General features: G+C 35.5%; 1 protein-coding gene across 1 annotated transcript; it reads right to left on the bottom strand.

Annotated features, from left to right (window-relative positions):
- Positions 1-12,744: 12,744 nt before the first annotated feature.
- LOC110098289 (pentatricopeptide repeat-containing protein At3g13880) lies at positions 12,745-43,752 on the bottom strand. The gene is made up of 3 exons (XM_020825064.2): positions 43,456-43,752; positions 41,483-43,236; positions 12,745-14,245 (listed from the first exon to the last, which is right to left on the bottom strand). Exons 2-3 carry the CDS (start codon positions 43,174-43,176, stop codon positions 13,492-13,494), a joined length of 2,448 nt encoding a protein of 815 aa, XP_020680723.1. The 5' UTR covers positions 43,177-43,236; positions 43,456-43,752; the 3' UTR covers positions 12,745-13,491.
- Between the last annotated feature and the right edge of the window lie 28,337 nt (positions 43,753-72,089).

Below are 72,089 nucleotides of genomic sequence, written 5' to 3'. Positions count from 1 at the left end.
GTATATTCTTTCCAATAACTAGATAAGATGAGACTATTTAAAGTTTGTGAAGATTGTTAAACCCCTTAGAATAAGCCCGAGCCTAACCAAGAATGGGGGGGGGGGGGGGGGGGGGGGTGGTGAATTAACGATTTTAAATTTTTTTTTTTAAGAAAAAAGAAAATCTTTTTCAACTGACGTGGAAGCGAATAAATTCACAATAATAAAATAAATCAAAGTTTTTACCCATACATATAATTGTAAAAAAAATAAGGTGCGGAAAATAATAAGAATGAACACACAATAATTTATAGTGGTTTGGTCTACCTGACCTATATACATGCCCTATGATCTCCCATTTCAGGTATTGCACTAAACCTTTAGTGACTCTCTTTTATCCCCCACAGCTCGGTGGAGAAGCCCTTATAAAATTACTTCCATCTCCCTCAATGCTGCAGAGTTGTCGGGTCCTTTGACTCCAAAAATATCTTCTTCTTCCCAAAACCTCTATCAAGACAAACCTTGATTATGATGGTACAAAGGTGTAAGCTTGTCAAAACAATCAGTATAATTTAGACTCGTCTAGCAAATTCGTGCAGACGAACTGTTCAACCTTTATAACACTTTGTACAGTACAATCAAAAGATCATGCGGTACGAACTGTAGAAATTCCTTCTGTTCATTTGGGATGACTCCTAGGACGGCCAACTTCGTACAATAATGATTGTTCAACACTGTGGACATTGTACAATACGATCAGTACAAAAATCATGGATTTCATTTGGTATGATCTCTAGGACGACTAATTTCGTACACTTTCAATCATATTGTATGAACAATATCATACAATACAATCGGTGATAATAATTGTCCATGATTTGATTGTCATATAGCAAGGAGTTAATTAAGAAATATTTTAATTAGGGCATATAAAACGAACCAAATCGTACCATATGATCGACATATAATTAGTATCTTTCTTAACCTCTAGCGGCTAGGGTTTTAACATAGCACAATAGATTGTATAGTACGAATTAAAGTTGTACAATACAAGACAAAGTCATAAAGTATGAAAAAAAAATTGTATAGTACGATTTACTTAAAAAAACTCTTTCAAAAATTTTTTTCCCTCTTCCTATGTGTGTGGAAGGTTACTCAACAAACATAAACCATTACATGTCTTTGACTTAAGAAATGAAAAAAAATACATCAATGAATATTTTAGACTCTTTACAACATGACCTATTATACCCAACCTTGAGCCTTGTGTCTTCGTTGGATGGTGCATAGTATTTCTGAAAATGTTAGTACACACACAAATAAATATATCAAGCAAATACTATGAGACATAAAGATGTAAGCCATAATATTTATTATCATAAAAAATATAAACTCGTAAGCTTGAGTTGTAACAATTATAAAATTAGAATCACTTGTTTAGTATCTCATAGCTGTAATAGAGATTTATATGGATGAATTATTGGAGAAATGATGATGGCAGGCAGATATTGCAAGTCACAATAGTGGTCGGATGATAGAGGCCAGAAGATGGTCGTTGGACCATAAAAGTTGAGTAGTGTCAATTGGATGATGGTGTATGGACTATAAATACTAAGCAATTATAGTCCAACGATGAAGGTGGTTCAACGATGCAGTTAGAAGACAATGGTGGTTGGTGTTGATTCTCATCGTCAAACATTGGTAGAGTTCTAGAGTTTTTCAAATCTATAAACTCCCTCCAATCTCTAGTTTCAATCCTCTTCATGTGAAAAATAAGAGTCTATTTATTATATTTTGGGAGTGAAATTTTGATAAATCTAATAAAAATTTTCATGATACTCCTTCAAATGACCAATATTGAAACTTTGATCATAAACTGATTTTTTAGCATTTAGGTACCTTAATGATCTTGAAATTGAATAATTCAAGGCTCATGCATTTATCTTATCGAGCTACTCGATTTGGCTACAACCATATAAGATTTGGAGAGTGTTTATTCCTTCAAAATTTTTTTTGGAATTTTTAACCATTGCTCATATTTTTTATGTGGACTTTGATTGAACCACCTCTGATGTCATGTTCTTATTACAAAGATGTCTGATTTTATTATAAATTTATTGAAATTGAAGTTTGAACGATTCTAAATTTAATTTCAAAATTATTCAATAGAAAATAATACATCGATTTTCATATCGATAAAAAAAAAAATTTATAGACACTTCACCTAAATAGAAAATTAACTGATTCGTAAATTTCATGATACATAAGCACTCAAATCAAATAATATTCTTTTACATATATAAGACAATAATTCATATAATTATAATCATCAATAATCAAATCTTCATCAACACTAATCAAAATAAACATAGATAGGGGACCTATTGATTTTTACTAGGACCTCGTTTGGTTCCCCGACTCCTTTTTTTTCTTTTTTAAATGGAAGTATTGGAACGGGAAACGGAGAATTTTTTTTTCTTCTCGGCATAAATACAGAGGTTCGAGAGATGGTATTTTAAAAAAACAGTCTTACGGCCAAGTTACGGCCAAATTCAAATCGGAGAGAGAAATTACGGCCAAACAACAAAACAATAAATTTTTCACCAATTCAAATCGGAGAGAGAGAAATTACGGCCAAACAAACGGAACTTTTATTTGGTCCGGTCACCTCACGTAGTTCTACGTTCGGACACCAGTAAATTAGTGCCATGTGTTTTCACTATTTACCGCGCGGCCCGACAACCCGATCCGGAACAGAGCCGAGATTGCTATGCTTGCGTATTGCTAGGTATTACTTGGTATTGCTAGGTATTGGTCGATTTTGCTCGGCAATAATGAGAATACCATTATGTGAAGACCAATACCAAGCAATACCGAGAAATACCGAGCAATACCCAGCAATACCGAGTTTTTCTCGGTATTGCACGATATTTCTCGGTATTGCTCGGTATTGGTGTTGACAGAGCGGTATTTCTCGTTATTGCCAAACAATACCTAACAATACCGAGCAATACGCGAACATAGCAATCCCAGGTCAGGTCGTCGGGATGCGCTGTAAAGAATAAGAGCACGTGGAGACATATTATTGATGTTCGAACATAGAGCTACATCAGGTCACCTGACCTAATAATTGTTCAAACAAACGAGGCCTAGATCTCCAACTAAATGCGCCTCAATCATTCAAGTCCATTTCAAAACCCCTACCTCACCAGACATCAAAACCCCTGGAAAGAACCCTCACTGCTCCATTTTAATATCGTCAGTAGAGCACAAGAAAGTGATAAGGTTAAGAGTGGGTGCTCCGTGCTTTCATGTGTAAATTAAATCGATGCGAATTATAAAAGATAAGCTTTAAAGGATGTATTTTCTTTTGCGACCACAAGAATTACTAACATAATGGAATCGTGTGAAAAGTGGAGATATAATGATGGTGATGCCTTTGAGGCATTATAGGCACTGGTGGAGCACAGACCTTCTGAAAATCAAAGGGCTTCGAGAGCACACATTTTTAAATTGTAGCCATGAATTCTTATTTGATGGAGGGAGTTTCTGGGGTCCACTTGTGGGGCCCAAAAAATTAGTTTTAGATATATTTAATTTACATAGCTCATCTTGACCATTGCTTCATAACTTTTTTAGCTTTTGTTTGAGACAAATTTCTTATCATTTTTAAAAGCAAATTATTTTGTATACATATTTTTTGAACTAGAAATTTATGTATTAAAAAATTGTTTTAAAAAATAATAAAAAATTGGCCAAAATGAAGCCTTGAGCTAAGGATGAAATGATCTTACCTCATCACTCATGAGGAGAAAATAGTGAAGCAGAAAAATTCTTAGTGAAATAATCATAAATTATACTGATAATGAATGTCCACCAATAATTAGATATTTTTAATATATTTTATTCATAGGATTAAAATTAGACTCCATAACTAAAAAAATAAAAGTTATGAGGTTTTCTGTGAGGTTCATGATATATCTATATTGTCTTTAAATTCAACCTATAAAAAATATATGGTCTGGCCATTAATAGTAGTTTTTTAAAGATATTTTTATATGCTTTTTCTTGTGGAAGCTTGTTATCTCTTGCTTCTAAATAGAATATAAAATAGGAAAGCTTTATGAAATAAAAGTGTTAAATGGTTACATCTTTTTTAAGTATGCTACCAATAAAAATTTCAGATTACGATCCCTCCGATCATCATTATCAGACTACAGTCTTTCCGACCTTCGTCGCCCGCCGACTATGATTCTACCGACCAAACAAACATATTAATAGTTATTCTTCAAGTCTCATCATGTAATGCATTTTATACGATGTATATTTATTATATCAAGTCAAGGCCTTCCCCAAAGAAAGGGCCTCATATGTAATCGACTGCTAATAATAATGGATTCATTTAAATTGGGTTATGCCCCATGATTCCCCTTTTTAGGGTTTTCCATTAAAAAATCTTGGTATTTTTTTTTATATATATACGTGCTTGATCTTCGTACAAAATTATGACGTTAAACTTTACATTTCTATGCCGCCGCAAATATTCCAGTATGCAACAACTTTTAACATTGATTTTATACGTAGCTCATTTTGATCTGCTGGTTAAGAATTTTAACTATCAATCATAAGATCTAGAACTTTATTACAATCTAGAATCTATTTTTTTGTCGAAAAATTTTGCATATTAATTAAAAGAAGGTGAAGCTCACAAAAGATGCAAGAGTTATTACACGAAAAAGTTTAATGAAGGAAAAAAATTTGTTGAGTTAGGACTAGCTAGTTGTATAAGTTAATGCTTATAAAAGTATATTTTTCTTCCCAAACGGAGAAGATCGAATAATAATGTCTGGACTCTAAGACTAAAACTTTATTATTGATGGGTACAATTCTGAATTCTCTAAGCATAGATCATTAATTCAACAGTAAATGCTTTAATGATGCTAAAATTAGATGATTTTGGGCTTTCTGGACTTCTCTTATCGAGATGCTCAATTTGATTATATGTATTCTAAAATTTTCAATTACGTACACTTCACATGCTTGATTTGAGCTTAGTCATATAAGTTCATTTTTTGTCGTGATATATTCATCTCAGTGAATAATTTAGATAGTGTTTGCACATAAGTTTGCGGAGATCGGTGTTTAAATAATCATAAATTTTTTAACTCAAATATATATCAACATTCATGCAAGATCAAATTGATTTTTGATAGCATATTAGACCTTTGTTTGAGACAGCTTTTTACTGCTTCTTAAATTAACTTTTTAGTTCAAAAAATTTAATTATTGCACTAAATGTATCAACATTCAAGCAAGATCAAATTGATTTTTGATAGCATATTAGGCCTTTGTTTGGGATAGCTTCTTAAAATAACTTTCTAGTTCAAAAAATTTAATTATTGCACTAAATGTAGCCTAAATATGATAATTTTTTTCATAATTAAATTATAAAAAGAAATGCATTGTCAAATTGCCTTGCTTGTCTTCTTCTTAAACCCTAAAAAAGGAACTTTTATTTGGTCCGGTGAACGGACGTAGAGCTACGTTCAGCCGGCACTGAGATCGCGCCACGTAGCATGCACAAAATCACGTATTTGTCGATTTTGCTCGACAATAACGAGAAATACCATTATGTGAAGACAAAGACCGAGCAATACCGAGTAATACCGAGCAATATAGAGAAATACCGAGTTTTTTTAGAAAAACTCAGTATTACTCGGTATTGCTCGGTATTACTCGGTATTGATCTTCACAGAACGATATTTCTAGTTATTGCCAATCAATACCTAGTAATACAGAGCAAATACTGAGTAACTCAGTGGTGACCGAACGTACAGCTACGTCCGATCACGTAATAATTGTTCCTAAAAAAACGTGTAGCTATTTGAATATTACGAAACACATCTACATCAAAATAATAAAATAATAATAAGCGATTGTTTCTACTTAACTTTGGACAACCTTCGTTTCTTTCTTTTTTTTAAAGAAATAAATTTCAGCCGTCAAAGTTGATTTTAATAAAAAATGATGGGCTATTCTGGTAATTGTCCAAAAAGGGCCCACCCATCCTGAGGAATTTTGGATGCCTTTCTCAATTTGGCATAGCACAGTCATATTTGAAAAATTATATTTTAAGAAAAAAAAATATTTTATATATAATTTTTGCAGTTATATTATTATTATCATATAAATGCCTTCTTATTAAAGTATTACATAAATGCTACCCATAAGCAGAGGCTGAGCATTAAATTATCATTATATTGCCTTTTTCTTGATTTAGAAGTATGAGTTTAAAGCTTTATTTGAGACATTCTTTCTAAAGCAAACTTTTTAATATAAAGTTTCTAATGAAAATTTTTGAATAAGAAAATTACTTTAGAAAGCAGAGCAGTGACAAAGCTGTCCCAAATGAAGTTAGTTTGGGACAACTTTCTTATGGTTTTATTTTTTAAATTGCAATCACAAATCTGTTTGGTTATTGCCTTTTTACTGCTTCCAAAAAAAATTTCTGCTAAGAAACAATTTTTTAAAGTAACTTAAAAAAAAAACAATCACCTCAATCGTTTTACAACCACTTTTATTAAAAGTTGTAACTGTCACAAACAGACCCTAAATCACATAAATATATTCTTTATACTAGGATCATGAAAATAATTTACGTATACTAATATTTAGTATAATTGATTTTATAATCATAATTGTATAATACGTAATAATTATCATTAAACTTAAAGTAAAAGTTTTCTAAATTTGATTTAAAGATCATTCACTCAAATTCAAACTCTTTAAATGAATTGAAAATATCTCACACTTAAAAATTGCTAATCTTTTGATTCAACATGGCATTAATATTGATGATCCTTGCTTATTATGTTGTCAGGCTAAAAAGAGTCGCAACCTCTTGTTTCTTGGTTGCACTATTTCAATGAATTTAGTTGGTGGATAACAAAGGAACACATATAATTTATGTTGGAAGGCCTTCTTCAATTCTCCATTTTATTTTATTTACTCTTCTTTATAATGCTTATATTGATGGGTTTCTAAGAAATTTTGTATGATTGGCAGCTTTTGGTATATTATTATGATAATTTTTCATTCATGAGAGAGATTTTAGTTGTTCTTTGGGCAATCATGAATTCCTTCACAGTTTTGATAGTGGCTTGAAATCTTCAATTTCTTGCCTACTCTATTACTATTCTATGGTTGCTCCCTCGTGATTGGTTAGACTCTCTTGTCGAAGAATTTGTACATTCTCAGGCCCTTCACTTCTATCTAATCGTTTATTTCTTCAAGAGGTTTTGAAACTGTTTCGTTGAAAAATATTTGAAAGTTTTATTGCTTTAATTACACTTTTCATATATATATATATATATAGCTAATATTTTAATTGTTGTTTACTTTGATATCACCTTTGTGCAATTGATATTTATACGACTTTCTCTTTTATTATTAAATTGGGCTGATGCTCTTACTATTCTTTTTTTTTTTGGTAGGTTGAGCGACTCGAATGCGGGACCACATGAGAGGCACGGATACCCTCAACCGCCGTGCCATTGCACGAACCGCATAAAAAAAACATCATCTATACAATTTCTAAGTGGTACTGAAGTTGAAACTTTCTAGTTCACTACAAGAAAACCCGCAATTACTGTTGGAGCTTCCGGCGTATTTATACGCCGGCCTTTCCGGCGGACAATGCGTTGGTTATCTCTGTCATTTTGTTTTCGGCGTATTTTTGCGACGTTACTTCCGCTGGAATTACCGGCAAATTTTTATGCTGGTAATTTCGACCTATTTAATGCCGGAATAAGTGAAGATGAAGTGACGTAACTACCATCTATTTTTCCGCCGGTTGTGCATCGAAAAGTACGCCGGAAAGATTTCCGGTGTATTATTTACGTCTGGAATTTTTTATCGACGCGGAAATTATCGTCGTATGTAAATCCGATGGAAATGCGATGGAAAAGTAATGTTTCCTTCAAAATTTTACATTACCGGCGTGTTCTGTCCGTCGGTAATTGCGGATTTTCCTGTAGTGGTTAAATTATATGGTTAAGATGTTTAGCTTTCAGGTTGAACGCGGTTCGCCTAGATCTGTTGGTTAGGAATTTTAGCTATGAACTAAGATGTATTGTGTTCGAACCTTGCATATGTGCATATGTGATATGTGTGTAAATTTGTCTTATCGAGCTGCTCGACTTGTCTACAACCATATAAGATCTGGAGAGTATTTATTCATTCAATTAATTCTTGAAATTTTCAACCATTGCTCATCTCATATTGAATCACCTTTGATGTTATGTTCTTATTACCAAGATGTTTGATTTTATTATAAATTTATTAAAATTGGAATTTGAATGTTTCTAGATTTAATTCCAAAACTATTCAATATAAAATAATATGTCGAGGTTCATGCCGATCAAAGAAGTTTTTACAAATACTTCACCTATATGGAAAGTTCACTAATTCACAAATTTCATAATACAGAAGCACTCAAATCAAATAATATTTAAAATATATGTATAATTTATCATAAAAAATTATCTTGACCGGTCACAAATCACGAGGCAAAATCAAGTTGGAAACTTCCGAAATTAAATCAAGGACCATCTGAACTCTAATTTCAAAAAACTTATAGGTGAATTGAATGCATTAAAAATACAAACCCAATGGCACCAAATTCGACTCAAGTCAAGTCCAAATGGATCAAATCAAGGACCCGAATTACATTTGGAAGGTTCAATCCATAATTTGGATTACCAAATAGTTTTCAAACATGCATGCCTATAGTTGATCTAGCGGCTCGATGAGACGATCCAACGAGCCCAAGATCATAAAATTCTGATATAGTTAAGACATTCAAATGTCAAGTAAACGGTCCATGATCAAGGGATTAAACATCAATCGTTCATTCAAACCACTCCTAATTTACCTTTGATATTCCTACTATTTACTGGCCATGACACTCTCAGAAAACTATAAATAGGCCCCTCATTTCTCATTAGTGGGGGTGGGGAGGAAGAGGGAGGTCCAAGCAAGAAGAGAAGGAAGAGTTCTCTTGCCACTAGACTCCTTCTCGACCACTGCCAGACTTTAGCCCGGCCAACAACTATCGCCGGATTTTCACCCGGCTACCAATGAGAGCCTAATTTTTGCCCAGCCACCAACTGATGTCAGATTTTTTCCCGAGCACCAACTGATGTTGGATTTATGCCCGGCCATCGACTGGCGTCGGATGAGCCTTCGTCGAATTTCTACCCGACGTCGGACTTATGCCCTGCGTCAGATTTCATCAGACTTTTGTCCTTCGACGGACTTCTACCCAACGCCATACTTCCGGCCGTTGCCAGATTTCTACCCGACGTTGGACTTCCGCCCATCACCAAACTTTCGACAAACTTTTAACTGAGTACTCAGGACTTCTACCCGACGTCAGACTTATGCCCGTCACCAGATTTTCATTGGACTTCTATCTAATGTCAGACTTCTATCCATCGCTGGTCTTCTATCCATCAACGGACATCTACCATACGCCGGACTTCAGCCCATCGTTGGACTTCCGTCAGACTTCTAGCAGATGATGTCCTTCCAACCTCCGTCGCCAGACAACGGTCCATCCAACCTTTGTTGCTCACTGACTACGGTCCTTCCGACCTCCGTCGCCTGCTGACTACGGTCTTTCGGACCTTCGTCGCCCGCCTACTATGATCCTTCTGACCTTCATCACCCACCAAATAACGGTCCTTCTGACCTCCATCACCGGACAATGTTCTTTCTGACCTCCGTCGCCCACCAAATATGGTCCTTCCGATCAAACGAACACGTAAACAATGATTCTTCCTATTTTCACCATATAACAAATAACATACTCCATATGATGTATATTTGTTACATCAAGCCATGGCATACCCTTCAATAAAGGGCCTCATTTGTAATCAATTGCAAATACTAGTGATTCATTCAAACTGTGCTATACCTCGTGATTTTTCCCCTTTTTAGGATTTCAACGTATTTTTCTACTGCCGCAAATATTCCATTACACAACAAAGACAATAATTCATATAAATATATATGCAGTGATCCGTTTCTTTTTTTTCATTAAAAATTTTCTGAATAATCAAACCTTCATCAAAACTAATCAAAATAATCTTAGATAGGGCACCTGTTGATTTTTACTAGATCTCCAACTAAACGCGCCTCAATCATTCAAGTCCATTTCAAAACCTACCTCACCAGAGCTTGAAGCCTCTGGAAAGAACCCTCAGTGCTCCATTTTAATATCGTCAGTAGAGCACAAGAAAGTGATCAGGCTAAGAGTGGGTGCTCCATGCTTTCATGTATTAAAGAAATCTATACGAATTATATAAGATAAGCTTTAACGGATGTATTTTCTTTTGCGACCACAAGAATTATTAACATAATGGAATCGTGTGAAAAGAGGAGAGATAATGATGGTGATGCCTTTGAGGCACATAGCCACTGGTGGAGCACAAACCTTTTGAAAATCAAAGGGCTTTGAGAGCACACATTTTTAAATTGTGGCCATCAATTCTTATTTGATGGAGAGAGTTTGTGGGGTCCACTTGTGGAACTTTTATTACATCCAGTGAACGTACGCTCCTCTATGTTCGGTTTAGGCAAAAAAGCGTCTGTACCGAGTTTTTTGAAAAAACTCGGTACTCGGTACAGGCGCTTTTTTTTGCCTAAACCGAACGTAGAGGAGCGTACGTTCACTGGATAAAATAAAAGTTCCCACTTGTGGGGTCCAAAAAAATAGTTTTAGATATATATAATTTAGATGATGGGGGCCACATGTATTACTTGTATTATTGTCTTCTAGAAAATATGATGGTGAATTTATTGAGCTAATTTATATTTAATTCAAAAATGCTACATATGTGTTCTATGAACCAATAAGTAAAGTCTATTTCATCAATGGTAAGTCAATTTGAAGCCCGAAAAGGGGAAAAACATGATCATTTAAGAAAAGAAAAATAAAAACTCGATCATAATATTTTTAGGCTTTGTTTTGGATAATTTTTTTACTGTTTTGAAAAGCAAATTATTTTGTATACAAATTTTTTAGGAACTCCGGATGATTTTGGCTACATTATGATTATCATATATGTGTTATTTTAGGAACTCTAGATCAAGGTGTAATTATAAAATGAACATAAATGTATTTATTTATTTTTTTTGTTTATATTATGTTTATGAAATTAGTAAGTTCTGACTGATGTTTAGATGATAAAAAGATATAAATTTTCTAATTTAGATCTTAGAGCATCACATGCTAAGGGCTAAGTATTATCCTAAAAACTATGATATAAAGTTGCATGACAGTTGATAATTCTTAGGCAAGGCATTATACAAGTGATCGAGTACATGAACTTATTTGAGTTCAATTGCTAATACTTGAAGGAAAACTGCACATGTAAAAATTGTGGCACGAAGATGAGTTCAATCTGCTTGAAAATGGGTCAAATGTTGTCTCGGATTTTCTAAACCACTAAAAACTTTAAAAGGTGGCACGAAGCCCTTCGGATAAGGAACTAAATCATATTCCTCAGGTAGGGTCTACCCTTAGGAGTAGATATAGTTCCTTGAGAATGAGCTAGGACCTCCCTTACCTGAGTTTCAATCATTTGGTGAATGTCTTTGTCTGCTGGAGATACTGGGGAAGTAACTTCTGGGAGTTTGAGTCTTGAATCAGTCTTCCTGCTGTGCTTGCCCATTATGTGTAATGTAGGCTGCAACTGCTCGAGTTTAGACTGATGTGACTGAAAAATCTGATTCTGCATCTGTTCAATCCTTATCATTATCTCCTCAATCAGTTGAAACATAGATTGGACTCTTACTAAAGCTATCCAAACCTAAAGTGAAAGTTAAAATATTGGAGAACAAAATGCTTTTTCAATAGGATCAACATCATATGCATCTTCTATCAAAAAATGAAAAGAAAATACAATGCAAACTAAACACAAAACAATATAAAGTTCAACTGTTGTGCTTCTGACAAATATACACCTTCAAATTTCTATTAAATTGAGCATCTTCACGAAACCCGGCATGAATGCATCTAGCCGTGACAGAAACTTGCAACAAAGTCAGCCAGCTAAAGCATGAAGAAAAGATATTAAGTTGAAGTTAGTAATGGTTAGGCCATAAAAACTTAACAATAGTCATTCACTTGAAGATACGAGGAGGGTAGACACCTGACAACTACCATCAAAATTAGCATTAAAACTTACATGGGTAAAGTTTTTTGTGAAAAACACTTCTCACTAGCTGTCTAGACGAAGAAAATAGTAATTCAAAACAGATGTAAGGGAAGCTGAAGTTAGGCATAGTCCAACCTTCTCAATCGATTAAACCATTATGTTTCCATTCAAAGCAGAAGTAAGATGTGTGAATAAAATGGTCAAAAACAAGACACAAGCAACAATCCAACATTTGCATCTCATCAAGAGGAGAGATTATTCTGTGCGAACATTGGACGGAGAGAATTGTCCGGATTTTCTCTCTGTCTACAATAAAAACGCAATTACTGTAGTAGCTACATTTTGACTACGCTTTTATTGTAGACAGAGAAAACCGGACGGTTCTCTCCATCCAGTGTCCGCACAGAATAAAAAGTCGAAATCCATCAAGAGGTATCTTAAGCAATACACATTTCTCCCTATAAGAGTTGATAGCTGAAAGCTTGCCTCTCATAAGTTATCATAATCAGTTAGAACAGAACAAATGATGTCATATGTTAACAAATAAAAAAGAATGAGAGCCTGTATTATTTATGAATGAATTCCACAGTATCGTACTCTTTTTACTGGGTAAAGCCTGGTTACATGCAAGAGTGTAAGATGAAACAATCACTTCTTACTGCTCATTGCAGCAACCTCCATAAGAATGATTTTGTAAAAATAGGAAGAGGAAAATATTTCATAAACATTCATTACCTTTTTATTTTGTTCCCTTGTCAAGTAAATTTGTTTTAGAAACATCTCTAATACCATCTCAAAACAAGTTATGCTCTGTTACTGATGGTTGTCAGATTGCGATACTGATATTGTATGGTTCCAATCAAATTTCCAACAAGTTTTGAATGCTAATTCTGTTCAAAGACTTCAGTAATCTCTATGTTAACAACTCGGTTGCAGACTAAACCCTTCATTTTAAAAGTTGAAGGATCAGGATAAACATACGTTCACAATAAGCTTGCAACGGCCAGTTTCCCACTCCTACCAGTTAGGGGTGTCAATTCGGGTCAACGGATCGGGTTCGGGTCGACCCGCGGGTTGTTGGGTTAACCCGAACCAGACCCGTTTTTCAAACGGGTCAGAAATCAGAACCCGACCCTTTTCAAAAACGGCTTGACCCGAATCCTGATATTTTTGGGGTCGGATTTCGGGTCGTGTCAATTTTTGACACCCCAACCTACTACTCCCTCTTGGTGGCACTCAAGGCAGAACAACTTGGGGTGGGGTGTAATGTATCACTCATGTTATTATCCAGCTACCAATAGTCACCACAAGAGCATGAACCATCTCTAAACCGATGAAATCGAATTGGGTCCCTTAACACAATCTCTCTTCCTTCAACTGCCGAGAATAACTTCATTGTTGTGTGGCAATCCACACACACCCTCAAGTTTTTCATCACCCTGATGGGAGCTGCTTTTGGCAATGATAATATTCCAAGTGTCACTGCCAACTTCTCACTATGACAGTTTAACAAATTCACCTTCTTCTCTAAGCCTAAATCATCTGACTCTGAAGTTGCATTTCTGACATAACCCAGCCTCTCTATCCTTGAAATCATCTCCTCCAGCCATGCATATATTTCCTGTCTTCGGGGATGGATCTTGTCACCTGCTACAAAAGAATGAATTGATCCTCCCATCTCAATCCAACTAAGTCCAGGTTCCTTTTTCACCCCTCTTTCTTTCATTAGCTCTCTTGTTCTTAAAGCCATAGATCGTCTACCAGAATCCAAGTACATATTGTAGAGAATGACATAGGTAGCAGAAGCATTGGGATCAAGCTGCATTAACCTCTCTGCCACTTGTCTGCCTCTTTCAATGTCATGATGAATTCGACAGGAGCTCAACAATGATCGCCACACAATGGGATCATCTTGAAAGCCAGAATCCATTATGAATTTCTCAGCCTTATCAAGCCTCCCAGATCGACCAAAGAGATCAACAATGCAAGCACAATGCTTCATATTAGGTACCATTCCATAGTCCCTCTTCATGCTTTCAAAGTACCTATAATAAAAACAAGCAAAAAAATGATCCTTTTTAACTTGGTTAGGGTATAACACTAAATGTTTCTTCCAGTATTTATCTCATGATATGAACAGTAGAATATTAGAAAAGAAATAAGAAAATAAGGAAAAAAATAAAGTATTTTTAGAGAAGCCCTTTAAGCCAAGAAAAAGCACGTTTGAAAGTTGAGAGTTAAAACTGAAACAAATTTTCATAACTTCAAAAAAATACATTAACTTAATTAAATTGTCAATAAGTAGTCTAACATCATTATAAATTATAGGTCCCCAGCAATCATGTTTAATAATAAGTAGTGTAACATCATTATCAATTATAAGTCCGCAGCAATCATGATTAATACAACAACAACAACAACATCAAGCCTTTATCCCACTACGTGGGGTCAGCTACATGAATCCTTTTTCTCCATTGTGTCCTATTAAAGGTCAAATTCTCGTTTAAATCTAATAAAGAAAATCATTCCTAATATTTTCTAACCAAGTCTTTTTAGGTCTGACTCTACCTTTCTTAACATAAGTCAAATCTAATACCTCTACTCTCCTAACCGGGTCATTGGAAGGCCGCCGTTTTATGTGACCAAACCATCTAAGGCGACTATCTCTAATCTTATCTTCTACTGGAGCTACTCCAACCTTTTCACGTATATGCTCATTTCGAATCCTATCTCTAAGGGTAAAGCCACTCATCCACCTGAGCATCCTCATCTCTACCACACTTAACTTAGTATTATGCTTCTCTTTTAATGGACAACATTCAGCACCATAAAGCATTGCAGACATCACTACCATCTTATAGAATTTTCCCTTAAGTTTGAGGGGTACTTTTCTATCACACAAAAAGCCCGATGCATTCCTCCACTTCTATCTCCATCAATTTCACCATCACTCTGAACAATAGATCCAAGATATCTAAAACGTGTACTCTTATTAATGACTTGATCGCCCAAAGTCACAATCCCCTCACTAGGTCTATTACTACTAAAATTACACTCCATATATTCCGTTTTAGATCTACTCAAGTGAAAACCTTTAGTCTCTAACGTTGACCTCCATAATTCAAGTTTACTTTCAACTCCCTCTCTAGTCTTATCAACAAGAAGAATATCATCAGCAAAAAGCATACACCAAGGTACATCCTCTTGCAAATGTCTAATGAGAACATCCATGACTAAAGCAATAATTCGCACAATCTTGTGCATCATTTTTATTCTTAAAAATATGAATTAACACACTCATTCTCCACTCATCTGATATCTTTTAAGCAATCATGATTAATAATACAGAAAAAACTATTTTTTCTAACCTTTGCTGCAGCAAAATGGGGGGCTTCAATCTATCCCTTTTTATTTATCACATAAGTTGCAATAGAGCAAAAGGTATGCAATTTCTATTAAATTTCGAACCTTTGATTCCATACCATGAGATTGGCCTAAATTTAGGTCATATTGAAATATCAATGCAGCATCAATGAATTTACATAAAATTATTCATTATAACTTGGATCCACGATAATAAAGAGCATTACTTTTATTTGGAATTGTTTATATAATGTTTGGTATTTCAATACCACATTTCTTGGACCTTCTTCAACCACATATAATTTAAGATAAAAGTAAATAAAGTTCCGCCCAGCAAGGGGAAGTAATTAAGTACTAATTATGGATGATTTTGGGAGGGAAAATTCAAAATTAAGGGTTATTTAGGGATTAGTTAAATTTATTTTTGCTTTAAGTAGATTTCTTTCCCTAGGGTTTGTTTTAACTTGAATTTGGTCTGAAATTTGAGATATCTTCGAGATTGCTTGGGCTCTAGTCATAGGCTAGGAATTGAGAGAGTCGGATCTTCCCCTCGAATTGAAGATTCGTTGTACTTTGCTTGTTTTCTTGCATCTACTAAGTGCCTCCTTGTTATTTCTCTACAAAATTCTCAAAATCGGCTCGAGGAAGTGCTGAATTTATGATTTCAGTACAATTTTTTTCACAGTTATTATTATTATTATTTCCTATCTAATTGGTATCAGAGCCCTTCAATCTAGGGTACCAATGGCCAGAAGGAAAGTAGAAGTGTTGGAGAGAGAATTAGGCCAATTGAAATCAGATTTTGAGAATAAAAAAATTCAGATTTTCAAAACATATTTGCATCCCATGCATGAAAAGATGGATGGAAAGTTCACCGTCGTGGAAGACAAACTAAAGAAGTTGCTTGAAGCCAAAACCCAATACGATGACATCTGAAATGAAGGAAGCCAATAGTGGCCACGCAAGAGGAGGAAACCCTAATTCGTTTAGGAAAGGAGAGAATCAAGAGGTGGAGTTTCTGGAGGGAGAAGACGCGATGCCTCAGCTAGAGCCTATTTCTAGGGAGGATGAGTATCATGTACGAGCGAAGGGGTGTTGATTCTAAAAGAAGAGGACTAGATTATGAGCATTGTGGTGATGATTATTAAGGAGGGGGGATTTTGAAGAAGGATTTGGTTTGAGCGCAGAAGGGAAGATCGGGACATCTGGGGAGCACCTCCCTTTCATGGAATGGAAGGCTATGGAGGATTCACGGGAAACGGAGGCGATCCAAAAGTGAGGAAGCTGAAGATGCCCATCTTTGAGGGAGATGATGCGCATGGGTGGATCTACAAGGTGGAGAGGTATTTCGCCGACAGCGATTTGACGAAGATGAGAGGCTGATGGTAGAGGACCTATGTTTGGAGGGGAAGACCTAGGCTTGATACCAATCGATGGACATGTGACGATCCATATAGAGTTGGAGAAAGTTTAATGATTGCTGGTTGGAACATTTTTCGAACCAACAGTGGAGGAGACTTCTATGAGCAATTTTTCACCCTAACATAGGAGGGTTCAGTGGTAGAGTACCGGGAGATATTTGAGTATCTCGCTAGCCGTTTGGACATCCTTTTAGATACTGTGTTAGAGGGGAACTTCTTAAAAGGACTTAAACTAGAGATATAGGAAGCGGTTAGAGTGATGTGCCTTGGGACTTGGGAGAGGTTATGGACCTAGCACAGTTAGTGGAGGACCAGAAACACCTGGAATGATGGGCCAGAGGCAACAGTTCAGGAGGCCCGTACAAGATGACCACCACATTCCTAGCTCATAAAGCACCAACACTGAGAAACGTTCGTGAGACCCCAAAGGAGAAGCCTGTAGGAGAGGAATTTGGGAGAAATTTTAAGAAACTCACTAAGAACGAGCTGTAGTAGAAGCGGATGCAGGGATTATGCTTTAGATGTGATGAGACATACACACCGGGGCACAGGTGTAAGGAACGAACTCTTAAGGTTATCACCGTCTGTGATGACGAGGAAGCTGAAGAGGGAGGTGAGAGTAGGGCAGTGGTGGAAGAGGAGGAAGAGTTGTATCTTGTCATGGCCGAAGTCTCCTTAAACTCAGTCGTGAGGTTCACCCCGAATCACACCATGAAAGTGAAAGGAGAAATAGCAAATAGAGAGGTGGTGTTGCTAATCGGTGGTGGGGCTACTGACGATTTCATATCCAAGCAGGTTTTTGAAAAGTTGGAGGTGAAATTGGTGAAAATATGAGGCTATGGGGTGATGATGGGCACTGGGAAGGTGGAGATGGGGAGAGGAGTGAGTAGAGGAGTTGTGCAGACAATGCAGGGGGTTGTGGTGAGGGAAAATTTTCTTCAATTGGAGTTAGGATGCAGTGATGTCATCTTGGGGAAGAAGTGGCTGCAGATCTTGGGAGATACCAAGGTCAATTGGGGAGCACTAACGATGGAGCTGGTGGTGGAGGAAAGAAGGGTGGTGATCAGGGGAGATGCAAGATTGTCCAAAGCTATGGTGTCTCTCAAAATCATGGTAAGGACCATACAAGAGGTGGGAGGATGATTCTTAGTAAAACTACAGAGTCTAGAAGGGATCATAATAGGAGGGGGCATTCCCCTTTTAGTGCAGTTACTCATAAAACAGTTCAATGAGGTCTTTCAGTCACCTCAAGGCTTACCACCACCATGGGAGAAGGAGCACGCCATCACCCAAAGGGAGGGGTTTCTCCGATTAGTGTCTGACTGTACCGTTACCCTCAGATTAAGAAGAACGAGATTGAGAAGCTGATCCAAGAGATGTTATAGGCGAAAATCATCAGGCCGAGTGTGATCCTTTTTTCTAGTCAAGTTTTGCTTTTCAAGAAGAAGGATGGAAGCTATAGATTTTGTGTTGACTACCGGGCCTTGAATAAATAGACCATGTCGGACAAATTTCTCATACCAGTGATCGATGAGCTACTGAATGAGCTATGGGAAGTAGTGGTTTTCACCAAGATGGATCTAAAGTCGAGATACCATTAGTAGGGGGATGAACCTAGACAGATTTCAGCTCCATTGTTGGGGGATGAACCTTGACAGATTTTGGCTCCCTCGGTGGGGGATGAACCTAGACAAATTTCGGTTCCCTTGGGGCCCAACAAACAAACAATTACTTATGGTAGGAGAGGAATTAAGGAGAGAATTAATTATGAAAGGATTTCCTAATTGAGAAAGGGATTAACTAGGATATGTTTTCTAATTAAAGAGGATAAATTTGAGGGTTAATGTGGATGGATTAATTATTAGGAGATGTTTTCTAATTAAATATGGTAGATTTGAGAGTTGATTTGGAGGGGATTCATTAGGAGATATTTTCTAATTAAAGAGGGAAAATTTGGGGGATGATTTGGAGGGATTAATTAGTAGATGTTTCATAATTAGAGAGGGCAGATTTGGGAGTTGATTTGAGAGGAAATTAGGAGAGGGTTATTTTGGTATCTGTTATTTATTGTTCGCTATAAGTAGTAGGGTTTATGTTATGTTTGGTATGTAGAATTTTCTTGTGAGTGTTTGCTGTAATTTTCTTTTATGAGGGACCCTAACGGCGTCTAGTGTTTGGGAGAGAAAAACCTCTTGAAAGTGAATTATTGTATCTTGCTTTCGTTATTTGATTTTCTAGTAATAAAAAAATTTATTTTGTGCTGAATTTCTCTTATTCGTTGGCTGTTTTTGATACCAAAGCGTATCAAATTGGTATCAAAGCAGTGTCCTAGACCAAAATATTAGCTTTTCTCTATGATTTATGCTGAGTTTTTCCTCTCCATTTGCTGAATTTTGCAATTTGGTGGCTAGATTTGTGTCAAAGTTACTAATTTTTGTTGTTAAAGCCATAATCCGAGTATCGATGGCCGGAAGAAGAGTTTGAGGCATTGGAAGAAAAGTTGGAAAGGGAAGTATGGCAACTACGAGTGGATATGGGATCGATGAATGAACGTATTTCAGCAATAGAAGGAATGCATAAGAATTTGGAAGATATGATGAAGAAAATAATCGAGATGAAGTTGATATCTTCACAAGCAATTCCTAGGGTTGAACCAAACAGAAAGAAAATTATGGAGCTAATGAGAAAGCTCACGAAGATGCAATCCAAAATCCTTATGGTAGGCCGTTTGAGGGAAAGATAATCATGATTTGGGAGCTAATTTGGGTGGGATTAATTATGAGATATTTTCTAATTGAATAGGATAGATTTGGGAGCTGATTTGGAGGAGTTTAATTAGGAGATACTTCCTAATTAAAGAGGGCAAATTTGAGGGTTGATTTGGAGAGGATTAATTAAGAGATGTTTCTTAATTGAAGAGGGCAGACTTGGGGGCTGATTTGAGAGGGAATTGGGAGAGGGTTGTTTTGGTATTCGTTATTTATTGTTTGCTATAAATAGTAGGATTTATGTGATGTTTGGTATGCATAATTCTCTAATGAGTGTTTGCCGTAGTTTTCTTTTATGAGGGATCCTAGTGGCGTCTAAGGTTTGGGAGAGAAAGTCCTCTCGAAAGATGACCATTGTATCTTGCTTTCGTTATTTGATTTCCTAGCAATAAAAATGTTGACCTCTAACAAGGAAAAAAAACAGGGAATAAAAAAAAGCATACCTCTGCTGAATCCATGTTCAAATCGGCGACCCAGACCCATATCTCTGCAGAAATCCTATCACAGTCTGAGATTCGGCAGTGTTTCAGAAGAGACCATGCTCAAAACCTGCGATCACGCTCCAGCTTGTGTCATTAAAAGGGAACGAAATGAAGACTTACGGTCTTCTTCCAACTCCACATTCAAATCCCACAACCCTCTTCCTCATACGTCCGAAGCCACAGCAAATCGACTCCTCCTTTGACTTCGACGATATTCCCCTCTTGTAAGTTCGGAAGTTACGACACTTTAATCGGAAGCAGTGACGGGAATCGCTTCCTGTGAAGACAACTTTCTTCCTTCCACACAAACAAGTCCTTCCTCTCTTGCTCATTTCTCCCCACACAACCGATTTCCTCTTTTTGTTGCTCTGTCCGACCTAATCCAGAGAGCCGACTGAACTCCTCCATCTCAAGCCGTAGCTTCACCGACCCTTCCTCTTAACCGGCCGAACTCCACAAGCCCAACCTCTCACCTGTTCGACTAGATACCGTCGACTTTGTTACTGATTGTTATTGCTTATTACTAACCTTAGTGGTATCACTATTATTGTTGTACTTTAATATTAATGCTTATATTAACATTAAAATTAATATTTTTATCATAATTATACTATCATTATTATTATTATGATAATAGAATAATTTTTTTTTAATATTATTATTATAAATAATAAAAGTATCTTTAATAATATTATTATGAATAATAATAGTATTATTACTCATATAATTATAGATATTATTTACTATATATATATATATGGAAAAAGAGAAAAGAAAAATGCAAAAAAAAGAAAAGAAATACAAAAAAAAAATGTTCTCTCGATTTTCGTGCCATCCACCCCGCCGGTCGCCAAGGTATAATCTCTTTAAACCCTAAAACTCTGAGATCCCGCTTTCGATGCTTACAATGTGATAAAACGACCACCTATACACGCTTTTCTCTGGCGTATTGGGAGGAAGTTCATCGCAGTGTTCTCAATGAATCGGGTGATCACCTAAAATCTCTTTTTTGGCGTTCGTGGCACACCGGAAAACCGCCTATACACGCTTTTCTCTAGCTTGGTGGGATGAGAATCCGGTGTGGTGCTTACGGCGAAACGGGAATTTTCATAAGTACTCGCTCGAGGGGAAACAATTGCTTTTCTTGTAACAGGTACCGATGACCCATACACACCTTTCTCTGGCGTGGTGGGGACAAAGAGTTCACGGCCGCGGTTTCCTTGTACGAGGGCACCTATTGTACACGCTTTTCTCTAGCGTGGTAGGAGGCCCAGTTTTTCATAGTTTTCCCCTAACGGGGGAGATGCTGGAAGGCTGCCGAAATTTCATGTGAACTCAAGACCACACTTGGACTTGAATTTGAACCGAAGGTGAATGAACATGAACTTGATATTGGTTCAAATGAACATAAAAGATTTAATTTGAATTTGATAAACGAATGAATTTGAATATAATCAAGTCGAACTTGAACTGCACAAGGGATCTGAACTCGAATTGAAGTAGAATTTGATTTGAACTGGGACTTAAGTGAACTCAAACCTTAAATGAACCACAAAAGGCTTGAACTTCAATTGAAATTCGAACAAAGACTTGAACAAAAATTTGGACAGCAGGGGACTATGATTGAACTTGGACTCAAGCTTGAATAACAAGAAGCTTGAACTTGAAAGTGATACAAGGGAGCTTGAACCATTTGGACTCAAACTCAAATGAATAGAGGATTCATAATGAAGCTTCACCGGATTTGGACTTGGAAAAGATTTGTGGACTCAAACTGAACATTGCTAAATCATACTCAAATCGATCGTAAAATAAATTCGAGTCATCAAATAATGAATAAGTAAATGCTACGTGAACAACTCACTTATGTATCAATCAGGCAAGTGGATGTATCTATCTCCTTCAAGAAGAAGAATCATATACGCAATAATCACAACAAGCTTCTTGCAAATGGAGACCAAATTGAAGGGATACCAATGAATATTTGAAGATCGATACACAAGCAAATATGATCTTCTCTTCTTCAAGTAGGACTTGATATGTAATGAAGATAATGATGTGATATGACCAAATACATTCAAGTGAAATATTGAAGCACAAGCAAGTACATCAAACTTCTGCAAGCAAAGAAGGCTAATACATTATGAGCATAATGATCTGAAGAATATGCAATGAATACTAGGGGTATTCATATAGTCAACAATAGCTTAATTACAAGCAACTGCTACTACCTTATATAAATAGAAAGATTAAATGCGCAATGAATAATGCTCTCGAAGATAGAATTTAACGTTAATCTATATAGTAGTCATGTGAGAAGACATACTATCGTTTGTGATTAGCAATGATGAATATATTGCAAGAATAATGGGTCCCCCTGTGAATGCATGTATACATCTGTAGTGCTGTTTACAGGTGACTACAAGAAACTAGTCGTAGCAAAATTCAAATTTCTTATGGGTAGTAGTTGAAGATCTAAGATACACTTAGCAGCATACACATAAACGACAACAAACGATAGATGATGGAGATCACAACCACCCAGGGGGAGACAAGTATACGGATCCCTTGTATAAAGATGATTGATCAACAACCAGCTGGGCAATGAATTGCAAATGTCTCCAGGGTTCTGGAAGACCCGTTACATGTACCATATGTTATCCATAAGCGAACACTGGAAGATACATCACAAATCAAATATAAATATCTATGAGATTTTGGGGAAAACCGATTGCACTCTCAGTGTATCAACCACAAGCAAAATACCAAATGACAACAAGTACAAGCTCCTACGAGTCACTGTAGGAAACTCGTCATACATATAATATACTATTTACAAACAAATATGGAAGAATTACAATAGAATCAAGTGTCCACGGGTTTAAAGCAGGAGACTAGTTAGTGCACTACAATCCACTTGTAGAAAGAGACAAGTAGTGTACGACAGACTACCTGTGCGAAGCAGCGAACAATTCAATTCAGAAGCTGGTATGCCACGCCACCGGATCTGCAACATTTATGCAAGCGGACAGAAGGCGTTTACAAATATTTCAAAGTACCCCCGCCTCCCGCTCATGCACCATAGTTTGTATACACATAGGTATACAAAGGGTAAGTATAATTACAAACACCCGCATGAGCCCTGGCGAGCGTATTATTGGTACACACGCGTTTAGGGATGCTACATGGGTCAACAAATTTAAATCCGATCCTCCTAAGCAGGTAAAAAGGAGTCGACAAGGTTTAATTATAAAATACCCCCAAACACCCGCATGGGCCCCGGCGAGCTCGTTATGGTTACACACTTGACGTCTAGGGATGTTGCGCGGGCCAATAACTATGCAGGTCAATATGTGAATTCAAGTTCGAACCCGATCCTTCTATACGGGTCAGTAGGAGTCGACAAGGTTCGAACCATCAAACAAATATACGGTGGTGGTGACCAATATATTTGTCTTAATATATTCATATTAGACTTTTAAGGCCTATAACAATGAGAATTCACTAATAAATGCATAAAGCCTACAAAACCCGATCTCCTATCAGCAAGTTGATATGGTCGACAAGGTTTAATAAATGAAAATGCCCCCAAACACCCCGATGATGGCCGTGTTGAATGTAGATCTCAACCGGAGGGGTTTAATCTCAAATATTTCAAAATGCTATCAAAATCCACAAAATTCAAATATTTTCAAGTGACTTCAAAGTCACTCCGATAATGGCCCTGTTCAATTGAAGATCTCAACCGAAGGGGTTAATTTCATGCATTTTTTAATGCCACCCAAATACCCACAAAATCCAAAATCTCAAATTCCAAAAAAAATCATCCAAATCCAGATATTTAAAACTGAAATCCATCAGTTCGAATACTTAAAATAAAATCTATCCACCCTCCGTAACAGTTTGCTGATGAGGATAAATTAAAATTTACTTTAGCTCATATAGAACTAATGCCTAGTCGAAAATATCACTAGGATCCATTCTCAAATAATCTACTGTCAGTAAGGACGTGGTACGTATCCCCTAACCGACGATTTTGCCGCTAAATGACACCGCAGGATAAACGGTTATGACCCGGGGCCCTCTGAACTGAGTGGTTTTGCCGCCAAATGGTACCACGAAATACCAATAATGACGAGAGCTAATACACTTCTTAGTGGCATCAAATCCTTGAGATATGAATCAATAGGATATGATCGATAGAGCACAAAACCCTCTGTTAGCTAAGGTGGATTCAAATTTGTCCCCTTAGACAAACATCCTACCCAGGTCTACAAGGTCCCTTTGGACGAAGCAACCCATGGCTTCCGACAAGGATGCTTTTGTCAGGTTGGGTCTACTACCTCCTCTGAGTAAGTAGACCAGGGAGCACGATATCCCGGGACGACGGAACCATGGGATCTTGATCGGGTCCATAATCCATTCCCCCACCATCCACTTTAAATGCAAGATGGTGAAATTTCTAATTTTAAATATTAAACCCATCCAATTTTGAATACCCATGCTGCTACTATATGCCGGATACCCCGTATCTACATATATGATGTATTCATTAACAACTAGCCTTAATCGAAAGTTCTCTCGTGATCGAGAGGGGTAATTAATTATAGGGGCTTGCGCCTATAGGAAATCAGAACTCATATCATAAAGTCATCGCAAAATGAGGGCGAAATCTCTGGGTAGTGTCTCATCTACAAACTCACCTGCCTTCCAAAATTTACCCTGGAACAGAGCCTTCCAAAATTTACCCTGGAACTTATATCTGTTAAAACTTCCCTCGCCAAAGAAAAAGTCAAATCAGCAAGCAGAGGCCGGGGCTAAATTTTCGGAGCCCATAGATTTCTGGCGACTCCGCTGGGGATTGGTTTCTCTTTTCATCTTTGACTAGTTGTCTCAGTGTTATAGTATAAGCTATTTCAACCCGTATTTAAAATTTTGAATATTTTAAAATGATCATTTAATAAATCAAAATCTTGAATATTCTAAAATGATCAATAAGCAAATTCGTATGGCTTTCAGCAGAGTTTTTAAATTTATTTTTATTGCTTTCTTATGCTATTTTTTGTCCATTTTGGTTGTTTGTGTTCTGTGCAAGTCTCTGCATTTTGAAAGTGTTGGATGATGTATCAGATTCTGATTACTAACCCTTGTCTTTCATTTATGCAGATGGATCTACAGAACACCCCGATGACCGTCCAGTTGGGACGAGAAGCCAGGATTCAGCTGGCAAATATTGTTATTGAAACTGGGAATGCTGAAGCTACCATCCAGTTTGGTAGCGTTGACTTCCCTGCTGTTGTTGCAAGAACTGCCGCCATCCCTATGAATGGCGTGAACTCTGAAAAGCCTACGGAGAGACTCCATCTTGATAGAGCTCTTATCCGCTGGGCACATCTGCCAGCGTCGCGGGCCGCTGCTACTTTTGAAAATCCTCTCAAAAAGGTCTCTGTATTTGAACGACTTTCACAGTCAGAAACCTTAACCACCAAGAGAGTTGTGACTGGTGGGAAGATCTCAGTGGTACCTGCCAACACCACTACTCGGCCAACCGGGTTGTTTGCACCCGTGAAATATGATGTTGAGGCTTCCTCATCTGGAGGAAGGCTCACTAGGAGGAAGAGAATGAAAAAGAATGCTGAACTTCGAGCTCAGCAATAATTCTCAACCCATCCCTCCAACCTACCGGCCCAAGAGCCTGAAGTTACCATTCCAACCTGGAATGGGTTTCCAAATCTGAAATGGGTTAGGAGAAATAGCTCTACTGGGGAGCTAAAGAAATACTTTTGGGATCAACGACCTGAAGCTCCAATCCCTCTAAGAAAAAAAGATCCTGAGACTCTTTCAGCTCGGGTATACCGAGTCCTAAAGACTGTGAAAGAGAAAGGTCTGAAGAAGAGAAGATACCAGCAACCACTAATGGTCGAGACTAGAAGAACTCCGCCGACAGAACCCTTGTTTGTTGCGGTGGAGAGAAATGAAAGAAAATATATCCTGTACGGTAAACATCAGGGCGTGACATTTGAACCATATATTGAGGGATCCGCCGCCGAAAGGTCGCGGCAGAAAGAAAAAGAAATCTGGAGGCCAAAGCTTTGCAGAGAAGATAAAAGAGAAAGAAGAACTAATCTGAGCGTGAAATCTGGTGCGGATTCCCGGAGATCCGCCACCATCTACAAAGAACGTCAGAAATTGATTCCAAAAAGGATCAACAATGACACTTCTCCCGACGGTCGACACCTTAGAGAATCCTCCAGGGGATCTCGTCGCTCGCCATCCCCTCCAAAGGAAGAGACTAACTTAGACCGCAGTCCACTAGTCGAAGAAATCTCTTTGCCTAACCAAGAACCGGAGATCCAGTGGCATCGCCACTCGGAGATCCGAGTACTAGAAGAAAATATAGAAGAATAACAAAATATAGAAGGAGAAGAATATCTCGAAGGGGGAGAAGATATGGAAGAATACCAAGAAAATGAACTAGAAGAGATAAATAACACCTTGGATATGGAAGTGGTCTACATGGTGAGGCACACTAATGCCAATGATGAGGCCTACTACGATGACGGTGAAGGTGACGACCGTTGGCAACCTCCACCTAGGCAAGCACACCGGCGTCTCCATGAAGTTAGGTCCACCACTAGCGGAGGTGTTCATTCCCAAGGAGAAGACGAAGTGGAGGATGTAGAGAGGAATCCCCTTGATGATGAAAATGTCACACTCGTCGACATGAGAAGGCAGATGAGGCGACAGATGAGAGCCAAAGATAGAGAAATCTCTCGGTTGAATGAGAAGATGACTAAGATGATAGCTCAGATGGGGGCAATGATGCAAATGATGCAGAGGACTGCTGTTGTTGGTGTCGTGCATAATCCTCCTAGCAATCCGTTAAACTTTCAAATGCCTCAAGTCTCAGGAGTATAGGGTGCTCCTGAAGGCGGCAATGAAGTCAATAACACTACCCGCCAACCCACTCCGCAGAATATTGCAAGTACTTCTGAACCTGTGACTGCTATATAGTTCGAAGGAATTATCACTGAGAAGATTAGGGCCATCATAGCCATTGATCAGACGGAGAAACTAATTGGCAAGGGTCGTCCATACCCTGCTGAATACGACCAAGTGTCGTATCCAAAAGAATACTCTGTACCAAACTTCAATACTTTCAATGGTACTAACAACCCCCGACAATACTTGGCATAATTTAAGGCCACCTGTAGGAATGCAGGAGGAAATGATGCATTGCTCTTCCGACAGTTCGTCAGCAGTTTGACAGCAACTGCTTTGGAATGGTACGCTGAACTGCCTAACAATTTTGTGAAGATCTTCGCAGAATTGGAAATCATGTTTGTAAAGAGATTCGCCAGTGCCACCGAGAAGATAACAATCGCTGACCTTGCTTTGGATAAGAGGAGATGAATCAGTGACAAAATATATTACTCGTTAGCGTAACTTAAGCATGAAATGTGAGCAATAATTAGAAGAGGAGCATGTTGTGCAGTTATTAATGAGTAACATTTATGATAAGATGTAACCCTTCCTATGTATGGCTACGATTACCATATTTCAAGATTTGCTAGACAGGGTGGCCAAATTTGAGAAACTAAATTTGCGCAAATAAAAGAATCACTCTTATAAGCCCAAGAAGGCTAAGGCCCCGGGTGCTAGAAGGGGTGAGGCCGACGTTCTTTTCTAGAGCTGATAGAGAAAAGCAGGTGATTTACAATGTAGACAAGAGCAAGCAACCAATGCAGTATGAAGAAAAACCCAAGCAGGCCTACAACCCTAACCCCCAACCAAAGCTGATACTAAGGGGAAATGATAAGCTATGAACCTTCCAAGGTGGAGGAGAACGCCCGAGACAGGCAATAGGAACTAGTGATAGAACGTTCCAATCCTTCAAAGACAAAATGAATAAAGAATATTCATTCAAAAGGGAGAGTGTCGCAAAAATATTTCAACAGGCATTGAAAGCGGGTATCTAACTGCCTGAATGCAAGAAGCCCGAAGAGTCGAAGCACACTGGTGACCCAAATTATTGCCCATACATCGAGTAGTCAGTCATCCTATCAAAGACTGTTACATCTTCAAAGATTGGTTGGAAAGAAAATATCGAAAGGGAGAGCTCACATTGTCAGACAATGTGTTGACTCATCCCAGAAAAGAATCAACTCGAATGGTTACGTCCTCTTCCGTGCCCCAGTTAAAGAAAGAAGAAATGAAAAGAAGTCAGCTCAAGAAGAGCAGTGGGAGACTGCAGTCTCCAAGAAAACTGTAAAAATGCTGAAGCAGCTTGAAGGAGTTCCATGTATAAAGTGGAAGTCTCCTATTGAGCCAGTGTTAAATTTGAAAGCTCTGCCTGTGATACGACCTTTTACTTCAAAATAATTCCCCAACCAAGCTGGCACTTCGAAGCCTGAAAGGGTGAAATCCTCCAAGAAGTCTAAACTAAAGAAGCTTAAGGAGAAGATGACTGCAACTCAAAGGGTTATTGACAGTCTGGATGAATACTACCAGATTGTGAGGCGACCTATTAAGCTTGCAGATGGAGCCAAAGAAGGTGATGAGAACGCCCTTCCCGCAGAAGTATGTCAGGTCACCTCAGTGGCACCAATTACCTTGACAAAAGAAGGATACGCTGAAGAAATACCCTCTGAATCTTGTATGATGGTGTTACCAATGGATTACAGTTCGGAGAAGGGTCTGTATTTTCCAAAGGCAGAAGAGTCGGACCCTGATATAGCGTCAAAGATGGGGCATATAAACCTGGGTGGTGACTCTGAATTAACAGATGAATCCCTGGATGCAACAATGACTGACTCTAAAGAAAACATCTCAATAAATAAGTTTAAGCCAGAGGAAGTCGATCAAGTACAGTTAAGGAGTAATAAAATACTGTCACCTCCACCAAAGAAAATGATCTCCAACAAATTTAAGGGGAAAGAAATAGTCATCAATGATGATATTATCCCTAAACATCCTAAGAAAAAGAATACTTCTGCCAAGGGGTAGATTACAATGTCTTATCCCATCTGAGGAAAATTCTGATGCAACTCAATATATATGATGCTTTAGTAATGTCCAAAGACGTTAGGGAGACTTTGATTCAGGCTCTCAAAGACCCCGAAAGGTATGAGACATATTTTGATGAACGTAATATGACAGAGGTCTTGCAATCTCGAAATGAGCCGTTCCTCACTTTTTTTGAAGAAGATATGATGCTTGGAATGGCGGATCAGAATCGTCCTCTATACGTTATTATAAAAAGCGATGGAATGATGATTAGTCGAATCCTAATCGACCCAGGTTCGTCCATAAATCTAATGAGCTTAAAAGCACTAAGAGCATTATGTCTCGATGTGGAGCATCTTGGATCAAATAAGCTAATGGTACATGGCTTTAATGAGAAGGGGCAGAAGACCCTAGGATCGTTTACACTCCCTCTCACATTTGGAGAACTTCATACAGATGCTAAATTTCATGTGATTGATGCAGATATTGTCTTTAAAGAGCTCCTTGGCTGCCCTTGGTTGCATGAGTACGGCATTGTCCTGTCCACACTACACCAATGCATGAAGTACCTCAGGGATGGAGAGGAATTTAGAATCTCTGGTGACATCCAACCATTTGCAGTTCATGAAGTAAAGATATATGAAGATGCAAAGTACTTCATCCCAAAGAAGCTGAAACTGTCGAGCTCACTTAAGGCTCAAGCATCGGACCCAGAAACTCTAAAGCATCCTAAACAAGAAAATAATAAGAAGCAGGTGCGAAGAAAGAAGGCAACACTAACTCTTCCCAAGGAACCAACCATCCCAAAAGAAAGGAAATATGTACCTCATTTAGGGAGTGACATAGATGAAAGTGATGCAACCCCTACAAAATCCCAGAAGATGCACCAGTCAACGACCAAATGGAGCACAGAAGTTAAATACTCAAACGATAATTATGACTACGACTGTATCTACATGAACACGGTTCAGGGTGTGTTCGCCAGAAGAATAGATAGCCTATTAATTTCAGATAGCGTACTCGTAGTCACACGTGTTCCCTTGCAACACTTCAAAGAAGTCATTCCTCGAGAGGTGCATAATGTTGAAGAGCTCGTGACATTCTATGTACCTCCCACAAAAGAAAAGAGTGGACCAGCCAGCCTATTTTACTCAATTGAAAAACTTGAAGAAGAAATAAATCGTGCCTAGTTCCGTACACTCGTCGATTCCAGGGAATTAGTACCTACGAGATTTCCAAGGTATAATACCAGAAATATTCAAAGAATGTTGCGGAAGCGAGGTAAAACTCGTTCCTCAAAACAACAAGTTCGTTTCTGCTTGAGCCTCTGGTATCGAAGAAATCCTTACTCATTAAAGAAGAAGGATATTTTTGCCAAAAAGGGTCTAGGATTCATCATACGGAAGTACCCCCGAAATGAGATTTGCCGAGGCATAATATGCAGGGAAATCAAATTCGATGATGATGGTGATGAGGAGGTGTACGAAGTTGATAATTATGATGATCAACCCATAGAGGCCAAGCCCGCACCAGAAAAACTTGAAGATGGTGGACAGGCAGCCACTTTGGATGAGTTAAAAGAAGTCAACTTGGGAACTGAGTAGGATCCTCGCCCAACCTTCATTAGCTCCCTCCTACCTGAGGAGCAAGTAGAAGAAATAAAAGAACTTTGTATATTCAATGATTGTTTTGCCTGGATATATGTTGAGATGCCCGGCTTATCCCCTAATGTGGTAGTTTATAGGTTAGCCATCAAGCATGACGCAACACCCGTCAAACAAGCTCTAAGGAGAATGAGATTGGAGACCGAAGAACAGATGATTGCAGAAACAAAGAAGCTGATAGATGCGGGCTTCATCCGAGAAGAAAAGTATACTGATTGGATTGCCAATATTGTCCCTGTCAAAAAGAAGAACGAGCATATTCGTACTTATATCGACTTTCGGGACCTCAATAAGGCGTGTCTAAAAGATGACTTTCCACTTCATGTATCCGAACTCCTGGTGGACAATACGTCCAACTACGACATGTTCTTCTTTATGGATGGATTGTCAGGATACAATCAAATCAAGATAACGCTTGAGGATGAAAGGCACATGTCGTTCAGAACGCCCATCGGCATCTTCTGTTATACGGTCATGCCTTTTGGCTTGAAGAATGCTGGTGCCACCTATCAACGGGCATTAACGCGTATATTTAATGAGCTAATACACCAAAAGATCGAGTGTTATGTTGATGACCTGGTCGTTAAGAGCATGGATCGAAATGAACACCTAAGCGATCTAAGAATCGTATTTGAGAGAATTCGAAAGTTTGAACTGAAGATGAATCCTCTCAAATGTGCTTTTGAGGTCTCTTCCGGCAAATTCTTGGGGACGTTGTTCGTCATCGAGGCATCGAGATCGACCCCAACAAGATCAAAGCGATTATTGAGATGCCACCACCAAAAAACCTGTGACAGCACCGCTCCTTACAAGGGTAACTGACTTTCATTCAAAGATTTATATTGAATATGATGGGTAGGTGTCAGGCATTTTCAAAGCTAATAAAGAAAGATGTCCGCTTCAAATAGGATGAAGAATGCTATGAAGCGTTTGACAGTATCAAGAAATACTTGTTAAATCCTCCCATTCTAGCAGCACCAATTTCAGGGAAGTCTCTTATACTATATACAGCAACTCTGGAAGAGTCCCTCGAAGCAATATTGGCCCAACATAATGATGAAGGCAAAGAAAATGCACTCTACTATATTATTCGAAGATTAATCAGAGTAGAGATCCGCTATTCTCCAATTGAGAAGCATTGTCTAGCGTTGATTTTGCAGTTCAGAAATTCTGCCACTACATGATGTCTCACAGAATCACCCTGATATCAAAGATCGATCCACTAAAAACTTGATGACAAGACCAGCGTTGAAAGGTCACCTAGCTAGGTGGACAGTATTATACTACAGTTTGATATCATACATATGTCACAAAAGGCGGTGAAAGGACAAGTCTTAGCAGATTTTTTTGCTACACATCCCATCCCATCAGACTTTCTACTCAACGATGATTTGTCCGATGAGCAAATCATGCAGGTCGAGGAAGATGAAAAACTACAATTTTGGGGGATGTACTTTGACGGGCATCATCAATTAAACCTGGTCGACCTCCAAATATTACAAGGGCCCGAGCCGGCATCGGTCTCATTTTCGTAGCACCTGAGGGATGCATAATGAGGTTTTCATTCAGTTTAACTGAACCTCGGACCAACAACAAATCCTAGTACGAAGCTCTAATAGCAGGGCTGGAGATTGCGATCGACGTTAGAATTCAAAATCTTCAAATCTTTGGTGATTCTCAACTTGTGATAAACCAGGTCCTCGACATTTATAAGGTTGACAAAATTGAATTGGCCCACTACTACCGATGAGACCTTGAGCTTCTGAAGCAAGTACCAAATATTAAAATAGTTCGAGTTCCTCAATGATGGAATGTCAAAGCAGATTGTCTAGCCAAATTAGCCAAGGAAATGACAAATATCAATAAGGGGTCTATATTCATTGGGGTTTACACCCGTAGGGTCTTAGAGCCTGCTCTGTTATAATTCCCGAGAGCAGAAGAAGTACCGGATTCAAGCCAGCAAACTATAATTCCAGTTGATCCTCAACCTCTCCATCAGATCATCATGGAAAATTATCTGGAAGGATATCATGTGGCCAAGAGGCGTAAAGCTAGTCAAGCTTCAGAAATGTGGTGGCATTGTTTAGATATTGAAGTCAAAAATGATTGGAGACAGCCATTCATTGAATACTTCAAAGATATCAAACTCCCAACAAAAAAATCTATGGTAGCACAAATCTAAAAAAGGGCATTGCGATATGCATTTGTCAATGACACATTGTACATACGAGATTTTGATCAAATGTGACAAAGGTGCCTAGGGGCCAAGGAAGCTGATAAAGTGGTGATAGAAGTTCATGAAAGGCTTTATATAGCACATCAGTTAGGTCCTAAAATGGCCGCTAAAATCAAGAGAATGGGTTATTATTGGCCAACCATGATTAGAGATTGTATTGACCACGCAAAGAGGTGTCACTAATGTCAGATCCATAGTGATGTTATATATCAACCACCAAATCCTCTTCACCCAATAATAGCATCCTGGCCATTTGAATGCTGTGGCACTGATGTAATCGGGCCGATAGATCCGCCATCATCAGCGGGACACCGCTTCATTCTGGCAGCAACAGACTACTTTTCTAAGTGGGCAGAAGCAACTCCGTCAAAGAAGTTACATTCAAAAATGTGATTAATTTCTTTACCCACAATATTATCTACAGATTTGATGTGCCACGTTGTATAATCTCAAATAATAGTACAGCTTTCAAAAGCACAAAGATTTATAAATTTGTTGATTGACATAAAATCGATTAGCAATACTCATCCATATACAATCCAAGGACAAATGGCTTGACAAAAGCTTTCAACAAGATATTGGTGAAATTATTGAAGAAGATTCTCACCAAAAATAAAAGAGAGTGGCATACGAAGATGGTAAAAGCGCTATGGGCATACCGTACAACCTACAAGACTCCAACCAAAACCACTCCTTATTCATTAGTGTTCGGAGTTGAAGCCGTATTGCCGCTAGAAATTGAACTACCATCACACCGGGTAGCAATCCAGAATGATCTCACTTAGGAGCAAAATGCTCGCTTGAAAATGGAGGAACTCGACGCACTTGATGAACTTAGGTTGCAAGCTCAACAAAACCTAAAAATCTATCGAGGAAGAATGGCAAAATCATTCGATCGAATGATGCGTCCTCGAACATTTCAAGAAGGAGAATAGGTCCTGGTGCTGGGAAGGCCCCTTTGTCATCGAGAAGGTATTTCAAGGAGGAGCTTATCAGTTGATCGATTTGGAAGATCAGAGACCTATGCCGTCAATCAACAGTCGATATCAGAATAAATACTATACATGAAATTGCCCAAGAAAATATTATATTCAATGTGTTATTTATTCTATAAATTTCTGTTATCACATACGCATTTTATATTTTGAAATTCTCTTATAGAGCAAGAATACATTTCAAAATCCCCCATCAGACTGAGGCGTTTTAAATATTTATTAGGGTTGACATCGCGCTGCGTGTCGAGATCTCCGAATAAATATTTAAAACCTCAAAGATACAAAGCCTATTCATAATGTCCTTGTATGGTAGAATATTTTAAATATTTATTTAGGAAAACATCATGTTATGCGTCGAGATTTCTAAATAAATATTTAAAATCTCAAAATTTCAAATTTATTCCCTTCTAAAATGTTCCTATCAAACTGGGATCATTTTAAATATTTATTCGGGTCGACATTGTGTTTTATGTCAAGATCCCCAAATAAATATTTAAAATCAGCAATTAAAATATTCTCTTGTGCTAAAAAATATAAATACTTCTTTTTCAAAGCATATGCATGTGATATTTCAAAAATTCAAGACATCACCTTCCCCAACGTACAAAGATTTTAAAAGCTAAAAAAGAGACTTTTGTGGCTACACACTCCTACAAATTGAGCCGGAAAAATTTGAAGTCTTTCGACAGCTTGAAGCTTAAGATTCGAATGGGTGTAAGAGGTCGAATCCAACAAGCCCAAATATGGCTGGATCGCTAGAAGCTAGGTCTACTCAACAAGACATAAGAAAGGCCGTAATAGTGAAACCCCCACTTCGTCAACCCGTTAGTAAGGACTGGAGGAAGAACAAAGGGCAATTTGACTCGACCAGTTCAAGTGATCTTAATCCATCGAATTCTTCCAAATGACCGAAGAATCAAAGTTCTAATGGAAAGACGAGTCTCGAGCAACTACTGAATGTTCGTAGGCTCCAAAATCTTCAACCACAAAAGATGACTCTGAATCTACCAACTTCAGTAAAATTAACATTGGGAAGCACAATCCCCATAGCTCAAGTTTGAAGCCTGAATGAATGTAAGAGGTCGGATCCAATAAGCCCAAATATGGCCGGATCGCTGGTAGCTCCATCTACTCAACAAGCCATAAGAAATGTCGTAGTAGAGGAACCCCCATCTCAGCAACCAGAGGATGAAGAGCTGTCAAATTCCAGCTCTCCCAATCTGATGAACTCAAGTGACTCAGATTAAAGTCTTCTTAAGTGGTTAAGGATCAAGATACTACATAAATTTGGTACTATCGACCGAATACTAAACCTACAAATCTTTCAACAAATCCGCAAAGCAAAAAGCAGGGATCGAAAGAATTCTTTTTCACCAAGTCCGCCAAAGCACAAAACAAATGACCGAAGAAAGTTATCTTATAGTTAACACAAAGCCTAAGGCTGAACTAAAAGGATTCGTCATCAACAAGTTCGTTATGCACAAAGCTCTGGATCGATAACTTATTGCCACCGACTTAGTATAAACCTAAAGGGTTTAGGTCACCGGCATATACCCCTTCATCAAGCCCGCCAAAGCTAGAAGCAAAGGGCAGAAGACATAAAAATTCTCTAACAAGTCAATAAAGACAAATCAGATAATCATTCACCAAGTTCGCCACTCAAAACATTAGGCAGAATGAATCAAAATCTCAGGACTCAAGCCAAAGCTATGGAATGAGCATCCTATATGACATCTATAAATGTCCCTAAAAGACTAGAGGCATTTTAAATATTTATTTGGGTCAACATCGTGCTGCGTGCCGAGATCCGCAAATAAATATTTAAAATTTTGTCAAGATACAACCAGATGATAGAAGAATGTTGAGCGTATATAGAAAAGTTATAAACTAAAGTTACAGTGGTGATTAAAGAAAACAAATGGTCGTGATGCTATCTACTAAAGTCAATCTACAGAGTGATGCTTTAAAGATCTAAATATGAAGTACCATATCACTATCCCGTGGATCTCTACTTAACTAAGAGCAGATATATCAACTATACTGAAGATTACAAATGCATCTAAAGATACATGAAAGCAAATAGGTGAACTTTTGGAGATCAACTAAATGAAAACCTTAGTATGACATCCAAGCAAACTTTTGGAGATCTGCTAAATGAAAACCTTAGCGTGATATCCAAGCAAGTTTCTGGAGATCCACTAAATGAAAGCCCTAGTGTGACATCTAGAATAAATATCTAGAGGTTCACAGGGTCAATCAGCATACAACAAACGTGGTTCGCTCCAAACGCGTATCACATTTGTTGGAGGGTATTTGTTGACCTCTGACAAGGAACAAAAAAAAACAGGGAATAAGAAAAGCGTACCTCTGCTGAATCCCTGTTCAAATTGGCGGCCCATACCCATATATTTACCGAAATCCTGTCACAGTTCGCGATTCGGCAATATTTCAAAAGAGACCATGCTCAAACCCTGTGATCACGCTCCCGCTTGTGTCGTTAAAAGGGAACGAAATGAAGACTTACGGTCTTATTCCAATTCCACATTCAAATCCCGTAGCCCTCTTCCTCCCACGTCCGAAGCCACAACAAATCGACTCCTCCTTCGACTTCGACGACATTCCCCTCTTATAAGTTCGGAAGTTACGACACTTTAATCGGATGCAGTGACGAGAATCGCTGCCTGTGAAGACAACTTTCTTCCTTCCACACAAACAAGTCCTTCCTTTCTCGCTCATTTCTCCCCACACAACCAATTTCCTCTAGTTGTTGCTCTGTCCGACCTAATCCAGGGAGCCGACTGAACTCCTCCATCTCAAACCGTAGCTTTACTGACCCTTCCACTCAACCGGCCGAACTCCACAAGCCCAACCTCTCACCTGTTCGACTAATACTGTCGACTGTCCTAACTGACACCAAGCCGTCACCCTTCCTATTCGCAACCTTCAGGTTCCTCTGGTCGCGAGAGAGAGAGAGAGAGAGAGAGAGAGAGAGAGAGAGAGAGATTATAAATAATAATACTATCTTTAGTAATATTATTATGAATAATAATAGTATTATTACTCATATTATTATAGATATTATTTAATATATATATGGAAAAAGAGAAAAGAAAAATACAAAAAAACAAAAATAAAAAATATAAAAAATGTTCTCAATTTTTGTATCATCCACCCCGCCGGTCGCTAAGGTATAATCTCTTTAAACCCTAAAACTCCGAGATCCCGCTTTCGATGCTTCTAACGCGACAAAACGACCACCTATACACGTTTTTCTCTAGCGTAATGGGAGGAAATTCGTCACGGTGTTCTCAACGAATCGGGTTATCACCTCAAATCTCTTTTTCGGCGTTCATGACGCACCAGAAAACCGCCTATAAAGATATGATCTTCTCTTCTTCAAGTAGAAGGACTTGATATGTAATGAAGATAATGATGTGATATGTCCAAATACATTCATGTGAAATATTAAAGCACAAGCTAGTACATCAAACTTCTGCAAGCAAAGAAGGCTAATACACTATGAGCATAATGATCTGAAGAATATGCAATGAATACTAGGGGTATTCATACAGTCAACAATAGCTTAATTGCAAGCAACTGCTACTATCTTATATAAATAGAAAGATTAAATGTGCAATGAATAATGCTCTCGAAGATAGAATTTAACGTTAATCTACATAGCAGTCATGTGAGAAGACATACTATCGTTTGTGATTAGCAATGATGAATACATTGCAAGAATAAAGGGTCCCCCTGTGAATGCATGTATACATCTGTAGTGTTGTTTACAGGTGACTATAAGAAACTAGTCGTAGCAAAATTCAAATTTCTTATTGGTGGTAGTTGAAGATCTAAGATACACTTAGCAGCATACACATAATAGACAACAAATGATAGATGATGGAAATCAGAACCACCCAGGGGAAGACAAGTATACGAATCCCTTGTAAGCAAAAGATGATTGATCAACAACCAGCTGGGCAATGAATTGCAAATGTCTCCAGGGTTGTGGAAGACCAGTTACATGTACCACATGTTATCCATAAGCGAACACTAGATGATACATCACAAATCAAATGTAAATATCTATGAGATTTTGGGGAAGACCGATTGCACTCTCAGTGTATCAACCACAAGCAAAATTCCAAAGCATAACAACAAGTACAAGCTCCTACGAGTCACTGTAGGAAACTCGTCATACACATAGTATACTATCTACAAACAAATATGGAATAACTACAATAGATTCAAGTGCCCACGGGTTTAAAACAGGAGACTAGATAGTGCACTACAATCCACCTGCAGAAAGAGACAAGTAGTGTACGACAGCCTACCTGTGCAAAGCAGCGAACAATTCAATTCAGAAGCTGCTACGCCACGCCACCGGATCCACAACCTTCATGCAACCGGACTGAAGACGTTTACAAATATTTCAAAGTAACCCCCCCTCCTCGCTCATGCACCATAATTTGTATACATATAGGTACACAAGGGGTAAGTACAATTACAAATACCCACATGGGCCCTAGCGAGCGTGTTATTGGTACACACGTGATGTCTAGGGATGCTACGTGGGTCAACAAATTTAAACCCAATCCTCCTAAGCGACAAAGTTTAATTATAAAATGACCCCGAACACCCGCATGGACCCCGGCGAGCATGTTATGGTTACACACATGACGTCTAGGGATGCTATGCGGGTCAATAAGCGAATTCAAGGTCGAACCCGATCCTTCTATGCGGGTAAGTAGTAGTCTACAGGGTTCGAACCATCAAACAAATATACGATGGTGGTGACCTGTATATTTGTCTTAATACATTCATATTAGGCATTCAAGGCCTATAACAATGAGAATTCACTAACAAAGGCATAAAGCCTATGAAACCCGATCCCCTATCAGCAAGTTGATGTGGTCGATAAAGCTTAATAAATAAAAATGCCTCCAAACACCCCGATGATATCCGTGTTGAATGTAGATCTCAACCGGATGGGTTAATCTCAAATATCTCAAAATGCCATCAAACTCCACAAAATTTAAATATTTTCAAGCGACTTCAAAGTCACCCCAATGATGGCCGTGCTTAATTGAAGTTCTCAACCGGAGGGGTTAATTTTAGGCATTTTTGAATGCCACCCAAATACCCACAAAATCCAAAATCTCAAATTTCAAAAAAATCATCTAAATCCAGATATTTAAAATTGAAATCCATCCGTTCAAATAATTAAAACAAAATCTATCCACCCTCCGCAACAGTTTACCGAGGTGGATAAATTAAAATTTACTTCAGCTCACATAGAGCTATGCTTAGTCGAAAATATCATTATGATCCATTATCAAATAATCTACTGCTAGTAAGGACATGGTACGTGTTCTCTAACCGGCAGTTTGTTGCTAAATGACACCGTAGGATAAACGGTTATGATCCGGGGCCCTCTGAACCGAGTGGTTTTGTCGCCAAATGGTACCACGAAATATGGCCAGAGCTAATACGCTCCTTAGTGGCATCAAATCCTTGAGATATGAATCAATAGGATATGATCGATAAGGCATAAAGCCCTATGTTTGCTAAGATGGATTCAAATTTATCCCCTTAGACAAACATCCAACTCAGGTCTACAAGGTCCCCTTGGACGAACCAACCCATGACTGCTGACAAGGATCCTTCTATCAGGTTGGGTCAACTAGATCCTCTGACTAAGTAGACCAGGGACCACGATGGCCCGGGACGACGGAGCCATGGGATCTTGATCGGATCCATCATCTATCCCTCAACCATCCGCTTTAAGTGCAAGATGGTGAAATTTCTAATTTTAAATACTAAACCCATCCAATTTGAATACCCATGCTGCTACTATATGCCGGATACCCCGTATCTATGGATATGATGTATTCATTGACGACTAGCCTTAATCGAAAGTAAACCAGAACTCAGATCATAAAGTCCTCACAAAATGAGGGCGAAATCTCTAGGTAGTGTCTCATCTACAAACTCATCTGCCTTCCAAAATTTATCCCGAAACTTAAATTCATTAAAACTCCCCCAAAAATAAAAAGCAAACATCGCAGGCGGAAGCCGGGGCCGAATTTTTGGAGCCCACAAAAAAAAATCTATTTTGTGCTTAATTTCACTTGTTTGTTGGCTATTTTTTGATACCAAGGCGTATCAGAATTGAAGAGGCACCTGTAAGAGCATAACAAATCATGAATAAGCAAGCAGATGCATGCAGGAAGAACATCCAGTTCAAAGTTGTGGAGAATGTGTTTTTAAAACTGCGACCTTACAGACAAAGGACAGTGGCCAATAGGAGGAACGAGAAACTTGCCCCGAGATACTTTGGCCCTTACGAGATATTGAAGGTGGAGCAGTGGCTTATCTATTGAGGTTGCCCCGACCACCACCATACATCCAGTGGCCAATAGGAGAAACGAGAAACTTTCCCCGAGAAACTTTGGCCCTTACGAGATATTGAAGGTGGAGCAGTGGCTTATCTATTGAGGTTGCCCCGACCGCCACCATACATCCAATGTTCTATATGTTACAATTGAGGAGAGCTTTGGGGGAGCATGCAGCTAGTTCTGAGTTACCTGCAACACTAACTAAGGAATTAGAGGTGGTGTTGAATCCATTGGAGCTTAAATGAGTACGACAAGGAGAAGGGAGGATCAAGGAAGCGTTGATTAAATGGAAGAGCCTACCTGACTATAACGCTACCTATGAGCCATATGAGAGGGTGAAAAAGAAAATCCCCTCATTTCACCTTGATGACAAGGTGAGTCTTTGAGAGGAGAGTATTGTTAGACCAGTCTAGGTATCGGCTAAACTGGTCCATCCTGGACCAATTCATGTGTATGCCAGGCGAACAAAAGTTCTGCCCAACAAGGGAGCCGAACAGTATGGTGTGGCCATCACAATAATTAATCACTAATTGTGGATGATTTTGGTAGGGAAAATTCAAAATTAAGGGCAATTTAGGGATTAGTTAAATGTGTTTTTTGCTTTAAGTAGTTTTCTTTCCCTAGGGTTTGTTTTATCTTAAATTTGGTCTGAATTTTGAAATCTCTTCTTGTCCTCAGCTTGAGATTGGGAGAACCGGATCTTCCTCTCGAATTGAAGATCCATTGCACCTTGTTTGTTTTCTTGCATCTATAATTAAATTCTAAGTGTCTTCTTGTTATTTCTTTACAAAATTCTCAAAATCGACTTGACGAGGTGCTGAATTTCTAATTTCAGCAGTTTTTTTCATGGTTATTATTATTATTTCCTATCAAAATCACGACAGACCAAGAAGCATGCTTATTTCAAATCATAATTTTGTTGTTCATGATGGATAAGTTACGTATTTACCTAAATCCTTCATCCACTAAGCCTCCATGGCTGCAGGCAGTAAGAACACCAAGAAAAGTGATGTGATTAGGGGCAACTCCACAGCATTTCATATCGCCAAAAAGGGCAAGAGCATCTTTAGCACAACCATACAGTGCATGGCTGGAGATCATTGCAGACCATGACACCACATCATGATTAACCATCTCGTAAAAAGTTTGACTGGCAGCTTCAGTATCACCAGATCTTGCATACATGAAGATTTGTGCATTGCCACAAATGATATATCGGTCAAATCCAGTTTTGGTCACATAATTTTGAATCTGTTCACCTGACTTTGATATAGCCAAGTTTGCACAAGCACTCATAACACTTGATAGAGTGAACTCATCTGGCTTTCTTCCAATTGTCAATAGATCATCAAACAAGCTGAGTGCCCTTTCAAAGTGCTCATTCTGAACATAACCTGAAATCATTGATGTCCAAGTAACAATATCTTGTTTAGGTATAGAATGGAAGCAACTAAGTCCATCTTCAATAGAGCTTGACTTAGAATACAAGTCTATCAGTGCACTTCCTATGAATTCATCAAATTGGAGTTTGCATTTATAAACTTGAGCATGGATTTGCTTCCCAAGCTCAAAGGAATCAGTTAAGTTACAAGCTCTCAACACGCTGGAGAAAGTAAACTTGGATGGCATCATTCCTTTCCTTCGCATCTCAGAGTATAAGGTAAAAGATTCACCTGCAAGCTCATTATGTGATTCCATCTTCAACTGACAAAATCCAGATATCATGGCATTGAATACAACAACATTAGGATCAGCCATTCCCTTAAAGACATTGATTGCTTCCTCCAAGATACCATTCTTAGAATACATGTCAATCATAGAACTTCCCACAAAAACATCATAATCCAATCCAACCTTAATAACAGAGCTATGCACCATTCTACCAAACTGCAGCAACTCAGCTGAGTATGAGCAGCACTTGAGAACGCTTCCAACTGAAAAACAATTGATTTTGCACCCCAACAAATGCATTTGAGCAAAAATCCTTAGAGTTTCAAAGACCAAACCAATTCTAACATGTGCCGAAACCAATGAATTCCATGACACATCATCTAAATGATCTGAATTATCAAAGACACGCCTCACTTCATCAATCCGACCACACTTTGAGTACATGTCCAAAAGTGAATTTGTAAGAAAAGCATGCTTTGTGAACCCACTAACAACAATAAGGCCATGCACCGCCTTCCCAAAACTCAAGTTCCCAGTGCGAGAACAGATGCTTACTGCACCTGCATAAGCGAAGCGGTCTAGCTTGATTTGTGCGTTTCTAGCAACTTTGAACACACGTATGGCTTCATCACTAAAACCTGATTGGAAATATCCAGATACAAGCACATTCCATGACACAATATCTTTGTTGGGAATTACATCAAATAGCTTATGGGCATGGTTCATGTCCCCACACTTGCAGTACAAGTTAAGAAGATTGTTTTGGAGAAAAAGATTTTGCTTGAAATGATTTCGTATCATATGGGCATGAACGGATTTCCCAAGAGGGAGAGAATGAGTATCAGTGGAAGATTGCAGAATATCAGAGTAAGCTAAAGAGTCCATAGATTGGAGTAAGGTGGAAAAGCCCTTACATAGTTTGAAAGATGTGCATTCTAAATAGCCAATCAAGTACTTCTGAGAGCATTGCATTTCTAGATTGGATAAGCCCCTGGAATCTGTCTGTTGTTTGCTTCTTGTTTTGCAATCAACCTAATAGAGATGAGTAGTAATTACTTTGTCTCATTATAAAATGGTCACCAAAAAGTTCTTGCAAACCACAACTAGGAAGAGTGTACTATAGATTTAAGACAAAATACGCAAGCAAAGAATGCCAAAGCTGCAACTAAACTGCGTGAAAAAGAACATTTTTATGTTTGATTCATATAGACATGAATGCGCAACAAGCTTAGTCAACTACTATCTAGATACCTTGTTCTTTATCCTTCTTCGGTCCCTATTAATCAACTTTGCATGCTTAGCCGGCGATGATTAAAGGCTCGACTTTGGCAAAGGCGGAGGCCTCATGGTATGGCGAGTCTGTTCCCACATTCATTCTTTCTAGCTTCCTTTTTTCCCCTTCAAAATGTTATCAACTCGCACAAATTTGATCTTTCATGCTTTTTTTTTTCTCTCCACTCTTCCACATCGATTATTTCTTCAATTATTCAACAATTGTAGCTTAGAAATTTGAGTTCAAATATTTCGTAATGATCAAAATTGAAGAAATATATTAGTCACTTCTTTTTAAGTGCATTCGAAAATTTGCTTGGGACAAATTTAAGTTTACTCTGGACTGTGGATTTTTTTTTTTAATTTGCAACCAAATTTGATTCTAATAACATTCAAATAAGATTCTATCAAAATTTGATCAAATTTGAGATCATATATGATAAAAATTCAATCAGTAATCAAACAATTTTGGAACCATAATTTAATTTTAATCCTTCTAATTAAAAAATAATAATCATGGTTCAAACATGTTTGAATAAATTTCAAATATGACATTATACAAAAAAATTTTAAAGATAATTGAATAGCAAGTTCGAATAATTAATATTTTTCACGCATGTGAAAAAGTAATAAAATATAGCATAATGTAATAGCAGCAGCTATAACACAACAGACAAACACAATTAAGGATAAATTTTAACAAGAATTTTTATATTAAATCAAATTTATTGGAATATTTCATAGTAACATGTTGCATAAACGTAGTAGACAAAAAATTTGATGCAACTAAATATAATAACAACATAAATCCCACTTCCATATCAATATAAAATGCTCAAATTTAATTACGCATAAATCACTATAAAGTGCTCAAATGATCACATCTATATAAATATAAAAATCACAAACCTCATCATATTATTAGAAAATGTATTCTTGATGGGCTTTATGATTGAAGCTATTTTAATCAAGTAATAGCAAGTGTATTTTTCAATTTATAATTATGAATTCAAGGCATCAAACTTTGCATTGATCTTTAGCAGTATATTCAATGAAAGTGTTAGCACATCAATTGAAATACCAGTAATGGTTCTGTATAGGTATAAGAGGAGACATTTGAGTATTTAGATATTGTGTGCTTGTTTTTTATATTAGATACAATGATGTCATTAGCCTCAAATGGTTCAAATTGCCCAACTATTTTCTCCACCACACTAATAGAGCTTGTTGCATCCGGGAATATTCATAGCGATAGAGAAATATAAGTTTAAGATCCTAGCTTTGTACAAAGGTCCAGCTCACAAACATATAAGAGATAGGGGTACTACGTTCATAAGAGACCAAGATTTTTATGTGAAAACCCTTGGAAAGGGGGAAAAACTATGAGTCCTGGCCCAATTTTGAATAAATCCATAAGTATTTGTTGGTTGATTATGAATAATACCCCTCCTCGGAGGAGGGTGCTAGCTCAATGTAGCAAATACATAATGTATATAGCTCGTTACATGATGATTGCTTTTAAAAGAGTATTGACATGTCTGTTTGGTCAATAAGAATATAGTCGGTGGGTGACGTTTGAAGGGACCATAGTCGGCGTGCGACAATCAGAGCAACAATAGTCAGCGCACGATGGTGGTCGGAGTGGACCAGAGTCGATGAGCGACGGTAATAGGAGGGACCATAGTTGGCAGGCGACGGTGGTTGAAGTAACCATAGTCAATAGATGATAATTGTCAGAGGGATTGTAGTCAACGAGCAATGGTGGTAGGAAGGAACGCAGTCGAGCAAACTTGGTCAAAAGGATTGTAGTCAAGCGATGGTAGTTGGAATGACCTTAGTCGAACAACGATGATTGGAAGAACCGTAGTATGCAGGCGAAGGTAGTCAGAAGGACCATAGTCATTAGGAGACAGTCGTCGAAGAAAGGCTCGTCACTAGCTTCCATATGGAGGTTCAATGGTAATTATCGACCAGAGGTTCATCAATGGCGGACTGGTGGCAAAGATTCGTCGGAGAGGTGCCGGGGTGGAGGAGCTCTAGAAGTCTTCAAACTTCAGAGCTCTTCCCTTCTTTCTTTCCCCTCCTCATTCCTTTTATATGAAGAATGGAGATTTATTTATATTTTTTGGAGTGGCATAGTAAATAGGGAGAAGATAAAGGGCATGTTGGGATTGTTTCAATGGACGATCGATATCAACTCCCTTGATTATGGACCGTTTATCAAGTAGGATACCATTTCATCATACAATTAATGATTTTAGAACTCAACGATCTTGGGCTTGTTGGATTTGTCTCATCGAGCCGCTCGATTCAACTATAAGCACTTCACCTTTGGATAACATTTCATCATCCAATTAATGTTTTGAAGCTTCCAAATAGGCTTCATGCCCTCGATTTGGATCCATTTGGGTTTGGATTGGACCAATTTTGGTGTCATTGGGTTTGTCTCTTCGAGATGTTCTATTTAAATATAAGTTTTCTAGATTTGGAGTTCAAGTAGTCTCGAATTTAATTTTGGAAGATTCTGGTTCATTTTTGCATCAAGATTCATACCTGATCAAAATAATCTTTTAATGGCATATTGGTTGCCCCCTATTTTTGGATGTCAAAGCCTGTAGAGTCCAAAAATATGTGTCAAAGTTTTCCAAACTATTTTAATGTAAATTCATAATTTCCAAATAATTATAAGGTGCAGCCACTCCCTAGATGTCAACATGGACCTTCCCTCGGGGCCATGAACTAAGTGAAATACCATTCATTTTAATTTTAGCATGTCTCAAAGTTGGCACATAGATCAAAGAAAAAAATATAGAAAATGTTATTCTAGAATTTTTAAATTGTTCAAAATTGATTGTAGAAGCTCCTTGGCTCCAAAAGGGCCAAAATTTTTCTTGGAAAGCCAAAAAATGATCCTAGGGACCCCAAAAATTGTTTGAATCAGATCTTCCGGACCAAAAAAAAAATATTCATATTCTCCTAAGATATTTTAACTCTTCCATAATCTCTTCTTCTCTCCTTTCACCTATAAAAAACTACTTAGGACAGGGGAAAAGCACAACTCTTCTTCTCTCTTCTTCTCATATTAGAGTCATTATATTATCTTGGATAGGTGGCATCCCCTATCAAGCTTAAGTATCCCTCTTTTTATAGAAGGAGTAGATCTTATATGCTTTTCTCATTCTTTCATGTGCTTCTTCTTACGTTACAGGCATTCTACTACCTTGGATAAGTGGCATCCCCTACCAAGCTCTAAATCCACTCTTTATATAGAAGAAATAGTCCTTGCATTTCTTATCATTCTTTCGTGCACTTCTTCTTACATTAGATGCATTCCACTATCTTGGATAGGCATCATCCCCTATCGAGCTCCATTGCCCCTCTAGTGATAGTAGCACCTAGGAGGAGAACTAGTGACTATCAACAGACAGGAAGAAGTTTGACGATGATTGATGATCAGGAAGAGATCTGGTGATCTTAAATTAATCCTTTGATATAAAGAGTTAGATAATATGCCTATGAAAGCGGTGAGATGATGGAGATAATTTGAGGTTGTGCTTCTAATAGTATCCAAACGAGCGGTCGATGATAGCGGTGGTCAAATTGTATTATATTGAAAGTAGTAGGCATCCATGCTAATGGGGAAGGACAATAAACAACTTGAGGGGATCGAATACTATATCAACCTTAACAATTTAACAGTACACTCATGGTGCAAATTTAGTGGAGGCTTGGTGATCTTTGCCCCAAAAAAATCTCGATGGACATATATTTTTCCACTGTGATTACATTGTACGAGATGATGCTAATTAAAGCAATACATTATTTTTTACTTTTAGATTCTTGTATTAGATGAAGTATACTATATGTTAAAAAAAAAGTATACTATATGTTTGAATTTTTTGTAGAGCTATACTATATGCACATCCAATAATATTATTTATTGATTTGAAATGTTTATATGAGCTCAATGTTTTTTTTTTTCAATTTATTTGAAGTAATGATTGCTTTATTTTTATGTAAGAATACTTCTGATTTGTTAACTTGTCCCCCTAAAAGGAACTAAGTTATTTAAGGATCTTTGAGATATAATTTGATATATTGCCACCCCCCCACCCTCCCAAATTAGATCAACAAGATTAAAAGAATTTATCCCTTTTGGAGCCTTTTACCTTTTGAAGTTCTTAAATAATTAAAAAAATGTATATTTTCTAAGGCATTTAGCCTTTTGAGACTTTGATGTACCTGTGTCTTATGAAGTTTTTATCCTTATAAGTATTTAATGTACCTGTGCCTTTTAAGTCTTTTATCCTTTTGTGATATTTGGTGTATCTTTGCCTTTTGAGTCTTTTAGTCTTCCAAGTTCTTTGAATGAGCGGTGACCTTGTTAACCACTTACTTTCATGGAGTCTTTCTATTAAGGACCTTGTTTACAACTAGCTTTCATTCGAGGTTATCTCATAAGCAGACCTTTCTGGGATTATGAGTGGAGATCTTATTTACCACCTGCTTATGAGGTCTTTCTAATGAGGAACTTTTCACTACTAGCTTCCCTTCGATGCTATCTTATAGACAAGCATTCTTGGGTTATGAGTGGAGATCTTTTCTACCACCTACCCTTATATGGTCATTATAATAAGGACCTTATCCACTACTAGATTTCCTTCGAGGCTAACTTATAGGCAAGCCTTCCTAGGCTATTTGTTAGAGCATTGCTTGATGACTTTAATCTGTATTAAAGAGATTGAGATAAATCCACAAATGATGTTTGACCTATCAGAGGTTATTTTCCAATGCATTATTTGATAGTGTTAACATGTATAGAAGTGGCTAAAAGAATCCATCAAGAATATTTAACCTATTCGAGGTTGTTTGTCAAAGTGTTTCTTGATGAAGTTAACATGTATATACGAGACTGAATAGAACCTCCTACAATCGATTATACTTATATTGGGAGAAGGTGAATGCTACATGTATCCTAAATCAATGAGAAGATTGGTCTGTAATTGGACTGTTATTGACCTTTTGATGTCAAGGTTAAGACATTGTCCAAAGAGTAGAAGTCTAGTTATGAATTGTATAGAGATTGAAATTTATTAGAAACATCTTTGTATTTTCTTGGAGCTTTGTGAAAAATGGTGTCCCAAGATATTTTCTTGGAAGTTGAAAGTACTGGAGGAATATTATTGGCCACTGTTTCCTTTGATATTATAGCCAATATTGCCCCCATTTCAAATTTACTTATTATATTGTAAAGCAACTATGGCTGATAACTTAGTAGAGATAAAGCAATAAAGATTTATAATTGCAGAGAGGTTGCACTCAATATTGAATGGCTTCATTTGAACCTGATAGAAGATCATAATAAATGGATGACCATCCTATAATCGTGCCTAAAAAATTGACGTGAACGACTTTTCGAAATTATAGCAAAGGTTTCCCCCCAACCAAGAATTAGTTTCTACATATAACATCAAACTTTTGCGTTTTAGAATATTCATAGTGGTAGAGAAAAATAAATTTAATGTCCTAGCTTTGTACGAAGATACAACACACAAATATATAAGAAATAAAAGGTGTATTGTTCATAAGAGACAGTAAGAATTTTATGTGGAAAATTCCAAAAAGCGGAAAAACTAAGGGGCATAACCACGTTTGAATGAATTCACTAGTATTTATTAGTTGATTATAAATAATACCCCTTCTCAGAGGAGAGTGCCAGCTTAATGTAGCAAATACATATTGTATAAAGCTCGTTATATGATAATTATTCTTAAAAGAGTGTAAACATGTCTGTTTGATCAGTAGAATTATAGTCGACTAGTGATAGTTAGAGGGATCATAGTCGACGAGCAACGGTGGTTGGAGGGACCATGTACGACGGGTGATGATGTTCAAAGGAATCGTAGTCGATTGGCGATGGTGATCGGGGAAATCGTAGTCGACGAGTGATATGATGGTGGTTGGAGGGATCGTAATCGACAGACGATGATGGTTATAGTGTACCGTAGTCGGTGGGCGATGGTGGTTGAAGTGGATCGTAGTCAATGGGCAAAAATAATTGAAGGGATCGTAGTCAGCATGTGATAATATTGTGGCCATAGGAATCATAGTCGGTGGATGACAATGGTCATAGGGACTGTAGTTGGAGGGCAATTTTGGTCAGAAAGACTATAGTTGGGTGATAGTGATTGAAAGGACTTTAGTTGGGCTACGGTGGGCGAAAGGACAAAAGTCATACGCCGGTGGTTGGAAGGACCATAGTCGACGGGCAACGATGGTAGGAGGAAGGCTCGTTAGTGGCTTCCATATGGAGGTTCGATGGTCATTGTTGACCAGAGGTTCATTAGTGGTTGCCTGCTAGCGCAAATTCATCGACGATGATGCTAGTGCAGAGCTCCAAGATTCTTCAAGCTCCAAAGCTCTTCCCTCCTTCCTTTCCCTCCTCCCCCCTTTAATATGAAGAATGAGGCTTATTTAAATTTTTTTTGGGAGTGACATAGTTATTATAATAAGGAGAAGATTAAGAGCATATTAGAAGTGTTTCAATGAAAGCCCGATATCAACTCTCTTGATCATAAACCATTTATCAAGCATTTGAGGGTCTAAATAATGTTAGAATTCGATGATATTGGCCTCGTTGTATTTGCCTCATCGAGCCGCTTGATTTGACTATAAGCACATCACATTTGGATATCATTTGGTCATCCAATTAATATTTTGAAGCTTTCAAATAGGTTTTGAGCCCTCGATTTAGATCCATTCGGGTTCGAATTGGACATATTTCAGTGTCGTTGGGTTCGTTTCTTCAAGTCGTTACTACAAGTTTGTTGAAATTGGAGTTCTGATGGTTCCATATTTAATTTTGAAAATTCGTATCAAATTAAGATATTTTTTTGATGACATATCAGATCTATATGTGACAAGAACTTAATTACATCTACATGCATAGCAAACAACTCAAATGAGTGCGAAATTGAATAATTTAAAATTCGTGAACGAAAATTACCAAAGAAGAAGAATGCAATGAGAATATGAGGGATCAATCAATTTCTTGCACGAAAGGTTATTTATATAAACTATAGAGTTTCTTCAAATTCTAAGGGCATTTTGATCCAAATGAAACTTACAATCATATTTCTTCAAAAAATAAAACAACTAGCATATTTTTCTAATTTTGAACATTATGGGGGCATATTAGCTCAAATTTCCCTTGAATAACTAGATATTATTTGGTTGAACGTTTTGATAAAATTTAAATGTAATATTTTCTAAAAAAAATTTGAAGCTAATATAAATAAAATAAATTTAAATATTTTAAAAAATATTATATATTTTTAAATATTTTGAGAATAAAAAAAAACCTTGAATAGTTATATTGATTAACTTAGGTGTGAGAAGTAAGAATTATTCCTATAAATAAGATTGGTAGGGATAACATTCTCCCCATCAAAGTAAAGGATTTTCATAACTGTGTTTCAATTATTGTTTTGTTGGAACTTATTAGTATAGTTCTTTTTTGCACTTAGGCTTCAACGGAGATAGTTTATGCTTTTCGACTTATGTTTTTAAAACCCCCTTTTTCAATCGCTATTTTAAATAAACATTTCAAAAATAAAAATCTATGTAAAAGCTGTCATTCAAACATACATTATTTTTCATGGACTATTTTTACTGATACAAAAATAGTCAAAAAGCTTTCCTAAACAAAGCCTTAGTTTAATAACCAATGTTCCATCCATATTAGGATTAATATTGATGGAGTTTTTTGCAATATTGGAAATGTGTATGTCACACACTTAGGCTTCGTTTGTGACGACTTTCTTATTGTTTCTTAAAGCAGTTTTTTAGTACAAAAAATAGTTTTAAGAAGCATTAAGAAAGCCGTCCCAAATGAAACCTTAGAGGGGTGAATTGGACTATGATTTTTGAAAACATAAATAAAATATAAAGAGCTGATCTTTTTTACATTATTTAATTTCAACTATAACTCTTCCACCATCATTTCCTCAAATACCTTTATTGACAATGCCTCTTTAATCAAACATGAATAGACCGTCAAAGCAGTTTTTTTTAGGACATTTAGGTCATTTAAGATAAACTCACACACACAACGCATACACAAAGACTCGAACCCAATTAGATCCCTTAGTTGAAAGCCTAAGCTCTCAACCAACAGGCTAAGATGAGCTGTGTTCAAAAGAGTTTCTACCCCACATCTTTCTTGTCTTCTTCACTATTTTATTTTTGGCATATTCAAATGCCTCATAAGTGATTTCACAAATCTTTTTACTAAATAAATTAATTTCCCACATGCATTGATACTCTATAGCTCAAAATTCTTATAGCTACCAAACTTTTGATTTTATATTTCTTTATAGAATTTCATATGAAATTCAAATGCTAGTTGTTAGAAAAAATATATCATTTTATATGAAAGTTATGACTAAGTACAAATATGATGAATGACAACCAACAATAAAGAGATCGAGCACCATAAGATAATCTCAACCCTTACATGATTTGGCCAAAATAATAGCTTATGTCTATACATAATTAAAAAGGTGATAAATAAATCTTTTAATAATAAATCATGTAAATTTCTAAATAATATAGGAACAAAAAAAATACTCTTCTTAAGATCAAAATGCATTACCTTAATGTTCATAGAATTTCAATTTATTAGGTTTGGATGTTGTTTAAGGCTTCGTGTGGGATAACTTTCTCTTTGCTTTGTAAAATAGTTTTTAAACCAAAAATTTTTTAAACTAAAAATTTTGTACTATAAATTTAATTATCAACTAAAAAAATTTGTGATGAGATCTTTACTATTTCTTATTCTCTAACTGGATGGGAACTCTGGGATACTAATCAACCCTCGGTTGTCTTATATTTTGGTATTCCCTGCATCTCAACAGTTTCAAAATAGGAGATAGTGAATTTCATTACATTTATAATAAATTTAAATTAACAAATTTATTTTTAATAAGGTCCTTTTTTCATGTTGGAAAAGGGATCATTAGCTTCTTTTACCTAGTTTGTATTAGGTTATCTACTCTTTTATTTTAATGTAATTTCTGCATTTTCTCAAAAAAAAAAAAAAAAAAAAAAACTAAAAAAATTTGAATTTAATTTCTGTTGCAGGGCTGACGTCCTCGTCTCGCATTGTGGTCCGTTGAACCCGCGGGCTCAGCTCACATAAGGCTTACGATTTTTTGTTGGAATGCGTCCGTATTTATTAAGAAAAATACAAAGAGTATTCCATCATTTTTTTTATTTTTTAAAATTTTCAATGTGCAGCAGTTCTTAAATTTTTCTATATGTAAGTCAACTCAAGTCTGTAACAGTATTTAAAAACCAAAAGGTAGTAGGCCTTGGGAATAGTATGCATTTATTTGAGGTGTACAAACAAATGGCATCAACTACATGAAAATAATAATAACAAAGGCACAAAAATAAGAAGAGAATTATGAACTTATGTGCCACATAATAATTATAAAAAGAAAAATGAAGTTTCTTTCTAATATTTGGATAGATATTATTGAAATTTTATTAAAGATTAAAAAAAAAAATCCATCTTGAAATATAAGATTACTAATTTAAATCCTTCTGCTATGATAATAATTCAAATAAAATTTGAATAAAGTTCAAAGAAGATTTGAACTGAGGTGAAATCATATTACAACAAGGCCCTCACATCCTCTCTCAACCCTATTTGAAAAAGTTCGAGCAATTTTCAACATGATGTGAATCATATTTAAACCTTGTTTCATGCATGGTTCAACTTCGTCTAAATAATATTTGGATAGGGTTTACCTACGGTAGATGCAGTATAGTGCATTACAACAACTTTAACACAACATATTATAAGGTTGATGAAATAGCGTGTAAACAAACAGCTATAACTTAGCATAGATTTATCACATCAACTATGATATAATAAATTATAAACTAGATATAATAGAGTATAAGCCAACTGTTATAACATAATAGAGTTCAATGTAATGGCTATAACAAATCACAATGGTGAGCATTATATTGTTGCATTATACATCATTGGCATTACTTCGAGAATTACGTCAAATCAAAACAACTATAATATTCTTACAACAATAAGAAGAATAAAAAAAAATCATTCTAAAGGTGGTGGGTGCTTGACCTTACAATTAACTTGATCATGATCTTTTACTCCACGTCATTTGCACCTTTTTTGCATTGCATGTTTCTCCCCTTTGAAGGCCTTCCATTTTTCTTTGGACCCAATTTGACTTTATCAATGAGGGGTAACACAATAACTATGTTTATTTCATATATGTCCAAATTTTTAACAAGTCATATATGTCATTATATGCAATTATTCATGCTTTTCTCTTATATAGTTTTGAATGTAAACTGTATGATAATTGACACTCTGATTTTGAGAGCAATCAACACACATTTATATGGGAGACCCATAACATCAAAAGTTTTGTATGTATATACCCTCTCTCTTAAATCAACACACCTTTAAGATAATCATAAAAAAAAAATAAGTTGTTCAAATTAATTAAAGGGATAGAAAATCAAACTTTGAGCATTATTTAATTAAGAGCTTTTCTAATGAATTTTTCTTTTCAAAATAAGTTTTATATAAATTGCAACATTGTGTTTATCAAAGAAATATTTCTATATTGTGTCTCAAAAACCCCAACAAATAGTTATTGGATATGAGCATGCACTCTTGCTAATATTATCAAAGTTCTCATAAATATTGATTATCATTAAGCTTTATTAGTTTATAGGGAAGAAAGCATATGCCCACTGTTGAATTGAACTGCTGCTACCTACACTTTTGGATATGAGCATGCACTCTTGCTAACTCAAAAACAGAGAGCAAAAGCAAGAAGAACTAAAGCAGGTAAGGAGGTGTAAGTCGAAACTTTACTGTTCATCTTCATATCATTTCCTCAGACATTACATGAGTATGTATAGAGCAGTTGGTTAGAGAGCAATCATCCTAATTCAACATTAGGGATCATATGGTGAGGATAAAACCGTATAGGTAAAAGGTACGTAAAGGAAGTGGAGCAGCAACATTATAAGTGAGCTGGCATATACATAAGCTAGAATGTCTATCAGATCCCCTTATCAATTCAATCTAGCTCTATGTCTCAACAATGCTTAGAACTCATCCATAGTGATGTATGGGGTCCTTCCCCCACTTTATCAATGCAATCTTATCATTTCTATATTATCTTTATTAATGGCTATAGTCGCTGTTTTTGGGTGTATCCTCTTCATCACAGATCGGATCGATGTTTTCTCCAAATTTTTGCACTTCCAAAATCTTGTGGAAAAGCAATTTCAAAAAAACTTTATTGCATTGATAAGGAGATCTAATACACGTAAAGCTAAATACATTTTCTAAATAAATAACAGTGGCTGAGTTTTCTTATGTATTTTATCAAAGTCCCTATAGAACTCAACCCTTTTTTATTAGGTTTAAAAGTAAAGTGATAATGCAAATAAAAAACATCATTTTTCAAAATTTTCTTGATATTTATTATAATATGACAAGTTCAATCTCTGCAATGTACCTACAGAATAATAATTGATAAAATATTGATGATTCTATTTTGTCTATTAGGGACAAGCACTAAATTTTTCACTTGGATAAATGATATTTATTACAATACGATAACGATAAGTTCAATCTCTCAATCTAGTCATGATGACTTATTATTATTTTTATTTAACTATTATAAATTAAATTGGATAAATTTGAGTATTGGCATCATGCAACGTTATTACAAGTACATTTCCATGATATATTCAGAAGTATCTCATCTATATTTAACACTAAATGATATGCAATTTTGAAGCTTTGAATCAATCACCCAAAGAAAAGTTGTATATTTGAAATGTTGTTCGTTGCCAAGCTGAAGATGAATAATTATCATTGCATTTTTCTTGTATAACAAGTAAGATAATAACTTCTGACAAAATGCTTTAGGGGACCTTCTTACATAAGTGTAGCTTGCTAACAACACTTGCAAGCCTTCTCATATGCAAATCAATATCGTAGTCCCAATTTTATATGTGGTACGATCATCTTCAGCACAAAAATTGGATCAAATCTAATAAGCTTTATCTTTGATTGTATGTCCAATGAGTCATAATTAATTGAACTTATTGATGGTCTTTTTTCTCTAACATTTAAAGTACAAGTATGTTTCGATTTATGTCTCCCGATCTGAATATATTTGAGTTTGCCAACTTCTTAACTCATAAGATCTACGAGTATTCTTCTAAAGCACGATGGATATGTTATACATCTTTACTTGATTTTTTTTTTACCTTGAAGTAAAAGTTAATTAGTTTCATCTCATATAAAAATAATATCATTTTTAACTCTTTTTCACTCTAAAAAACGTTTCCTTGCTTCCAAATGAATTGAGGATAAACTCAAGTATGGGGCCATTATGATAGCATATATTAAATTTGGGGTATTTTAAAACACTAACTCTTGTATGATAGGAGTTATCCACAAACTTTTCATATTTTGATTTTTTTTTTTAGCCCCAAGGTAGATGAAGAATCATACAATCTTTCTCTTTTACTAGTTTTTTAATAGATCACAAATTAGGGCTATAATCCCATTGGACACTTTGGTATTGAAGCATCAATAGAGCTACCATATTCTACAACTTCTATGTCAAAATCATTATTTACTTCTGAATGTGGTATGTCTGTATCATCATGTGTATTGAAGCAACAAAAGCTGGTGAACTAATTAGTCTTGTATTATCTAGTGAATTTAAAATCTTTTTAAGAGCAATAAACAAACATATAAGAGATTAGTGTTGAATTGATATAAATATCTCATTCAAGAAGAAAAAAAAAAAGTTCACAATATATCTATAGATTAATTGGTGTAATAAAAATTGTGAATTGCGCACTTCTGTTAGTTTCATACAATTGTTTCTCGTCGATCGCTATCATTTTGTATATACGATCTATTAGATCTTCAAGAAAATTGTGTCTTTGCACGATGAAACGTTTGATCCAATTTTCAATAAATGTTCAACTAATTTGTCCATCTTACTTCCATTTTCATCGATATATTATATACGAAAAAAATTTATGCTTAATTCGCCTTTATATAGAAATTGATCATCATTACTTTTATTGCTATTAGAACATGTCTTTGAATTTTGTTTGAGTTATACTTGAACTCGATTTGAATCATATTTGATCATGGTTCAAACATTTGCTCAACTAATTGTTTGAACATTATTTGAACCATGATTGAATTGATTAGAACTAGGTTCAAAAATGTGTTCTAATAAGTTTGAATCATGTTTGATTTCATATTGAATATGGTTTAAGTATAGTTTGATTACTTTATCGAACAAAGTTCAAAATAGTCTACTTGATCTCTAATCTAACTCTATGTTAGTGATCCATAACATTACCTAATTTATAAAATGAAGAGTCTACAAATAAATTTCACTTTTTTTTCCTTAAAAAATTCATGTTCTAAAACATAAACTTTATATGAAAAAGTTAATTTTAAGACTAAGGCTTCGTTTGGGACTGCTTTTTTATTGCTTTCTAAAACAGAGTTTTAGTACAAAAATAAAAAAGATTGTACTAAAACTCCGTTTTTAGAAAGCAATAAAAAAGCTGTTCCAAACGAAGCCTAAGGCTTCATTTAGGACAGCTGTCTCACTACTTTCTAAAGCAACTTTTAGTACAAAATTTTTGTGAACTAAAAATTTTTGTACTACAAAACTTTTTTAGAAATTAGTAAGAAAGCTGTCCAAATGAAGATTAGTTTTTTGTACTAAAGTTTCGTTTGGGACTACTCTTTTATTGTTTCTTAAAACAGAGTTTTAGTATAAAAATTAAAAATTTTGTATTGAGTTTGTACCAAAACTCAGTTTTAAGAATCAATAAAAAAAACCATCTTATTTGAAACAGCTTTTGACTACTATTTTTTTTTTTTAATTCTTTAAAAAAAATTTGAAACTAGAATATCATTTTAAAAAATAATAATAAAATTGTCACAAATTAACAATCCTATATTATCCAAGACAAAAAATTGCACTCCTTATACGTAAGCAATGGATGATTGATCCGACCTTAGGCTGATGAAGGCCATCATCTTTGTCATATAAACGCTTTCATGATGATGATAATGGAGATTAGACATTGCTAATGATGATGAAAGCCATCACCATAACCGATATTATAAGATCAGGTTAAACGTCGTGATTATGATGGATGGGGATCATGCATGCATTATGATTCGTGTCAAGCAGATAAAGCATCATGATTCGTGCTGTGGAGTTTAGGCAGATAAATCTATTTTCTTGATGTATCCACAGCATTACATATTGTCTTGATAAAAAAAAAAAAAAAAAAAAAAAAAAAAAAAAAAAAAAAAAACATATTGTCTTGATAAAATTCACTTAAGATATTTGTACCTTACAAACTAGCTAGTATCATTCCTCTTATTGTTTAAGGGACTTACCATTCAAAGAAAGAAACTATTCATCATAATAATAAAAAATTTCTTAAACTCGCCTAATTTTTGGCTATGAAACTTTCACTTATTAAAAGAATAATGCTAATTAATGCAAATTCATTTATATTTTAGATGTAGAGTTGTCAATAAATGATGAAATTATAACGTGCGGATGCCGGACGTCACCCAGAGACAAATCAGGACACACCACATCACTATTTGCTATGTACCATTGTGTACCAGGGTGACTTGACTCATCTTGATTCACCCCCGAACCATCTAGTGACCGCACACAATAATTTCTCTAATAAATAACATGTTCGAGACCACAATATGTATCCGACTCGACAGTGATATGATATGATAAGCCATTTGTATGTTGATGAGCTTTTTTAGTTTTGATCAATTAACATAAATTTTATAGTTGACAAGTTAATTCTATTTTTAATCAAAGCGGGTTATCGGATTGGAATCGAATCATCCAGGTTTTTGACGGATCAGATTAAAGTCCATAATTTTACCCATTTATTTAATTGATTTGATTTGAGTCGACTGGTTCAAAACAAGACAAATTTGAGTTGGATCCAAACTCGACCCATTAACTCATTTTGACAACCCCTATCTAAATGTCTCTACAACATTAAAATTTATTCTAATAAAATTTGTTTATAATATTTGTACCTCAATAACTAGTACCCTCTCTTTTATTGTTCAAAAAGATTGAGTATTCTTCAAAAATAAAAATAAAATATTTTTTTTATACATATGTTTATATGAGCATATTGCAGCTTTCATGCAGATTTAGAATACAGACGTGTCAGACTGGTAATAATGCTTATACTCCACTGAAGAGATGGCGATGCGATAAGCCACCTTCTATTAATAATCAAAAGAACGTTGCCGTCAAGATATTTGAGGCTTTTAAGAAACCGGATTTAAAATTGTAAGCCACTTCTAAATCATTTTCCTTCACACCTACTTGCGATAAACACAATGTATTTAGCTTTTTTTCATAATTTTGGTGGCAAAAATACTCGCCTAAAACTTTGCACTTTTTTCCCCCTTCTAATTTTATTTTTATTTTTTTATTTTTTAGAGGGGTAAGAGCATAATTAGCTTATTTAATGAACTTTTGCATATTTGATAATGTAGATTCTAAGTCAATTTTTTATAGGCCCCAAAAATATAAAAAGATGTTTCATAGAATATGATTTTATATTATATATTTATTGGTCATTTTATTTGCTAAAAAATACAGAGTAAAATAGAATTTAGTGTAAAAGGAACATAATATATTTGAAGTTGTTTAGATGAGAGTAAAACTAATTTTGATCATTATTTTTTTATTTGAGTTGAAGTAAAATGAATGTAATGTAAAGCCCAAAAATGGTGGCGGCTGGTGGCCAATGGAAGTCGGCGACCAAGGGGGCAGTGTTGGCCGACAGGCCCAAAAAAATTATTGATGAATTGCTAATTGAGTATCATACGCAATAATAATAATATTATAAATTTTTTTTTTGTCCTCCTTAATCAGTCTTTCTTTTTCTCCATATTTTTAGTTTTATCATATTATATTTATTTATTTATTAAGTTAGACAACTCAGTACTTTCTTCCACAAGTAATTATGAATCAAATTAAGCTATATTTTTCCAATTCAGATGGAACATGAAACTTTGATTGAAAGCTCTTGAATCAATATAAATACTTTGATTGAAGGTTGTTGAAGCAATATAAATACAACAACTATAGCCATTATTGAGTTGTGTAGCCATTAAATAAGAAAATTTCTGTAAGCTTCTTGATTTGCAATTTCTTTTCTAAGATAAGGCTTGTGAGATTCATCCATGTTTGGTCTTTTAATATAATATTTTGAGTAGGAGATAAAATTGGAAGAATTTAAAAAGGAAATATAATAAATACTTTGTTTTATGTAAAATTTTATATAAGAAAAAAAGTAGACTTAATTAAATGTGTTATGGCTACTCTATTTTGAAAGGATATGAACTCTTTTGATATAGATGTGAAAATTATAAGCGTATAAACATAGGATATGGCTAATTAATGTAATAATAAAGTCAAAAGTTTATGATTAATGATAGACTTAATTAAATGTGTTATGGCTAAGTCCAAAAGAGTTCTTAGAAGAAATACCTCTAAGTTAAGACTAGTAAGATCAAAAGAGCATGACCAAAATAGTGTAGGGCAACACTTTTATATGTTATGATCCAAAGACTATGATCAAAACAAAAATAGACTCATTCAAAAGAAATTGATTTTACTAAGAATAACATAATTAAAAGAGTATAGTCAAATCTAAGATGCATATTGTACAATCAAAAGAGCATGGATATTTTATAAATGGATTTAGCCAAAAGAGTAGGGCCAATCCAAGATATTTTTTAGCCCAAAAAATATGACTAAGAGGATTGATAGTGCTGGTAAAGTTGTATGACTATATTAATAACAATAAGGTATGATCGGTCATAAAGATTCTCAGCCAAAAGAGCATGAACAAGAGGAAAAGAAAGAACAATCAAAATAGCATGATTGCATCAAGAATAGACCAAGAAAAGATATTAATCAAATGATAGATACATGTTAGTGATAAAAATAAGATAGATCATAATGATTTCTTGAAGTCTTTTTAATTAGTGTTGTGACATTCAATGTTATATTAATTTAGAAGGAGCTAGAGAAATCTATTATAGAAGAATGTGCAGATAATTCTAAGTAGTGTAATCCCTTATTAGATAGCCCACCAATAAAGACAAGCTATCCAGTGTGCTTAGAATGTGCAATATTGAGCTTGATATATATCAATCAAGCCATACCGCAAGTCATGAAGTCAAAATCAAACTAATCAAGTTAATATACTAGTGTGCATTGTAAAAATCATAGGACTCAAGAATAATGTCTAAATATAAGTGTATAATGGTAAATGCTTAAAACCAATTAAGTATATTAAATGCAAGAAGGTTGGTGAACATAGGTTGCCCAAGGGTTACCCTGATTTGACCAAGACACAATAGAAATAGAAGTGTGCTCTACAAATGATTTTCCTTTGGTTAACCAATGCCAAGCCCAACGAATTTTAATTTTAAATATTTTGAATTCCTCAAATAATTTTAGGAATTTGTTAGAAATTTCTAAATGTATGAAACTGAAAACTATTAAATATATTGGAGATATTTAGATTGAAATCGAGTTTTGAAATTATGAAATTTAAAATTAATATTTTTAAAAGGAGAAACTAAAATAGATAATCAAATTCAAAGTTAATCTCTATTTTTTAATTAGGTAAATAATTATGAAAATAAGAGATAATTAGTGAATTATTAGAAATTAGCCATCCCATGGTCAAATTGGGTTGACAAAGCTTCCAAATGTCTCCATTTAAATTAATATGCATTCTCAAATATTAATTTTTTTAGAATAAATATTTTTATTATTATTACCAAAAAATATTAAAAATACTTGAAAAATCAAAAATATTGAATATTTATAATGATTTCCAAAAAATTTGGGGGTGTATATTGTTTGAAATTTAACTGTGGCAGGCTCAAATTTGGGGATGTATACTCTTTGAAATTTCTTGAAGTCTTTTTAATTAGTGTTGTGACATTCAATGTTTTATAATGAAAATTACCAAACATGAAAATGCATACATCCAATGTTTGGACATATGCTTATGCATAGGAGGTGAGCATTTTCAGAATAATTTTTTTTTAAAATTATTTAGTATTTTCATGATTATTACAAAACTTACAATAATTAGAAAAAAATACTACATGAATAGAGAAAAAAATACTTTTTTCAGGAAGGATCTAGAAGCATTCATAATGATGTTTAAAGTTAATATATAAATTTTGATTTTTCATAATTAATCTATTTTTGAAAAGTAAAATATTAGAATTTTTTAGTTTGAAAATATGATATTATGCTTAGTGATTTTGAAATATAATTTGGACGCATTCAAAGGGCTAAAAGAATTTATTTAAGCAATTTATTGTGTTTAATAATTCCAATAAAATTTGAGTATACTTAAGTTAATAAACAAAGCCTATGGGACACTTGCTAAGGACTAGGGTTCACCCAAGCATAATTTAGTAATTTGAACTATGGTGATCTTAGATTTGAAAAATATAAAGCATATGCAAATGGACAAATAAAATTCCAAAAACTTTAAGGAGGAATTGGCTTAATTAAGAAGAATCTCCAAGAATTTTAGTGTTCTTAAACTATTAGACTTTTCAAAAAATATCCAAAATAATTTGGCAACATGTAAAATGATATTGGGAATCTTTCTAAATTTTATTACAATTCTTTAAACCATGTAAGAATTATTATGATTTTTGAATAATAATTTTCAAGATTAAAAAATTCACCAAATGCAATGAAAATATATATATATATGGTGCTTTATTCAAGATTATTGAGATTCGTGGAGTTCTCACATCTTCACAACAGTATTTATATTGTCATATTTTACTTGTACAAAATTTTTCAGAATTTTCGGGCACCGGTGAAAATACTTAAGAAACTAGTACCTATTATTACAAGTGATAATTTTGAAATCTTCAGGTGTCCGTCTTACAAACCAATTTTATCGATATTTTGTAAATTAATTGATTTATTCAATGAATATTTTTCTATAATTTTTAAAGTCATAAAATAATTTATCTGAATTACTTAAATAAATTGATTAAATTAATAATACAATATTAAATTATTATTTTTAATTAAAATATCTAAAGTCACCAAATATTTTAAAGAATTTCCCTTCTTATTTCGACAACAGAGAGTTTTTTTTTTATGAAACTTAAGAGAAAGTCATGAGTGAGAAAAAGAAAATTGAGATTTGGAGATTGTGTAGTGATTTTTGTCCGTCGAGCATGATGGAAAAATTTCTCGTATCGCTATAAGAAACCTTTACTCTATTTTTGATTTCAAAGATTTTATATTTTTGATAATTTTGTGATCAAATTTGTGTTTTCATTATTGAAAAATGTGAATAACATTATATTGGCAAAACATTCACAGCGTAACTTTTTGTATGTCATAAAGATCGAGATTATGAATATTTTGAGTATTTATTTGAGATTTCTCACCATGTGATTTTAAAAATATAGTATTTTTTTTCTACCTTGAAATTTGTTTTGACCTCTAAAAATAGTGATGTAAGACAACAAAAGTCTTAAAACATCAGCTTACATAATCACTGATAATTTGATAATTTTCTAAAATGTATAGTTTTATCTAATATGATTCTTTGCAGTCTACTATTATGATATTTTGACATCTTCTTAATTAAGCTCAATTATGTATTATTTGCTGCAATGCATTAAAAATAGATGCATATATTTACTTGAATAATAGTTGGTTTCTATTACTGTTATAGTAATAATAATGTGCATGTGTGAAATAAACAAGTAAAGACTAGCTGACCCATTAGTTGGAGACTGATTGACCTGTAATGAAGGTGGGTTGATGGGCTTTCCTTTAAATACTGTGATTTAGTATTATCCTCTACTAATTCACATGATACACTGATCGAGAGTTATAAAGAGATCATTATTATGCCGACAGACAAAGAGTGACGACTCTATTTATTGAATCAACGATTTATTAATACTAATACTGATAATAGAAAACACTATGATAGTTAGGACTTCTTACTTTTTTATTATAACTACTAAAATGCATATTTTTAAGGCATTATTTTTATTATTATACAAATTTATTAGTACTACATAAATTTATTCTTTTTGCATTATTCTACTAATTCTGCCATTAGATTATTATTATTATTGATTTGGATACTAATACTATTTGATAATATTAATACAGTATACTGAATACTGAGCATGTGATACAAAATACTTGAATAATATGAGTACACTCTTATATAATTTCACTATATTGATATAATTTTGATAATCTTTGTTGATATTTTGATTTGATGTGTTATGTGTTTTTTCTACTAAAAAGTATTAAGTATACAATGATTGATTTATAGATTTGATACTCGTATTGGTGTACTGGTTTACTGGCTTTTATATCATAATATTTTATTATTTATAGATTCTACTGCCACTATATATGAATTCTACTATTTTTGTATTGATTCAATGATCATATGACTGCTGATATTATGATTTGATATTTAACATGCATATTACTCTTTTACCTTGCTTTAAATTTAGTTGTAGGTTTTGGTGACCAGTTGAGTTTTTTTAGCTCATTATATGTGGTTGAATAACTTTAGATCATAGTAGAGGATCAAGAGTATAAGACTGGACATGATTCCTTCAGATTTATGTTCTTTTTATTTTAGATATTCTTTTGTATTCAAAACATGATAGATATGTGATAATTATGTAGATCTTGAGTATTGTATATAATTTTTAGGATTGAACATAGTTTATATATTAATGTTTTAAATTATAGAATCTATTTTGATATTTGTTACTGATAGATGATATTAGATAGCTCTGATTATTATTTATTAAAAGATTAAAAGAATAATTCTTCTCATTTAAATTCTGGGGCATCATAGTATATGTTGAGTTGACCAGTGCTTAGGGTAGCCCATAGTATTAGGAGGAGGGACCAGAATAGATAAAATGTAGATTCTACTATTAGGGGCATTAGTAGTTCCCTTCATACTGGGGGCTCAATTCCAGATACTGAGTACACATGATATTTGGTAAGAAATTTTAAAAGATTTTAAACATTTACTTTAATATGAATACTAATGTAAGTCTATTACAGAAAGAGGTACTGAGTAGAGAACTGACCCCTATTGAATTGCATAGTCATATCCAGAGGCGGCAGGATGACCAACAATGGGTTGATGAGCAAGCAAGGAAAGTTTATGTAAGTTATTGCGAATCTGATTTCAGGGAATATGATTTTGATGATAACAAACATTTCTGTTTTTCTAAGACTGTCTTGCATATTAATATTTCAAGTCCATAAGATCAAATTGCAAATCGAGCTAGCTCAAGTTTGGGTAGATTAGGACTAAGTCAGCTTGTAATGTACATCGAATGTCTTTTATCCTTTCTTGAGTCAATTATAAATGATGTGGATTCTGATACTAAGTAACCTTGCACATACACACTTGGGAAAAAATTCTAACTATTTTAGAGTTCTCTATTTTTGATCACATCATCCGGGATGATTCCAAAATCGTTCTTAACGATTAGTTAAAAATAGAAACCCTAATTAGGGCATCCTGGTTAAGGCAGTCGTCATTAAGCAAATCATCCTGGACGATATTGACCGAGACATTAGGCTCAAATCAAAAAGAATCAGCCGCCAGATCTATTTAGACATGTTTTAAATTTGGACATCGTCCAGGATGATGCAGTATAATTATGCCTAAATTAATCTAGTAATTAAGGTTTAATTGCTTGATCACATCATCCTAGAAGATTGTATGATTGTCTGGGATAATCATATAATCAAACCTTAGATTCATCCTGGACTACCAGTGCGATGCTCTAGACGATATGTACTGAATTGAACTAATTATATAGGACGATCAAAAGATCAGCCTGGACGATAATGTTACCTTTGCATCATCCAGACCTCCATCCAGGATGATATTCTAGATGATATGTGATATTTTGTGCTGATCGTCCTAGACTATCATGAGATTATCCTGGACGATCAAGCTATTTTTTCATCGTCTAAACATCCATCCAGGGAGATGTGTTGGATGATATTCGTCGATTTGAACTAATCGTATAAGATAATATATTATCATGCTGGATGATCTGGAAAAATTACCTTATAATCATCCAGACTTTCCCAAATCTTCCTGATTGATTGGGTTGATTTTGTACATATCATACAGAACGTTCGCCGATCATCTTAGACGATAAATTTGATTTGTTGCAATTAAGATCTATTCTGAAGCTCTTCTATTTAAGATCACTTGTTTACTCAAGGATAATACCTTTTACTGATATCTTGACCTGATAGAGCCTAAAGGAGATAGAGAGAGAGGGAGAGAGAGAGAGGATCTTATGAGGGGGAGTTTATGAGGGGTTTCACAAAGGTTGCTCCAAGCAAGGATCTGAGTCGTCTTATCTGATCATCATCCCTTGGTCCTTGGAGGTTCGAGAGAGATCGACTTCAGCAACTGATCAAGGTTCTCTGCCTGCTTCTGGAGGAAGTAAAAGGAGTTGAGGTTCTCTGCCTGCATTGGGAGAAAGCAAAAGGAGGGTGGGGTCTAATTCCTCTAGGACCAGGTCATTGAGATTCTCTGCCTGCTTCAGGAGGAAGCAAAAGGAGTTGGGTTCTATATCTCACCGGGGTTGGTGAAAAGGAGGTTTGTACAAACTTCTTCGCCTTACTGTGGGAGCATAAGGAGAGTCACTGAATTTGTTCAGGCTTATTCGCCTTACTTTTGCATTTAATTTCTGCACTTAGTTTCTTTTCTGATGATTATTGGTTTGGTTTGAGTTTGTGTTTTGATTGAAAAGTTTTTTAAAATACAAATTCACCATCATCTAGGTTAGCCTTGGGCTAATTCATAATGGTCTAACGTCCCTAATAAACTTTCAAGTGGTATTAGAGTGGGATTCATAAAATTCAGTTTTTGAAAACTTTTAAATTTTGATTAATGGCTAACTTTGATAATCATAATACTGCGAAAGGGTACTTTATTTACCCGACCACCTTTGTTTGACAATATTCCTTTTTATTTTTTGAAAACTCGCATGTCTACGTTTTTACAATCAATTGACTATTGCATGTGGATGCTTGTTAAAGATGGTTATTCATCTCCGTCACGTGAAATTAATGACATTAAAACTAAACTTTCTTTTACTGAATGGACTTTTGATGAACGAGATTTAGCGCAACTGAATGTGAAATGTTTGAACTATTTTTTTTGTGCTTTAAAATCAGAAGATTACATGTGTGTTTCAACTTGTGCTGCCAACAAAGAAATTTGGAATAGATTGTGTGTTACTTATGAATGAACAAATGAAGTTAAGCAATCTTGATTGAATATTTTATTGCATAACTACAAATTTTTTCGTATGAAACCTTATGAATAAATTTTTGACATGTATAATAGGTTTGCTCAAATTGTCACCTTATTGCATGCTTTAGGAAGAGAGCTAACTAATTATGAAAGAGTTAATAAGATTTGGAGATGCTTACCTTCTTCTTTTGATGCTAAAATTACTGCAATTACTGAATCTAAGAATTTGAATACTTATTCAGTTGATAACTTACTTGGGTCACTCATTACTTAAGAGCAAGGGGTGAACCAAAGACAACTTGATGCAAGTGAGAAAAAGAAGGAGAAAATTGTGACGCTAAAGGATAATGATACGGATACATATTCATTTGAGTATGAAAGCGATGATGTTGCCTTTATCACTAGGAAATTCAAAAGCTTTCTAAGGAAGAATAACAAGCACCATTAGAAGTGAAAAAAAAATAAGGATAGCAAAAACTTTATAAGTTTTTTTTTTATCTTGTTTGCTATGAATGTAGGAAGCTTAGACATGTAAAAGCTAATTGTCCTACACTTAAAGATCACTCGAGCAAAGAAAATGGTGAGGAGAAACCCAAATACATAAAGGACAAGCAGTACCAAAAGATGTTTTAGGCAGATTCTGCATCTGACTCCCCTGAGACTGAAGCAGAGGAGGAGATATCAAACTTGTGCTTGATGGTAGGTGATCACCTTGATCAATCTGACCAAGAAGATGTATGCAAACCAACCTATGATCAATCTGACCAAGAAGATGTATGCAAACCAACCTATGATCAATTACTTGAAATTTATGAGAAAATTCATGCATCATATATGAAACTTAAGAAATCGCATGCTAGTTTAAAATTGGAGTTTCGAATTTATAAAAAGAGCATGAAGTTTTATTGAAATATTACTTCCAAATTGATAGCAATCACATGTCTTTACTTGATGAGTTTGATAAATTGAATAAAAAGCATTTAGAGCTGGTTATTGAGCATGATTCATTGAAAGCATCCTACACCTCACTTTAATCTAATTTTAAGATATATATTGATGAATCTAAACGTAGGGAGCACTATTTGAGAGTTGATAATGTTGTTTTAGAAAATGTTAACTTAAGGTTTAAAACTGAATTGAATGCAATTGAGAAAAATAGGAATATACCCACACTTGATCTAAAGCTAAAACCTAGGAAGAGGTATTATAACCCAAACAGATTAGTGAATCATTTTTTTGGTGTTAGATGTTTTACATGTGGCATGCTAGGACACATTTCACATACTTGCACTATTCACCGTAGTATACATTGAGTGTGGAGACCCAAATTGCATGATCCACAACATAACATATATGCATTGCATTTTTCTTTCATAAGAAGGGACCCAAATCTGTTTAGGTTGCTAAATCTAATGTTTGATAATTTTGCAGGCTTGCTCTCTCAAAAGACCTCGTGAGAACATGTGGTACTTGGATAGTGGAGGCTCACGACTCTTAATTGTGTTGCTTAATAAATTTTGATTTGCATGTTTTCTGCTCTATTGCTTGTTATTATTTTCCTTTCTTTCTTTTATGTTTGTTGTTATTTTTCTACTCTTTTATTTATTTCAAATTTGATTGTTTCACTTTCTACTTGCTTTTATTCTTCGTGTTTTATTTCTGTCATTTTAGTTTTTTTTTTTTTGTGATCACTGTTGAAATAATATTTTATGCCTTATTTTTATTTTTGAAAATTTGTAATCAATGTCTGACATCCCTAAATCAGTTAAAGGGAGAAACACCGTTGATTGTTTCCTTTCCTCTAACCTCTTTTAGCGGTGTAATTTTTTTTTCTAAATAAAAATCTATCTTAAATTAACAACTGAACTTTGCAATTGAGATCTTTTCTATCTTGCTACAGTAATGTATCTTATATTTATAATGTTTAAAGTCTTTATATTACTTTCAAATTATTTGAAATATTGTCAATGAATTTATCATATAAATTTGATTTTGTGGTTTATTCTTTCTTATATTAAAGAGTGAGTTTTTTTCTCTAATATCTAGAAGATATACTCACAACTAAGAGTATTTAAGAGTTTTGAAAGGGATATTACTTGTAAAAATGGCAAGGGCATAAAATGGGCTCCAACAAAAAAAATAAAAAAATAAAAAAAAGGTGGTTAATGACGCCAAATCAAAAGATGCGCAATGATGCTAAAATTGAAAGATACACAAAGTATATCAAAAATCAAAAGATGCTTAAAGTGTGCCAATCAATTGACAAGATCTTATCTTTCAAACTTTTAAATTTTAGAAGATTTATGTGTCACTTGATATTTTTAAATGCTTGATTTCAAATATCACAATTGTGACAAATTACTTTGGTACATTATTCTATAAAATATTTTTCTAGAACCAAGTTTTGAATGGATCTCTTTTTCCTATCCATGGTTTTTCTGAGTTAAGTATTTTGTTTCCAAAAGACGATTTGCCCTGAGAGAAGTCCAAGCTAGGGCTAACAGGATCGATTGTTTTACCATTTTTTTTATTGCAATGATGTTAATTCATTGATTCTTACAAATTTTTAATTCAATCACATGAAGAATTTATCATATTCAAACTTTGATAAAAAAAAACTATTTGTTTTTTCGTTCCTTTTGATATTATATCTTTTTCGTATTTTATTTTTTATCTTCTTCAGTTGATTTTTTATATTTTTTGGCCTTCTCTGATCATCTTCATCAAATCTCTGATTTTAAAATTTTTGTCACATTTTGCCGGACGATATTTATATCGTCTTGGACGATCTATTCAATTCACTCTTGAAATTCTATATGACGGTTGATTTGACTCTTTTGTTTCTAATCATCCTGGACAATGCATTATCATCCTAGACGATCTGATCGTCTTCTGTTTCAATCATTTGTGATCGTCCTGGATGATCCACCTCGTCCTGGACGATCTTCATAATTTCTACTCAATTATTGGTGATTGTCCTGGATGATCCACTTGTTCGTCCTGGACGATCCACATGGAAAAATTTAACACATGACTTTAATTTGGATGGTACGATCAATTATTGCGAATCATCCTGGATGATTCACCTAATTGTTCTGAACGATATGCTTTTTCAAGGGTCGTCCGGAATGACTCATTGGGATGATCGCTTGTGGCTTATCATCCCGGATGATATTTGATCGTCCTGAATGGTATTACTGCCTTTTTGATCAATCGTCCCAGACGTAATTATTACACTCGATCGTCCTGAACGATTCTGCAATCATCCTGGACGATTCTGCAATCATCCTGGACGATCGGATATTTTCTTAAAAAAATCGAGGCATTCCAAATAATTTTTTCACACAATCTTTCTTGAATCCTCTTTGTTCTTACTTCCTCTCTATTTTTCTTGATTATGGCTGGTGGAAAATGATATCGCATGCCTTCTGGGAGCTCTTTGAGGGCAAATCTGGACCCTCGATTCACTGAGGCGACCGTCAAGCTTCCTATCTGAGGTACAAGATGACTGAGATCACTATATCCCGAATTGTCAATCCTCACATCCTTTCCTATTATGTTCTTGATTTATTTGCTCACATTACTCTCACTTTTTCCTTACTCCTACCATCCCATTCAATTCGGAGTTACTATTTGAATTCTTCGCTAGCCTTCGCATCAATTCCTCTTTCACTGCTCTGTAGTCTTATGTGAGTAGACGACCTGTCGAAATCACTTATCAAGACTTCGAAGAGCTCCTGTAACTATCCACTCATGAGATAAACTCCACATCCTGTGTCAAGATCCCGACGACGACTGGGCTCCGGCCAATCACTTTCTGAGGAACACCAATGTTTTTTATCATGTTGGAGAGTCAAGTACCTTACTCAAAGATGCTAGGCCAATCTAGCATGTCCTTCGTACCTCAGTCCTTCCAAAAGTCGGTGATCGCATTCATATCACTCCACTCCTTTCGATCACAACTATTTACATCATGGTCCACCGAGAATTTAATGCCTATGATATGATTTTTCTATATATTGAGCACCTAACGAGCATCAAAGATCCAGAACATAAGAGGAAGCCCAATATTGCCCTAGAACACATCATTACCTATGTCCTAGAATCCAAATACAACCTTCAATATCCTGCCCCACCAAACTTTCAGCATGCCTTCTACTCAAACAACTCCTTCCACAGTCTTCATAGTACTCGTCTCCATCCGAAGCTCGAGGAAGCTGAGGGAGCTGAGGAGGAAGCTGAGGGAGCTGAGGAGGAGCACCTGATCCACTCCGCCAGCACTCACAGCTGGATCAGCTGGTAGAGCGGTTCGACCAGTGGGAGACACGGTTCGAGTCCTACGTTGCTGCACAGGAGCAGCACCATGCAGAGGACGTTGCACGCTTTGACTCTTACGTGGCTCACCAGTAGCACCAGCATGACCAGGATATGGCCTGGTTTGGAGTGCAATTTGTCACTCTTTCCAATTACTTTCATCCACCACCACCACCACCTTCTTCGAATGATCAGGGGCCATCCTTCTTTTAGTTTGTTTTCATGATGTTGTTTCTTTTTTCTTGTTGTAGTTTGATTCTCTTTACGGATTTAAGTCCTCCCAACTAAATCACTTAAATCTGGCATACTCTCCAATATATATATATATATACAGAATTTTCCTGACTCGACAAGAATACCATACATATTTCAATCAATTAAAAATGATTCCTCTGAAAATTTGTAAATAAATCATATTTCAATAGAACTCCTATATTGTAGAGAATTCTATAGCTGTGACCTCTGCATGAAATGCAAGCTAGTCATCTTAGTGTTTGTGGACTTTTTTATGGCTTTTAGCTCCTTTCAAACCCAAATCTTTTAGTCATTCCCCTTTTGTAGGCGAAGTACTGCGTTGATCCCCTTTATTCACCCATCGACTCCAAGTTATTTAGTTTATTTATTTTTCAAAGGCAACAGATTACAAGATCATTGTGTAAAGCCAACATACACCTTTATTTTTGGAGAAGTTTGGCTGTCTATAATCCATGACTTTTAGCTACTGAAAGTTATTTCAATGATGAGAGCCCCATGGTTTTTCTTTGCGTAAAAATTCATTCAACTATTATGTGTTA

The sequence above is a fragment of the Dendrobium catenatum genome, unplaced genomic scaffold (genome assembly GCF_001605985.2).
Source record: "Dendrobium catenatum unplaced genomic scaffold, ASM160598v2 fragScaff_scaffold_1089, whole genome shotgun sequence".
Lineage (NCBI taxonomy): Eukaryota > Viridiplantae > Streptophyta > Magnoliopsida > Asparagales > Orchidaceae > Dendrobium > Dendrobium catenatum.
This window is presented reverse-complemented; position numbering and strand designations above follow the sequence as displayed.

Excerpts from the sequence above, each read along its gene's own strand:
- LOC110098289 (XM_020825064.2), bottom strand. The coding sequence starts at position 43,176 with ATGCAATGCTCTCAGAAGTACTTGATTGGCTATTTAGAATGCACATCT. Across the intron at positions 14,246-41,482 it reads TTAGTGGATGAAGGATTTAG|GTACTTTGAAAGCATGAAGA; the intron begins GTAAATACGTAA and ends TTTTTATTATAG.